This window comes from Melozone crissalis, unplaced genomic scaffold (genome assembly GCF_028551555.1).
Source record: "Melozone crissalis strain CALT ecotype California unplaced genomic scaffold, PUWL_Pcris_2 ptg000017l_1, whole genome shotgun sequence".
Classification (NCBI taxonomy): domain Eukaryota; kingdom Metazoa; phylum Chordata; class Aves; order Passeriformes; family Passerellidae; genus Melozone; species Melozone crissalis.
The window spans coordinates 16,375,314-16,444,214 of NW_026535795.1; positions in this window are offsets into that span (position 1 = coordinate 16,375,314).

Consider the following 68,901-nt stretch of genomic DNA (forward strand, 5'->3'; position numbering starts at 1 on the left):
CTGTTTTCTCTAAGTTGGCAAGCTGCGCACACAATCGCAGTGTTGTACAGCTTGTTTCATCACCTTTGCGAAGCTGCCGCTCTCTCCGGCTCCCGGAGACGAAGAAGCTGCTTCTTCGCGCAAAGACGATTCTGCCGCTCACAGTGCTCTGCAGTGTGTGTCTTCTGCCGAAAGAGGCCCGGGAGCGGTGCTTAGCTCTGCAGAGCACCGTACCTTCGTCTTTAGCCTCTCTTCTCCTCTACATCTTAGCAAAAAGCTTTTCCACTCTGTCTGGCAAGGAGAAACTTCGCCAGGACAGAAAACATCTCCCATCGTGTTCTAGAAGCTGCACGGAGGTCTGCCGAGTGTTTTGCAAGAAGAGAAAGAAAGTTGTCCAAAACAGCTTGCAATCGAATGTTCATGTGAATAGAAAAGGCAGGAGAGTGGTCAGGTACTGTTTTCTCTCAGTTGGCAAGCTGCGCACACAATCGCAGTGTTGTACAGCTTGTTTCATCACCTTTGCGAAGCTGCCGCTCTCTCCGGCTCCCGGAGACGAAGAAGCTGCTTCTTCGCGCAAAGACGATTCTGCCGCTCACAGTGCTCTGCGGTGTGCGGCTACTGCCGAAAGAGGTCCGGGAGCGGTGCTCAGCTCTGCAGAGCACCGTACCTTCGTCTTTAGCCTCTCTTCTCGTCTACATCTTAGCAAAAAGCTTTTCCACTCTGTCTGGCAAGGAGAAACTGTGCCAGCACAGAAAACATCTCCCATCGTGTTCTAGAGGCTGCACGGAGGTCTGCCGAGTGTTTTGCAAGAAGAGAAAGAAAGTTGTCCTAAACAGCTTGCAATCGAATATTCATGTGAATAGAAAAGGCAGGAGATGGTCAGGTACTGTTTTCTCTCAGTTGGCAAGCTGCGCACACAATCGCAGTGTTGTACAGCTTGTTTCATCACCTTTGCGAAGTTGCCGCTCTCTCCGGCTCCCGGAGACGAAGAAGCTGCTTCTTCGCGCAAAGACGATTCTGCCGCTCACAGTGCTCTGCAGTGTGTGTCTTCTGCCGAAAGAGGCCCGGGAGCTGTGCTTAGCTCTGCAGAGCACCATACCTGCTTCTTTAGCTTCTCTTCTCGTCTACATCTTAGCAAAAAGCTTTTCCACTCTGTCTGGCAAGGAGAAACTGTGCCAGCACAAAAAACATCTCCCATCGTGTTCTGAAGGCTGCACGCAGGTCTGCCGAGTATTTTGCAAGAAGAGAAAGAAAGTTGTCCAAAACAGCTTGCAATCGAATGTTCATGTGAATAGAATAGGCAGGAGATGGTCAGGTACTGTTTTCTCTCAGTTGGCAAGCTGCGCACACAATCGCAGTGTTGTACAGCTTGTTTCATCACCTTTGCGAAGCTGCCGCTCTCTCCGGCTCCCGGAGACGAAGAAGCTGCTTCTTCGCGCAAAGACGATTCTGCCGCTCACAGTGCTCTGCGGTGTGCGCCTTCTGCCGAAAGAGGCCCGGGAGCTGTGCTTAGCTCTGCAGAGCACCGTACCTTCGTCTTTAGCCTCTCTTCTCGTCTACATCTTAGCAAAAAGCTTTTCCACTCTGTCTGGCAAGGAGAAACTGTGCCAGCACAGAAAACATCTCCCATCGTGTTCTAGAGGCTGCACGGAGGTCTGCCGAGTGTTTTGCAAGAAGAGAAAGAAAGTTGTCCAAAACAGCTTGCAATCGAATGTTCATGTGAATAGAAAAGGCAGGAGAGTGGTCAGGTACTGTTTTCTCTCAGTTGGCAAGCTGCGCACACAATCGCAGTGTTGTACAGCTTGTTTCATCACCTTTGCGAAGTTGCCGCTCTCTCCGGCTCCCGGAGACGAAGAAGCTGCTTCTTCGCGCAAAGACGATTCTGCCGCTCACAGTGCTCTGCAGTGTGTGTCTTCTGCCGAAAGAGGCCCGGGAGCGGTGCTTAGCTCTGCAGAGCACCATACCTGCTTCTTTAGCTTCTCTTCTCGTCTACATCTTAGCAAAAAGCTTTTCCACTCTGTCTGGCAAGGAGAAACTGTGCCAGCACAAAAAACATCTCCCATCGTGTTCTAGAGGCTGCACGCAGGTCTGCCGAGTGTTTTGCAAGAAGAGAAAGAAAGTTGTCCAAAACAGCTTGCAATCGAATGTTCATGTGAATAGAAAAGGCAGGAGAGTGGTCAGGTACTGTTTTCTCTAAGTTGGCAAGCTGCGCACACAATCGCAGTGTTGTACAGCTTGTTTCATCACCTTTGCGAAGCTGCCGCTCTCTCCGGCTCCCGGAGACGAAGAAGCTGCTTCTTCGCGCAAAGACGATTCTGCCGCTCACAGTGCTCTGCACTGTGTGTCTTCTGCCGAAAGAGGCCCGGGAGCTGTGCTTAGCTCTGCAGAGCACCGTACCTTCGTCTTTAGCCTCTCTTCTCCTCTACATCTTAGCAAAAAGCTTTTCCACTCTGTCTGGCAAGGAGAAACTTCGCCAGGACCGAAAACATCTCCCATCGTGTTCTAGAAGCTGCACGGAGGTCTGCCGAGTGTTTTGCAAGAAGAGAAAGAAAGTTGTCCAAAACAGCTTGCAATCGAATGTTCATGTGAATAGAAAAGGCAGGAGAGTGGTCAGGTACTGTTTTCTCTCAGTTGGCAAGCTGCGCACACAATCGCAGTGTTGTACAGCTTGTTTCATCACCTTTGCGAAGCTGCCGCTCTCTCCGGCTCCCGGAGACGAAGAAGCTGCTTCTTCGCGCAAAGACGATTCTGCCGCTCACAGTGCTCTGCGGTGTGCGGCTACTGCCGAAAGAGGTCCGGGAGCGGTGCTCAGCTCTGCAGAGCACCGTACCTTCGTCTTTAGCCTCTCTTCTCGTCTACATCTTAGCAAAAAGCTTTTCCACTCTGTCTGGCAAGGAGAAACTGTGCCAGCACAGAAAACATCTCCCATCGTGTTCTAGAGGCTGCACGGAGGTCTGCCGAGTGTTTTGCAAGAAGAGAAAGAAAGTTGTCCAAAACAGCTTGCAATCGAATATTCATGTGAATAGAAAAGGCAGGAGATGGTCAGGTACTGTTTTCTCTCAGTTGGCAAGCTGCGCACACAATCGCAGTGTTGTACAGCTTGTTTCATCACCTTTGCGAAGTTGCCGCTCTCTCCGGCTCCCGGAGACGAAGAAGCTGCTTCTTCGCGCAAAGACGATTCTGCCGCTCACAGTGCTCTGCAGTGTGTGTCTTCTGCCGAAAGAGGCCCGGGAGCTGTGCTTAGCTCTGCAGAGCACCATACCTGCTTCTTTAGCTTCTCTTCTCGTCTACATCTTAGCAAAAAGCTTTTCCACTCTGTCTGGCAAGGAGAAACTGTGCCAGCACAAAAAACATCTCCCATCGTGTTCTGAAGGCTGCACGCAGGTCTGCCGAGTGTTTTGCAAGAAGAGAAAGAAAGTTGTCCAAAACAGCTTGCAATCGAATGTTCATGTGAATAGAATAGGCAGGAGATGGTCAGGTACTGTTTTCTCTCAGTTGGCAAGCTGCGCACACAATCGCAGTGTTGTACAGCTTGTTTCATCACCTTTGCGAAGTTGCCGCTCTCTCCGGCTCCCGGAGACGAAGAAGCTGCTTCTTCGCGCAAAGACGATTCTGCCGCTCACAGTGCTCTGCAGTGTGTGTCTTCTGCCGAAAGAGGCCCGGGAGCTGTGCTTAGCTCTGCAGAGCACCATACCTGCTTCTTTAGCTTCTCTTCTCGTCTACATCTTTGCAAAAAGCTTTTCCACTCTGTCTGGCAAGGAGAAACTGTGCCAGCACAAAAAACATCTCCCATCGTGTTCTGAAGGCTGCACGCAGGTCTGCCGAGTATTTTGCAAGAAGAGAAAGAAAGTTGTCCAAAACAGCTTGCAATCGAATATTCATGTGAATAGAAAAGGCAGGAGATGGTCAGGTACTGTTTTCTCTCAGTTGGCAAGCTGCGCACACAATCGCAGTGTTGTACAGCTTGTTTCATCACCTTTGCGAAGTTGCCGCTCTCTCCGGCTCCCGGAGACGAAGAAGCTGCTTCTTCGCGCAAAGACGATTCTGCCGCTCACAGTGCTCTGCAGTGTGTGTCTTCTGCCGAAAGAGGCCCGGGAGCTGTGCTTAGCTCTGCAGAGCACCATACCTGCTTCTTTAGCTTCTCTTCTCGTCTACATCTTAGCAAAAAGCTTTTCCACTCTGTCTGGCAAGGAGAAACTGTGCCAGCACAAAAAACATCTCCCATCGTGTTCTGAAGGCTGCACGCAGGTCTGCCGAGTGTTTTGCAAGAAGAGAAAGAAAGTTGTCCAAAACAGCTTGCAATCGAATGTTCATGTGAATAGAAAAGGCAGGAGAGTGGTCAGGTACTGTTTTCTCTCAGTTGGCAAGCTGCGCACACAATCGCAGTGTTGTACAGCTTGTTTCATCACCTTTGCGAAGCTGCCGCTCTCTCCGGCTCCCGGAGACGAAGAAGCTGCTTCTTCGCGCAAAGACGATTCTGCCGCTCACAGTGCTGTGCGGTGTGCGCCTTCTGCCGAAAGAGGCCCGGGAGCTGTGCTTAGCTCTGCAGAGCACCGTACCTTCGTCTTTAGCCTCTCTTCTCGTCTACATCTTAGCAAAAAGCTTTTCCACTCTGTCTGGCAAGGAGAAACTGTGCCAGCACAGAAAACATCTCCCATCGTGTTCTAGAGGCTGCACGGAGGTCTGCCGAGTGTTTTGCAAGAAGAGAAAGAAAGTTGTCCAAAACAGCTTGCAATCGAATGTTCATGTGAATAGAAAAGGCAGGAGAGTGGTCAGGTACTGTTTTCTCTCAGTTGGCAAGCTGCGCACACAATCGCAGTGTTGTACAGCTTGTTTCATCACCTTTGCGAAGTTGCCGCTCTCTCCGGCTCCCGGAGACGAAGAAGCTGCTTCTTCGCGCAAAGACGATTCTGCCATTCACAGTGCTCTGCAGTGTGTGTCTTCTGCCGAAAGAGGCCCGGGAGCGGTGCTTAGCTCTGCAGAGCACCATACCTGCTTCTTTAGCTTCTCTTCTCGTCTACATCTTAGCAAAAAGCTTTTCCACTCTGTCTGGCAAGGAGAAACTGTGCCAGCACAGAAAACATCTCCCATCGTGTTCTAGAGGCTGCACGGAGGTCTGCCGAGTGTTTTGCAAGAAGAGAAAGAAAGTTGTCCTAAACAGCTTGCAATCGAATGTTCATGTGAATAGAAAAGGCAGGAGAGTGGTCAGGTACTGTTTTCTCTAAGTTGGCAAGCTGCGCACACAATCGCAGTGTTGTACAGCTTGTTTCATCACCTTTGCGAAGCTGCCGCTCTCTCCGGCTCCCGGAGACGAAGAAGCTGCTTCTTCGCGCAAAGACGATTCTGCCGCTCACAGTGCTCTGCAGTGTGTGTCTTCTGCCGAAAGAGGCCCGGGAGCTGTGCTTAGCTCTGCAGAGCACCGTACCTTCGTCTTTAGCCTCTCTTCTCCTCTACATCTTAGCAAAAAGCTTTTCCACTCTGTCTGGCAAGGAGAAACTTCGCCAGGACAGAAAACATCTCCCATCGTGTTCTAGAAGCTGCACGGAGGTCTGCCGAGTGTTTTGCAAGAAGAGAAAGAAAGTTGTCCAAAACAGCTTGCAATCGAATGTTCATGTGAATAGAAAAGGCAGGAGAGTGGTCAGGTACTGTTTTCTCTCAGTTGGCAAGCTGCGCACACAATCGCAGTGTTGTACAGCTTGTTTCATCACCTTTGCGAAGCTGCCGCTCTCTCCGGCTCCCGGAGACGAAGAAGCTGCTTCTTCGCGCAAAGACGATTCTGCCGCTCACAGTGCTCTGCGGTGTGCGCCTTCTGCCGAAAGAGGCCCGGGAGCTGTGCTTAGCTCTGCAGAGCACCGTACCTTCGTCTTTAGCCTCTCTTCTCGTCTACATCTTAGCAAAAAGCTTTTCCACTCTGTCTGGCAAGGAGAAACTGTGCCAGCACAGAAAACATCTCCCATCGTGTTCTAGAGGCTGCACGGAGGTCTGCCGAGTGTTTTGCAAGAAGAGAAAGAAAGTTGTCCAAAACAGCTTGCAATCGAATGTTCATGTGAATAGAAAAGGCAGGAGAGTGGTCAGGTACTGTTTTCTCTCAGTTGGCAAGCTGCGCACACAATCGCAGTGTTGTACAGCTTGTTTCATCACCTTTGCGAAGTTGCCGCTCTCTCCGGCTCCCGGAGACGAAGAAGCTGCTTCTTCGCGCAAAGACGATTCTGCCGCTCACAGTGCTCTGCAGTGTGTGTCTTCTGCCGAAAGAGGCCCGGGAGCGGTGCTTAGCTCTGCAGAGCACCATACCTGCTTCTTTAGCTTCTCTTCTCGTCTACATCTTAGCAAAAAGCTTTTCCACTCTGTCTGGCAAGGAGAAACTGTGCCAGCACAAAAAACATCTCCCATCGTGTTCTAGAGGCTGCACGCAGGTCTGCCGAGTGTTTTGCAAGAAGAGAAAGAAAGTTGTCCAAAACAGCTTGCAATCGAATGTTCATGTGAATAGAAAAGGCAGGAGAGTGGTCAGGTACTGTTTTCTCTAAGTTGGCAAGCTGCGCACACAATCGCAGTGTTGTACAGCTTGTTTCATCACCTTTGCGAAGCTGCCGCTCTCTCCGGCTCCCGGAGACGAAGAAGCTGCTTCTTCGCGCAAAGACGATTCTGCCGCTCACAGTGCTCTGCAGTGTGTGTCTTCTGCCGAAAGAGGCCCGGGAGCTGTGCTTAGCTCTGCAGAGCACCGTACCTTCGTCTTTAGCCTCTCTTCTCCTCTACATCTTAGCAAAAAGCTTTTCCACTCTGTCTGGCAAGGAGAAACTTCGCCAGGACAGAAAACATCTCCCATCGTGTTCTAGAAGCTGCACGGAGGTCTGCCGAGTGTTTTGCAAGAAGAGAAAGAAAGTTGTCCAAAACAGCTTGCAATCGAATGTTCATGTGAATAGAAAAGGCAGGAGAGTGGTCAGGTACTGTTTTCTCTCAGTTGGCAAGCTGCGCACACAATCGCAGTGTTGTACAGCTTGTTTCATCACCTTTGCGAAGCTGCCGCTCTCTCCGGCTCCCGGAGACGAAGAAGCTGCTTCTTCGCGCAAAGACGATTCTGCCGCTCACAGTGCTCTGCGGTGCGCGGCTACTGCCGAAAGAGGTCCGGGAGCGGTGCTCAGCTCTGCAGAGCACCGTACCTTCGTCTTTAGCCTCTCTTCTCGTCTACATCTTAGCAAAAAGCTTTTCCACTCTGTCTGGCAAGGAGAAACTGTGCCAGCACAGAAAACATCTCCCATCGTGTTCTAGAGGCTGCACGGAGGTCTGCCGAGTGTTTTGCAAGAAGAGAAAGAAAGTTGTCCAAAACAGCTTGCAATCGAATATTCATGTGAATAGAAAAGGCAGGAGATGGTCAGGTACTGTTTTCTCTCAGTTGGCAAGCTGCGCACACAATCGCAGTGTTGTACAGCTTGTTTCATCACCTTTGCGAAGTTGCCGCTCTCTCCGGCTCCCGGAGACGAAGAAGCTGCTTCTTCGCGCAAAGACGATTCTGCCGCTCACAGTGCTCTGCAGTGTGTGTCTTCTGCCGAAAGAGGCCCGGGAGCTGTGCTTAGCTCTGCAGAGCACCATACCTGCTTCTTTAGCTTCTCTTCTCGTCTACATCTTAGCAAAAAGCTTTTCCACTCTGTCTGGCAAGGAGAAACTGTGCCAGCACAAAAAACATCTCCCATCGTGTTCTGAAGGCTGCACGCAGGTCTGCCGAGTGTTTTGCAAGAAGAGAAAGAAAGTTGTCCAAAACAGCTTGCAATCGAATGTTCATGTGAATAGAATAGGCAGGAGATGGTCAGGTACTGTTTTCTCTCAGTTGGCAAGCTGCGCACACAATCGCAGTGTTGTACAGCTTGTTTCATCACCTTTGCGAAGTTGCCGCTCTCTCCGGCTCCCGGAGACGAAGAAGCTGCTTCTTCGCGCAAAGACGATTCTGCCGCTCACAGTGCTCTGCAGTGTGTGTCTTCTGCCGAAAGAGGCCCGGGAGCTGTGCTTAGCTCTGCAGAGCACCATACCTGCTTCTTTAGCTTCTCTTCTCGTCTACATCTTTGCAAAAAGCTTTTCCACTCTGTCTGGCAAGGAGAAACTGTGCCAGCACAAAAAACATCTCCCATCGTGTTCTGAAGGCTGCACGCAGGTCTGCCGAGTATTTTGCAAGAAGAGAAAGAAAGTTGTCCAAAACAGCTTGCAATCGAATATTCATGTGAATAGAAAAGGCAGGAGATGGTCAGGTACTGTTTTCTCTCAGTTGGCAAGCTGCGCACACAATCGCAGTGTTGTACAGCTTGTTTCATCACCTTTGCGAAGTTGCCGCTCTCTCCGGCTCCCGGAGACGAAGAAGCTGCTTCTTCGCGCAAAGACGATTCTGCCGCTCACAGTGCTCTGCAGTGTGTGTCTTCTGCCGAAAGAGGCCCGGGAGCTGTGCTTAGCTCTGCAGAGCACCATACCTGCTTCTTTAGCTTCTCTTCTCGTCTACATCTTAGCAAAAAGCTTTTCCACTCTGTCTGGCAAGGAGAAACTGTGCCAGCACAAAAAACATCTCCCATCGTGTTCTGAAGGCTGCACGCAGGTCTGCCGAGTATTTTGCAAGAAGAGAAAGAAAGTTGTCCAAAACAGCTTGCAATCGAATGTTCATGTGAATAGAATAGGCAGGAGATGGTCAGGTACTGTTTTCTCTCAGTTGGCAAGCTGCGCACACAATCGCAGTGTTGTACAGCTTGTTTCATCACCTTTGCGAAGCTGCCGCTCTCTCCGGCTCCCGGAGACGAAGAAGCTGCTTCTTCGCGCAAAGACGATTCTGCCGCTCACAGTGCTCTGCGGTGTGCGCCTTCTGCCGAAAGAGGCCCGGGAGCTGTGCTTAGCTCTGCAGAGCACCGTACCTTCGTCTTTAGCCTCTCTTCTCGTCTACATCTTAGCAAAAAGCTTTTCCACTCTGTCTGTCAAGGAGAAACTGTGCCAGCACAAAAAACATCTCCCATCGTGTTCTAGAAGCCGCACGGAGGTCTGCCGAGTGTTTTGCAAGAAGAGAAAGAAAGTTGTCCAAAACAGCCTTCAATCGAATGTTCATGTGATTAGAAAAGGCAAGAGAGTTGTCAGGTACTGTTTTCTCTCAGTTGGCAAGCTGCGCACACAATCGCAGTGTTGTAGCGCTTGTTTCATCACCTTTGCGAAGTTGCCGCTCTCTCCGGCTCCCGGAGACGAAGAAACTGCTTTTTCGCGCAAAGACGATTCTGCCGCTCACAGTGCTCTGCAGTGTGCGCCTTCTGCCGAAAGAGGCCCGGGAGCGGTGCTTAGCTCTGCAGAGCACCATACCTGCTTCTTCAGCTTCTCTTCTCGTCTACATCTTAGCAAAAAGCTTTTCCACTCTGGCTAGGAGAAACTGTGCCAGCACAAAAAACATCTCCCATCGTGTTCTAGAGGCTGCACGGAGGTCTGCCCAGTGTTTTGCAAGAAGAGAAAGAAAGTTGTCCAAAACAGCTTGCAATCGAATATTCATGTGAATAGAAAAGGCAGGAGAGTGGTCAGGTACTGTTTTCTCTCAGTTGGCAAGCTGCGCACACAATCGCAGTGTTGTACAGCTTGTTTCATCACCTTTGCGAAGCTGCCGCTCACTCCGGCTCCCGGAGACGAAGAAGCTGCTTCTTCGCGCAAAGACGATTCTGCCGCTCACAGTGCTCTGCAGTGTGTGTCTTCTGCCGAAAGAGGCCCGGGAGCTGTGCTTAGCTCTGCAGAGCACCGTACCTGCTTCTTTAGCTTCTCTTCTCGTCTACATCTTAGCAAAAACCTTTTCCACTCTGTCTGGCAAGGAGAAACTGTGCCAGCACAAAAAACATCTCCCATCGTGTTCTGGAGGCTTCACGCAGGTCTGCCGAGTATTTTGCAAGAAGAGAAAGAATGTTGTCCAAAACAGCTTGCAATCGAATGTTCATGTGAATAGAAAAGGCAGGAGATGATCAGGTACTGTTTTCTCTCAGTTGACAAGCTGCGCACACAATCGCAGTGTTGTACAGCTTGTTTCATCACCTTTGCGAAGCTGCCGCTCTCTCCGGCTCCCGGAGACGAAGAAGCTGCTTCTTCGCGCAAAGACGATTCTGCCGCTCACAGTGCTCTGCAGTGTGTGTCTTCTGCCGAAAGAGGCCCGGGAGCTGTGCTTAGCTCTGCAGAGCACCGTACCTTCGTCTTTAGCCTCTCTTCTCGTCTACATCTTAGCAAAAAGCTTTTCCACTCTCTCTGGCAAGGAGAAACTTCGCCAGCACAGAAAACATCTCCCATCGTGTTCTAGAGGCTGCACGGAGGTCTGCCGAGTGTTTTGCAAGAAGAGAAAGAAAGTTGTCCAAAACAGCTTGCAATCGAATGTTCATGTGAATAGAAAAGGCAGGAGAGTGGTCAGGTAGTGTTTTCTCTCAGTTGGCAAGCTGCGCACACAATCGCAGTGTTGTACAGCTTGTTTCATCACCTTTGCGAAGCTGCCGCTCTCTCCGGCTCCCGGAGACGAAGAAGCTGCTTCTTCGCGCAAAGACGATTCTGCCGCTCACAGTGCTCTGCGGTGTGCGCCTTCTGCCGAAAGAGGTCCGGGAGCGGTGCTTAGCTCTGCAGAGCACCGTACCTTCGTCTTTAGCCTCTCTTCTCGTCTACATCTTAGCAAAAAGCTTTTCCACTCTGTCTGGCAAGGAGAAACTGTGCCAGCACAGAAAACATCTCCCATCGTGTTCTAGAGGCTGCACGGAGGTCTGCCGAGTGTTTTGCAAGAAGAGAAAGAAAATTGTCCAAAAGAGCTTGCAATCGGATATTCATCTGAATAGAAAAGGCAGGAGATGGTCAGGTACTGTTTTCTCTCAGTTGGCAAACTGCGCACACAATCGCAGTGTTGTAGCGCTTGTTTCATCACCTTTGCGAAGTTGCCGCTCTCTCCGGCTCCCGGAGACGAAGAAGCTGCTTCTTCGCGCAAAGACGATTCTGCCGCTCACAGTGCTCTGCAGTGTGTGTCTTCTGCCGAAAGAGGCCCGGGAGCTGTGCTTAGCTCTGCAGAGCACCATACCTGCTTCTTTAGCTTCTCTTCTCGTCTACATCTTAGCAAAAAGCTTTTCCACTCTGGCAAGGAGAAACTGTGCCAGCACAAAAAACATCTCCCATCGTGTTCTAGAGGCTGCACGGAGGTCTGCCCAGTGTTTTGCAAGAAGAGAAAGAAAGTTGTCCAAAACAGCTTGCAATCGAATATTCATGTGAATAGAAAAGGCAGGAGAGTGGTCAGGTACTGTTTTCTCTCAGTTGGCAAGCTGCGCACACAATCGCAGTGTTGTACAGCTTGTTTCATCACCTTTGCGAAGCTGCCGCTCACTCCGGCTCCCGGAGACGAAGAAGCTGCTTCTTCGCGCAAAGACGATTCTGCCGCTCACAGTGCTCTGCAGTGTGTGTCTTCTGCCGAAAGAGGCCCGGGAGCTGTGCTTAGCTCTGCAGAGCACCGTACTTTCGTCTTTAGCCTCTCTTCTCGTCTACATCTTAGCAAAAAGCTTTTCCACTCTGTCTGGCAAGGAGAAACTGTGCCAGCACAGAAAACATCTCCCATCGTGTTCTAGAAGCTTCACGGAGGTCTGCCGAGTGTTTTGCAAGAAGAGAAAGAAAGTTGTCCAAAACAGCTTGCAATCGAATGTTCATGTGAATAGAAAAGGCAGGAGAGTGGTCAGGTACTGTTTTCTCTCAGTTGGCAAGCTGCGCACACAATCGCAGTGTTGTACAGCTTGTTTCATCACCTTTGCGAAGCTGCCGCTCTCTCCGGCTCCCGGAGACGAAGAAGCTGCTTCTTCGCGCAAAGACGATTCTGCCGCTCACAGTGCTGTGCGGTGTGCGCCTTCTGCCGAAAGAGGCCCGGGAGCTGTGCTTAGCTCTGCAGAGCACCGTACCTTCGTCTTTAGCCTCTCTTCTCGTCTACATCTTAGCAAAAAGCTTTTCCACTCTGTCTGGCAAGGAGAAACTGTGCCAGCACAGAAAACATCTCCCATCGTGTTCTAGAGGCTGCACGGAGGTCTGCCGAGTGTTTTGCAAGAAGAGAAAGAAAGTTGTCCAAAACAGCTTGCAATCGAATGTTCATGTGAATAGAAAAGGCAGGAGAGTGGTCAGGTACTGTTTTCTCTCAGTTGGCAAGCTGCGCACACAATCGCAGTGTTGTACAGCTTGTTTCATCACCTTTGCGAAGTTGCCGCTCTCTCCGGCTCCCGGAGACGAAGAAGCTGCTTCTTCGCGCAAAGACGATTCTGCCATTCACAGTGCTCTGCAGTGTGTGTCTTCTGCCGAAAGAGGCCCGGGAGCGGTGCTTAGCTCTGCAGAGCACCATACCTGCTTCTTTAGCTTCTCTTCTCGTCTACATCTTAGCAAAAAGCTTTTCCACTCTGTCTGGCAAGGAGAAACTGTGCCAGCACAAAAAACATCTCCCATCGTGTTCTAGAGGCTGCACGCAGGTCTGCCGAGTGTTTTGCAAGAAGAGAAAGAAAGTTGTCCAAAACAGCTTGCAATCGAATGTTCATGTGAATAGAAAAGGCAGGAGAGTGGTCAGGTACTGTTTTCTCTAAGTTGGCAAGCTGCGCACACAATCGCAGTGTTGTACAGCTTGTTTCATCACCTTTGCGAAGCTGCCGCTCTCTCCGGCTCCCGGAGACGAAGAAGCTGCTTCTTCGCGCAAAGACGATTCTGCCGCTCACAGTGCTCTGCAGTGTGTGTCTTCTGCCGAAAGAGGCCCGGGAGCTGTGCTTAGCTCTGCAGAGCACCGTACCTTCGTCTTTAGCCTCTCTTCTCCTCTACATCTTAGCAAAAAGCTTTTCCACTCTGTCTGTCAAGGAGAAACTTCGCCAGGACAGAAAACATCTCCCATCGTGTTCTAGAAGCTGCACGGAGGTCTGCCGAGTGTTTTGCAAGAAGAGAAAGAAAGTTGTCCAAAAGAGCTTGCAATCGAATGTTCATGTGAATAGAAAAGGCAGGAGAGTGGTCAGGTACTGTTTTCTCTCAGTTGGCAAGCTGCGCACACAATCGCAGTGTTGTACAGCTTGTTTCATCACCTTTGCGAAGCTGCCGCTCTCTCCGGCTCCCGGAGACGAAGAAGCTGCTTCTTCGCGCAAAGACGATTCTGCCGCTCACAGTGCTCTGCGGTGTGCGGCTACTGCCGAAAGAGGTCCGGGAGCGGTGCTCAGCTCTGCAGAGCACCGTACCTTCGTCTTTAGCCTCTCTTCTCGTCTACATCTTAGCAAAAAGCTTTTCCACTCTGTCTGGCAAGGAGAAACTGTGCCAGCACAGAAAACATCTCCCATCGTGTTCTAGAGGCTGCACGGAGGTCTGCCCAGTGTTTTGCAAGAAGAGAAAGAAAGTTGTCCAAAACAGCTTGCAATCGAATATTCATGTGAATAGAAAAGGCAGGAGAGTGGTCAGGTACTGTTTTCTCTCAGTTGGCAAGCTGCGCACACAATCGCAGTGTTGTACAGCTTGTTTCATCACCTTTGCGAAGTTGCCGCTCTCTCCGGCTCCCGGAGACGAAGAAGCTGCTTCTTCGCGCAAAGACGATTCTGCCGCTCACAGTGCTCTGCAGTGTGTGTCTTCTGCCGAAAGAGGCCCGGGAGCTGTGCTTAGCTCTGCAGAGCACCATACCTGCTTCTTTATCTTCTCTTCTCGTCTACATCTTAGCAAAAAGCTTTTCCACTCTGTCTGGCAAGGAGAAACTGTGCCAGCACAAAAAACATCTCCCATCGTGTTCTGAAGGCTGCACGCAGGTCTGCCGAGTATTTTGCAAGAAGAGAAAGAAAGTTGTCCAAAACAGCTTGCAATCAAATGTTCATGTGAATAGAATAGGCAGGAGATGGTCAGGTACTGTTTTCTCTCAGTTGGCAAGCTGCGCACACAATCGCAGTGTTGTACAGCTTGTTTCATCACCTTTGCGAAGCTGCCGCTCTCTCCGGCTCCCGGAGACGAAGAAGCTGCTTCTTCGCGCAAAGACATTTCTGCCGCTCACAGTGCTCTGCGGTGTGCGCCTTCTGCCGAAAGAGGCCCGGGAGCTGTGCTTAGCTCTGCAGAGCACCGTACCTTCGTCTTTAGCCTCTCTTCTCGTCTACATCTTAGCAAAAAGCTTTTCCACTCTGTCTGGCAAGGAGAAACTGTGCCAGCACAGAAAACATCTCCCATCGTGTTCTAGAGGCTGCACGGAGGTCTGCCGAGTGTTTTGCAAGAAGAGAAAGAAAGTTGTCCAAAACAGCTTGCAATCGAATGTTCATGTGAATAGAAAAGGCAGGAGAGTGGTCAGGTACTGTTTTCTCTCAGTTGGCAAGCTGCGCACACAATCGCAGTGTTGTACAGCTTGTTTCATCACCTTTGCGAAGCTGCCGCTCTCTCCGGCTCCCGGAGACGAAGAAGCTGCTTCTTCGCGCAAAGACGATTCTGCCATTCACAGTGCTCTGCAGTGTGTGTCTTCTGCCGAAAGAGGCCCGGGAGCGGTGCTTAGCTCTGCAGAGCACCATACCTGCTTCTTTCGCTTCTCTTCTCGTCTACATCTTGGCAAAAAGCTTTTCCACTCTGTCTGGCAAGGAGAAACTGTGCCAGCACAAAAAACATCTCCCATCGTGTTCTAGAGGCTGCACGCAGGTCTGCCGAGTGTTTTGCAAGAAGAGAAAGAAAGTTGTCCAAAACAGCTTGCAATCGAATGTTCATGTGAATAGAAAAGGCAGGAGAGTGGTCAGGTACTGTTTTCTCTAAGTTGGCAAGCTGCGCACACAATCGCAGTGTTGTACAGCTTGTTTCATCACCTTTGCGAAGCTGCCGCTCTCTCCGGCTCCCGGAGACGAAGAAGCTGCTTCTTCGCGCAAAGACGATTCTGCCGCTCACAGTGCTCTGCACTGTGTGTCTTCTGCCGAAAGAGGCCCGGGAGCTGTGCTTAGCTCTGCAGAGCACCGTACCTTCGTCTTTAGCCTCTCTTCTCCTCTACATCTTAGCAAAAAGCTTTTCCACTCTGTCTGGCAAGGAGAAACTTCGCCAGGACAGAAAACATCTCCCATCGTGTTCTAGAAGCTGCACGGAGGTCTGCCGAGTGTTTTGCAAGAAGAGAAAGAAAGTTGTCCAAAACAGCTTGCAATCGAATGTTCATGTGAATAGAAAAGGCAGGAGAGTGGTCAGGTACTGTTTTCTCTCAGTTGGCAAGCTGCGCACACAATCGCAGTGTTGTACAGCTTGTTTCATCACCTTTGCGAAGCTGCCGCTCTCTCCGGCTCCCGGAGACGAAGAAGCTGCTTCTTCGCGCAAAGACGATTCTGCCGCTCACAGTGCTCTGCGGTGTGCGGCTACTGCCGAAAGAGGTCCGGGAGCGGTGCTCAGCTCTGCAGAGCACCGTACCTTCGTCTTTAGCCTCTCTTCTCGTCTACATCTTAGCAAAAAGCTTTTCCACTCTGTCTGGCAAGGAGAAACTGTGCCAGCACAGAAAACATCTCCCATCGTGTTCTAGAGGCTGCACGGAGGTCTGCCGAGTGTTTTGCAAGAAGAGAAAGAAAGTTGTCCAAAACAGCTTGCAATCGAATATTCATGTGAATAGAAAAGGCAGGAGATGGTCAGGTACTGTTTTCTCTCAGTTGGCAAGCTGCGCACACAATCGCAGTGTTGTACAGCTTGTTTCATCACCTTTGCGAAGTTGCCGCTCTCTCCGGCTCCCGGAGACGAAGAAGCTGCTTCTTCGCGCAAAGACGATTCTGCCGCTCACAGTGCTCTGCAGTGTGTGTCTTCTGCCGAAAGAGGCCCGGGAGCTGTGCTTAGCTCTGCAGAGCACCATACCTGCTTCTTTAGCTTCTCTTCTCGTCTACATCTTAGCAAAAAGCTTTTCCACTCTGTCTGGCAAGGAGAAACTGTGCCAGCACAAAAAACATCTCCCATCGTGTTCTGAAGGCTGCACGCAGGTCTGCCGAGTATTTTGCAAGAAGAGAAAGAAAGTTGTCCAAAACAGCTTGCAATCGAATGTTCATGTGAATAGAATAGGCAGGAGAGTGGTCAGGTACTGTTTTCTCTCAGTTGGCAAGCTGCGCACACAATCGCAGTGTTGTACAGCTTGTTTCATCACCTTTGCGAAGTTGCCGCTCTCTCCGGCTCCCGGAGACGAAGAAGCTGCTTCTTCGCGCAAAGACGATTCTGCCATTCACAGTGCTCTGCAGTGTGTGTCTTCTGCTGAAAGAGGCCCGGGAGCGGTGCTTAGCTCTGCAGAGCACCATACCTGCTTCTTTAGCTTCTCTTCTCGTCTACATCTTAGCAAAAAGCTTTTCCACTCTGTCTGGCAAGGAGAAACTGTGCCAGCACAAAAAACATCTCCCATCGTGTTCTAGAGGCTGCACGCAGGTCTGCCGAGTGTTTTGCAAGAAGAGAAAGAAAGTTGTCCAAAACAGCTTGCAATCGAATGTTCATGTGAATAGAAAAGGCAGGAGAGTGGTCAGGTACTGTTTTCTCTAAGTTGGCAAGCTGCGCACACAATCGCAGTGTTGTACAGCTTGTTTCATCACCTTTGCGAAGCTGCCGCTCTCTCCGGCTCCCGGAGACGAAGAAGCTGCTTCTTCGCGCAAAGACGATTCTGCCGCTCACAGTGCTCTGCAGTGTGTGTCTTCTGCCGAAAGAGGCCCGGGAGCTGTGCTTAGCTCTGCAGAGCACCGTACCTTCGTCTTTAGCCTCTCTTCTCCTCTACATCTTAGCAAAAAGCTTTTCCACTCTGTCTGGCAAGGAGAAACTTCGCCAGGACAGAAAACATCTCCCATCGTGTTCTAGAAGCTGCACGGAGGTCTGCCGAGTGTTTTGCAAGAAGAGAAAGAAAGTTGTCTAAAAGAGCTTGCAATCGAATGTTCATGTGAATAGAAAAGGCAGGAGAGTGGTCAGGTACTGTTTTCTCTCAGTTGGCAAGCTGCGCACACAATCGCAGTGTTGTACAGCTTGTTTCATCACCTTTGCGAAGCTGCCGCTCTCTCCGGCTCCCGGAGACGAAGAAGCTGCTTCTTCGCGCAAAGACGATTCTGCCGCTCACAGTGCTCTGCGGTGTGCGGCTACTGCCGAAAGAGGTCCGGGAGCGGTGCTCAGCTCTGCAGAGCACCGTACCTTCGTCTTTAGCCTCTCTTCTCGTCTACATCTTAGCAAAAAGCTTTTCCACTCTGTCTGGCAAGGAGAAACTGTGCCAGCACAGAAAACATCTCCCATCGTGTTCTAGAGGCTGCACGGAGGTCTGCCGAGTGTTTTGCAAGAAGAGAAAGAAAGTTGTCCAAAACAGCTTGCAATCGAATATTCATGTGAATAGAAAAGGCAGGAGATGGTCAGGTACTGTTTTCTCTCAGTTGGCAAGCTGCGCACACAATCGCAGTGTTGTACAGCTTGTTTCATCACCTTTGCGAAGTTGCCGCTCTCTCCGGCTCCCGGAGACGAAGAAGCTGCTTCTTCGCGCAAAGACGATTCTGCCGCTCACAGTGCTCTGCAGTGTGTGTCTTCTGCCGAAAGAGGCCCGGGAGCTGTGCTTAGCTCTGCAGAGCACCATACCTGCTTCTTTAGCTTCTCTTCTCGTCTACATCTTAGCAAAAAGATTTTCCACTCTGTCTGGCAAGGAGAAACTGTGCCAGCACAAAAAACATCTCCCATCGTGTTCTGGAGGCTGCACGCAGGTCTGCCGAGTATTTTGCAAGAAGAGAAAGAAAGTTGTCCAAAACAGCTTGCAATCGAATGTTCATGTGAATAGAAAAGGCAGGAGATGATCAGGTACTGTTTTCTCTCAGTTGGCAAGCTGCGCACACAATCGCAGTGTTGTACAGCTTGTTTCATCACCTTTGCGAAGCTGCCGCTCTCTCCGGCTCCCGGAGACGAAGAAGCTGCTTCTTCGCGCAAAGACGATTCTGCCGCTCACAGTGCTCTGCAGTGTGTGTCTTCTGCCGAAAGAGGCCCGGGAGCTGTGCTTAGCTCTGCAGAGCACCGTACCTTCGTCTTTAGCCTCTCTTCTCGTCTACATCTTAGCAAAAAGCTTTTCCACTCTGTCTGGCAAGGAGAAACTTCGCCAGCACAGAAAACATCTCCCATCGTGTTCTAGAGGCTGCACGGAGGTCTGCCGAGTGTTTTGCAAGAAGAGGAAGAAAGTTGTCCAAAACAGCCTTCAATCGAATGTTCATGTGAATAGAAAAGGCAGGAGAGTGGTCAGGTACTGTTTTCTCTCAGTTGGCAAGCTGCGCACACAATCGCAGTCTTGTACAGCTTGTTTCATCACCTTTGCGAAGCTGCCGCTCTCTCCGGCTCCCGGAGACGAAGAAGCTGCTTCTTCGCGCAAAGACGATTCTGCCGCTCACAGTGCTCTGCGGTGTGCGCCTTCTGCCGAAAGAGGTCCGGGAGCGGTGCTTAGCTCTGCAGAGCACCGTACCTTCGTCTTTAGCCTCTCTTCTCGTCTACATCTTAGCAAAAAGCTTTTCCACTCTGTCTGGCAAGGAGAAACTGTGCCAGCACAGAAAACATCTCCCATCGTGTTCTAGAGGCTGCACGGAGGTCTGCCGAGTGTTTTGCAAGAAGAGAAAGAAAATTGTCCAAAAGAGCTTGCAATCGAATATTCATGTGAATAGAAAAGGCAGGAGAGTGGTCAGGTACTGTTTTCTCTCAGTTGGCAAGCTGCGCACACAATCGCAGTGTTGTACAGCTTGTTTCATCACCTTTGCGAAGTTGCCGCTCTCTCCGGCTCCCGGAGACGAAGAAGCTGCTTCTTCGCGCAAAGACGATTCTGCCGCTCACAGTGCTCTGCAGTGTGTGTCTTCTGCCGAAAGAGGCCCGGGAGCTGTGCTTAGCTCTGCAGAGCACCATACCTGCTTCTTTAGCCTCTCTTCTCGTCTACATATTAGCAAAAAGCTTTTCCACTCTGTCTGGCAAGGAGAAACTTCGCCAGCACAGAAAACATCTCCCATCGTGTTCTAGAAGCTGGACGGATGTCTGCCGAGTGTTTTGCAAGAAGAGAAAGAAAGTTGTCCAAAACAGCTTGCAATCGAATGTTCATGTGAATAGAAAAGGCAGGAGAGTGGTCAGGTACTGTTTTCTCTCAGTTGGCAAGCTGCGCACACAATCGCAGTGTTGTACAGCTTGTTTCATCACCTTTGCGAAGCTGCCGCTCTCTCCGGCTCCCGGAGACGAAGAAGCTGCTTCTTCGCTCAAAGACGATTCTGCCGCTCACAGTGCTCTGCAGTGTGTGTCTTCTGCCGAAAGAGGCCCGGGAGCTGTGCTTAGCTCTGCAGAGCACCATACCTGCTTCTTTAGCTTCTCTTCTCGTCTACATCTTAGCAAAAAGCTTTTCCACTCTGTCTGGCAAGGAGAAACTGTGCCAGCACAGAAAACATCTCCCATCGTGTTCTAGAGGCTGCACGGAGGTCTGCCGAGTGTTTTGCAAGAAGAGAAAGAAAATTGTCCAAAAGAGCTTGCAATCGAATATTCATGTGAATAGAAAAGGCAGGAGAGTGGTCAGGTACTGTTTTCTCTCAGTTGGCAAGCTGCGCACACAATCGCAGTGTTGTACAGCTTGTTTCATCACCTTTGCGAAGCTGCCGCTCTCTCCGGCTCCCGGAGACGAAGAAGCTGCTTCTTCGCGCAAAGACGATTCTGCCGCTCACAGTGCTCTGCGGTGTGCGGCTTCTGCCGAAAGAGGTCCGGGAGCGGTGCTCAGCTCTGCAGGGCACCGTACCTTCGTCTTTAGCCTCTCTTCTCGTCTACATCTTAGCAAAAAGCTTTTCCACTATGTCTGGCAAGGAGAAACTGTGCCAGCACAGAAAACATCTCCCATCGTGTTCTAGAGGCTGCACGGAGGTCTGCCGAGTGTTTTGCAAGAAGAGAAAGAAAGTTGTCCAAAACAGCTTGCAATCGAATGTTCATGTGATTAGAAAAGGCAAGAGAGTTGTCAGGTACTGTTTTCTCTCAGTTGGCAAGCTGCGCACAGAATCGCAGTGTTGTAGCGCTTGTTTCATCACCTTTGCGAAGTTGCCGCTCTCTCCGGCTCCCGGAGACGAAGAAGCTGCTTTTTCGTGCAAAGACGATTCTGCCGCTCACAGTGCTCTGCAGTGTGCGCCTTCTGCCGAAAGAGGCCCGGGAGCTGTGCTTAGCTCTGTAGAGCACCGTACCTACTTCTTTAGCCTCTCTTCTCGTCTACATCTTAGCAAAAAGCTTTTCCACTCTGTCTGGCAAGGAGAAACTGTGCCAGCACAAAAAACATCTCCCATCGTGTTCTAGAGGCTGTACGGAGGTCTGCCCAGTGTTTTGCAAGAAGAGAAAGAAAGTTGTCCAAAACAGCTTGCAATCGAATGTTCATGTGAATAGAAAAGGCAGGAGAGTGGTCAGGTACTGTTTTCTCTCAGTTGGCAAGCTGCGCACACAATCGCAGTGTTGTACAGCTTGTTTCATCACCTTTGCGAAGCTGCCGCTCACTCCAGCTCCCGGAGACGAAGAAGCTGCTTCTTCGCGCAAAGACGATTCTGCCGCTCACAGTGCTCTGCAGTGTGTGTCTTCTGCCGAAAGAGGCCCGGGAGCTGTGCTTAGCTCTGCAGAGCACCGTACCTTCGTCTTTAGCCTCTCTTCTCGTCTACATCTTAGCAAAAAGCTTTTCCACTCTGTCTGGCAAGGAGAAACTGTGCCAGCACAGAAAACATCTCCCATCGTGTTCTAGAGGCTGCACGGAGGTCTGCCGAGTGTTTTGCAAGAAGAGAAAGAAAGTTGTCCAAAACAGCTTGCAATCGAATGTTCATGTGAATAGAAAAGGCAGGAGAGTGGTCAGGTACTGTTTTCTCTCAGTTGGCAAGCTGCGCACACAATCGCAGTGTTGTACAGCTTGTTTCATCACCTTTGCGAAGCTGCCGCTCTCTCCGGCTCCCGGGGACGAAGAAGCTGCTTCTTCGCGCAAAGACGATTCTGCCGCCACAGTGCTCTGCGGTGTGCGCCTTCTGCCGAAAGAGGTCCGGGAGGGGTGCTTAGCTCTGCAGAGCACCGTACCTTCGTCTTTAGCCTCTCTTCTCGTCTACATCTTAGCAAAAAGCTTTTCCACTCTGTCTGGCAAGGAGAAACTGTGCCAGCACAGAAAACATCTCCCATCGTGTTCTAGAGGCTGCACGGAGGTCTGCCGAGTGTTTTGCAAGAAGAGAAAGAAAGTTGTCCAAAACAGCTTGCAATCGAATGTTCATGTGAATAGAAAAGGCAGGAGAGTGGTCAGGTACTGTTTTCTCTCAGTTGGCAAGCTGCGCACACAATCGCAGTGTTGTACAGCTTGTTTCATCACCTTTGCGAAGTTGCCGCTCTCTCCGGCTCCCGGAGGCGAAGAAGCTGCTTCTTCGCGCAAAGACGATTCTGCCGCTCACAGTGCTCTGCGGTGTGCGGCTTCTGCCGAAAGAGGTCCGGGAGCGGTGCTCAGCTCTGCAGGGCACCGTACCTTCGTCTTTAGCCTCTCTTCTCGTCTACATCTTAGCAAAAAGCTTTTCCACTATGTCTGGCAAGGAGAAACTGTGCCAGCACAGAAAACATCTCCCATCGTGTTCTAGAGGCTGCACGGAGGTCTGCCGAGTGTTTTGCAAGAAGAGAAAGAAAGTTGTCCAAAACAGCTTGCAATCGAATGTTCATGTGATTAGAAAAGGCAAGAGAGTTGTCAGGTACTGTTTTCTCTCAGTTGGCAAGCTGCGCACACAATCGCAGTGTTGTAGCGCTTGTTTCATCACCTTTGCGAAGTTGCCGCTCTCTCCGGCTCCCGGAGACGAAGAAGCTGCTTTTTCGCGCAAAGACGATTCTGCCGCTCACAGTGCTCTGCAGTGTGCGCCTTCTGCCGAAAGAGGCCCGGGAGCTGTGCTTAGCTCTGTAGAGCACCGTACCTACTTCTTTAGCCTCTCTTCTCGTCTACATCTTAGCAAAAAGCTTTTCCACTCTGTCTGGCAAGGAGAAACTGTGCCAGCACAAAAAACATCTCCCATCGTGTTCTAGAGGCTGCACGGAGGTCTGCCCAGTGTTTTGCAAGAAGAGAAAGAAAGTTGTCCAAAACAGCTTGCAATCGAATGTTCATGTGAATAGAAAAGGCAGGAGAGTGGTCAGGTACTGTTTTCTCTCAGTTGGCAAGCTGCGCACACAATCGCAGTGTTGTACAGCTTGTTTCATCACCTTTGCGAAGCTGCCGCTCACTCCAGCTCCCGGAGACGAAGAAGCTGCTTCTTCGCGCAAAGACGATTCTGCCGCTCACAGTGCTCTGCAGTGTGTGTCTTCTGCCGAAAGAGGCCCGGGAGCTGTGCTTAGCTCTGCAGAGCACCGTACCTTCGTCTTTAGCCTCTCTTCTCGTCTACATCTTAGCAAAAAGCTTTTCCACTCTGTCTGGCAAGGAGAAACTGTGCCAGCACAGAAAACATCTCCCATCGTGTTCTAGAGGCTGCACGGAGGTCTGCCGAGTGTTTTGCAAGAAGAGAAAGAAAGTTGTCCAAAACAGCTTGCAATCGAATGTTCATGTGAATAGAAAAGGCAGGAGAGTGGTCAGGTACTGTTTTCTCTCAGTTGGCAAGCTGCGCACACAATCGCAGTGTTGTACAGCTTGTTTCATCACCTTTGCGAAGCTGCCGCTCTCTCCGGCTCCCGGAGACGAAGAAGCTGCTTCTTCGCGCAAAGACGATTCTGCCGCCACAGTGCTCTGCGGTGTGCGCCTTCTGCCGAAAGAGGTCCGGGAGGGGTGCTTAGCTCTGCAGAGCACCGTACCTACTTCTTTAGCCTCTCTTCTCGTCTACATCTTAGCAAAAAGCTTTTCCACTCTGTCTGGCAAGGAGAAACTGTGCCAGCACAGAAAACATCTCCCATCGTGTTCTAGAGGCTGCACGGAGGTCTGCCGAGTGTTTTGCAAGAAGAGAAAGAAAGTTGTCCAAAACAGCTTGCAATCGAATGTTCATGTGAATAGAAAAGGCAGGAGAGTGGTCAGGTACTGTTTTCTCTCAGTTGCAAGCTGCGCACACAATCGCAGTGTTGTACAGCTTGTTTCATCACCTTTGCGAAGCTGCCGCTCTCTCCGGCTCCCGGAGATGAAGAAGCTGCTTCTTCGCGCAAAGACGATTCTGCCGCCACAGTGCTCTGCGGTGTGCGCCTTCTGCCGAAAGAGGTCCGGGAGCTGTGCTTAGCTCTGCAGAGCACCGTACCTTCGTCTTTAGCCTCTCTTCTCGTCTACATCTTAGCAAAAACCTTTTCCACTCTGTCTGGCAAGGAGAAACTGTGCCAGCACAAAAAACATCTCCCATCGTTTTCTAGAGGCTGCACGGAGGTCTGCCGAGTGTTTTGCAAGAAGAGAAAGAAAGTTGTCCAAAACAGCTTCCAATCGAATGTTCATGTGAATAGAAAAGGCAGGAGAGTGGTCAGGTACTGTTTTCTCTCAGTTGGCAAGCTGCGCACACAATCGCAGTGTTGTACAGCTTGTTTCATCACCTTTGCGAAGTTGCCGCTCTCACCGGCTCCTGGAGACAAAGAAGCTGCTTCTTCGCGCAAAGACGATTCTGCCGCTCACAGTGCTCTGCGGTGTGCGCCTTCTGCCGAAAGACGCCCGGGAGCGGTGCTTAGCTCTGCAGAGCACCGTACCTTCGTCTTTAGCCTCTCTTCTCGTCTACATCTTAGCAAAAAGCTTTTCCACTCTGTCTGGCAAGGAGAAACTTCGCCAGGACAGAAAACATCTCCCATCGTGTTCTAGAAGCTGGACGGAGGTCTGCCGAGTGTTTTGCAAGAAGAGAAAGAAAGTTGTCCAAAAGAGCTTGCAATCGAATGTTCATGTGATTACAAAAGGCAGGAGAGTGGTCAGGTACTGTTTTCTCTCAGTTGGCAAGCTGCGCACACAATCGCAGTGTTGTACAGCTTGTTTCATCACCTTTGCGAAGCTGCCGCTCTCTCCGGCTCCCGGAGACGAAGAAGCTGCTTCTTCGCGCAAAGACGATTCTGCCGCTCACAGTGCTCTGCGGTGTGCGCCTTCTGCCGAAAGAGGTCCAGGAGCGGTGCTCAGCTCTGCAGAGCACCGTACCTTCGTCTTTAGCCTCTCTTCTCGTCTACATCTTAGCAAAAAGCTTTTCCACTCTGTCTGGCAAGGAGAAACTTCGCCAGCCCAGAAAACATCTCCCATCGTGTTCTAGAGGCTGCACGGAGGTCTGCCGAGTGTTTTGCAAGAAGAGAAAGAAAGTTGTCCAAAACAGCTTGCAATCGAATGTTCATGTGAATAGAAAAGGCAGGAGAGTGGTCAGGTACTGTTTTCTCTCAGTTGGCAAGCTGCGCACACAATCGCAGTGTTGTACAGCTTGTTTCATCACCTTTGCGAAGTTGCCGCTCTCTCCGGCTCCCGGAGACGAAGAAGCTGCTTCTTCGCGCAAAGACGATTCTGCCGCTCACAGTGCTCTGCAGTGTGTGTCTTCTGCCGAAAGAGGCCCGGGAGCTGTGCTTAGCTCTGCAGAGCACCATACCTGCTTCTTTAGCTTCTCTTCTCGTCTACATCTTAGCAAAAAGCTTTTCCACTCTGTCTGGCAAGGAGAAACTGTGCCAGCACAAAAAACATCTCCCATCGTGTTCTGGAGGCTGCACGCAGATCTGCCGAGTATTTTGCAAGAAGAGAAAGAAAGTTGTCCAAAACAGCTTGCAATCGAATGTTCATGTGAATAGAAAAGGCAGGAGATGATCAGGTACTGTTTTCTCCCAGTTGGCAAGCTGCGCACACAATCGCAGTGTTGTACAGCTTGTTTCATCACCTTTGCGAAGCTGCCGCTCTCTCCGGCTCCCGGAGACGAAGAAGCTGCTTCTTCGCGCAAAGACGATTCTGCCGCTCACAGTGCTCTGCAGTGTGTGTCTTCTGCCGAAAGAGGCCCGGGAGCTGTGCTTAGCTCTGCAGAGCACCGTACCTTCGTCTTTAGCCTCTCTTCTCGTCTACATCTTAGCAAAAAGCTTTTCCACTCTGTCTGGCAAGGAGAAACTGTGCCAGCACAGAAAACATCTCCCATCGTGTTCTAGAGGCTGCACGGAGGTCTGCCGAGTGTTTTGCAAGAAGAGAAAGAAAGTTGTCCAAAACAGCTTGCAATCGAATGTTCATGTGAATAGAAAAGGCAGGAGAGTGGTCAGGTACTGTTTTCTCTCAGTTGGCAAGCTGCGCACACAATCGCAGTGTTGTAGCGCTTGTTTCATCACCTTTGCGAAGTTGCCGCTCTCTCCGGCTCCCGGAGACGAAGAAGCTGCTTTTTCGCGCAAAGACGATTCTGCCGCTCACAGTGCTCTGCAGTGTGCGCCTTCTGCCGAAAGAGGCCCGGGAGCTGTGCTTAGCTCTGTAGAGCACCGTACCTACTTCTTTAGCCTCTCTTCTCGTCTACATCTTAGCAAAAAGCTTTTCCACTCTGTCTGGCAAGGAGAAACTGTGCCAGCACAAAAAACATCTCCCATCGTGTTCTAGAGGCTGCACGGAGGTCTGCCCAGTGTTTTGCAAGAAGAGAAAGAAAGTTGTCCAAAACAGCTTGCAATCGAATGTTCATGTGAATAGAAAAGGCAGGAGAGTGGTCAGGTACTGTTTTCTCTCAGTTGGCAAGCTGCGCACACAATCGCAGTGTTGTACAGCTTGTTTCATCACCTTTGCGAAGCTGCCGCTCACTCCAGCTCCCGGAGACGAAGAAGCTGCTTCTTCGCGCAAAGACGATTCTGCCGCTCACAGTGCTCTGCAGTGTGTGTCTTCTGCCGAAAGAGGCCCGGGAGCTGTGCTTAGCTCTGCAGAGCACCGTACCTTCGTCTTTAGCCTCTCTTCTCGTCTACATCTTAGCAAAAAGCTTTTCCACTCTGTCTGGCAAGGAGAAACTGTGCCAGCACAGAAAACATCTCCCATCGTGTTCTAGAGGATGCACGGAGGTCTGCCGAGTGTTTTGCAAGAAGAGAAAGAAAGTTGTCCAAAACAGCTTGCAATCGAATGTTCATGTGAATAGAAAAGGCAGGAGAGTGGTCAGGTACTGTTTTCTCTCAGTTGGCAAGCTGCGCACACAATCGCAGTGTTGTACAGCTTGTTTCATCACCTTTGCGAAGCTGCCGCTCTCTCCGGCTCCCGGAGACGAAGAAGCTGCTTCTTCGCGCAAAGACGATTCTGCCGCTCACAGTGCTGTGCGGTGTGCGCCTTCTGCCGAAAGAGGTCCGGGAGCGGTGCTTAGCTCTGCAGAGCACCGTACCTTCGTCTTTAGCCTCTCTTCTCGTCTACATCTTAGCAAAAAGCTTTTCCACTCTGTCTGGCAAGGAGAAACTGTGCCAGCACAGAAAACATCTCCCATCGTGTTCTAGAGGCTGCACGGAGGTCTGCCGAGTGTTTTGCAAGAAGAGAAAGAAAGTTGTCCAAAACAGCTTGCAATCGAATGTTCATGTGAATAGAAAAGGCAGGAGAGTGGTCAGGTACTGTTTTCTCTCAGTTGGCAAGCTGCGCACACAATCGCAGTGTTGTACAGCTTGTTTCATCACCTTTGCGAAGTTGCCGCTCTCTCCGGCTCCCGGAGACGAAGAAGCTGCTTTTTCGCGCAAAGACGATTCTGCCATTCACAGTGCTCTGCGGTGTGCGCCTTCTGCCGAAAGAGGCCCGGGAGCGGTGCTTAGCTCTGCAGAGCACCGTACCTTCGTCTTTAGCCTCTCTTCTCGTCTACATCTTAGCAAAAAGCTTTTCCACTCTGTCTGGCAAGGAGAAACTGTGCCGGCACAAAAAACATCTCCCATCGTGTTCTAGAGGCTGCACGGAGGTCTGCCGAGTGTTTTGCAAGAAGAGAAAGAAAGTTGTCCAAAACATCTTGCAATCGAATGTTCATGTGAATAGAAAAGGCAGGAGCGTGGTCAGGTACTGTTTTCTCTCAGTTGGCAAGCTGCGCACACAATCGCAGTGTTGTACAGCTTGTTTCATCACCTTTGCGAAGTTGCCGCTCTCTCCGGCTCCCGGAGACGAAGAAGCTGCTTCTTTGCGCAAAGACGATTCTGCCGCTCACAGTGCTCTGCGGTGTGCGCCTTCTGCCGAAAGAGGCCCGGGAGCTGTGCTTAGCTCTGCAGAGCACCGTACCTTCGTCTTTAGCCTCTCTTCTCATCTACATCTTAGCAAAAAGCTTTTCCACTCTGTCTGGCAAGGAGAAACTGTGCCAGCACAGAAAACATCTCCCATCTTGTTCTAGAAGCTGCACGGAGGTCTGCCGAGTGTTTTGCAAGAAGAGAAAGAAAGTTGTCCAAAACAGCCTTCAATCAAATGTTCATGTGATTAGAAAAGGCAAGAGAGTTGTCAGGTACTGTTTTCTCTCAGTTGGCAAGCTGCGCACACAATCGCAGTGTTGTACAGCTTGTTTCATCACCTTTGCGAAGTTGCCGCTCTCTCCGGCTCCCGGAGACGAAGAAGCTGCTTTTTCGCGCAAAGACGATTCTGCCGCTCACAGTGCTCTGCAGTGTGCGCCTTCTGCCGAAAGAGGCCCGGGAGCTGTGCTTAGCTCTGTAGAGCACCATACCTACTTCTTTAGCCTCTCTTCTCGTCTACATCTTAGCAAAAAGCTTTTCCACTCTGTCTGGCAAAGAGAAACTGTGCCAGCACAAAAAACATCTCCCATCGTGTTCTAGAGGCTGCACGGAGGTCTGCCCAGTGTTTTGCAAGAAGAGAAAGAAAGTTGTCCAAAACAGCTTGCAATCGAATGTTCATGTGAATAGAAAAGGCAGGAGAGTGGTCAGGTACTGTTTTCTCTCAGTTGGCAAGCTGCGCACACAATCGCAGTGTTGTACAGCTTGTTTCATCACCTTTGCGAAGCTGCCGCTCTCTCCGGCTCCCGGAGACGAAGAAGCTGCTTCTTCGCGCAAAGACGATTCTGCCGCCACAGTGCTCTGCGGTGTGCGCCTTCTGCCGAAAGAGGTCCGGGAGCGGTGCTTAGCTCTGCAGAGCACCGTACCTTCGTCTTTAGCCTCTCTTCTCGTCTACATCTTAGCAAAAACCTTTTCCACTCTGTCTGGCAAGGAGAAACTGTGCCAGCACAAAAAACATCTCCCATCGTGTTCTAGAGGCTGCACGGAGGTCTGCCGAGTGTTTTGCAAGAAGAGAAAGAAAGTTGTCCAAAACAGCTTGCAATCGAATGTTCATGTGAATAGAATAGGCAGGAGAGTGGTCAGGTACTGTTTTCTCTCAGTTGGCAAGCTGCGCACACAATCGCAGTGTTGTACAGCTTGTTTCATCACCTTTGCGAAGTTGCCGCTCTCACCGGCTCCCGGAGACGAAGAAGCTGCTTCTTCGCGCAAAGACGATTCTGCCGCTCACAGTGCTCTGCGGTGTGCGCCTTCTGCCGAAAGAGGCCCGGGAGCTGTGCTTAGCTCTGCAGAGCACCGTACCTTCGTCTTTAGCCTCTCTTCTCGTCTACATCTTAGCAAAAAGCTTTTCCACTCTGTCTGGCAAGGAGAAACTGTGCCAGCACAGAAAACATCTCCCATCGTGTTCTAGAAGCTGGACGGAGGTCTGCCGAGTGTTTTGCAAGAAGAGAAAGAAAGTTGTCCAAAACAGCTTGCAATCGAATGTTCATGTGAATAGAAAAGGCAGGAGAGTGGTCAGGTACTGTTTTCTCTCAGTTGGCAAGCTGCGCACACAATCGCAGTGTTGTACAGCTTGTTTCATTACGTTTGCGAAGCTGCCGCTCTCTCCGGCTCCCGGAGACGAAGAAGCTGCTTCTTCGCGCAAAGACGATTCTGCAGCTCACAGTGCTCTGCGGTGTGCGCCTTCTGCCGAAAGAGGTCCGGGAGCGGTGCTCAGCTCTGCAGAGCACCGTACCTTCGTCTTTAGCCTCTCTTCTCGTCTACATCTTAGCAAAAAGCTTTTCCACTCTGTCTGGCAAGGAGAAACTGTGCCAGCACAGAAAACATCTCCCATCGTGTTCTAGAGGCTGCACGGAGGTCTGCCGAGTGTTTTGCAAGAAGAGAAAGAAAATTGTCCAAAAGAGCTTGCAATCGAATATTCATGTGAATAGAAAAGGCAGGAGATGGTCAGGTACTGTTTTCTCTCAGTTGGCAAGCTGCGCACACAATCGCAGTGTTGTACAGCTTGTTTCATCACCTTTGCGAAGTTGGCGCTCTCTCCGGCTCCCGGAGACGAAGAAGCTGCTTCTTCGCGCAAAGACGATTCTGCCGCTCACAGTGCTCTGCAGTGTGTGTCTTCTGCCGAAAGAGGCCCGGGAGCTGTGCTTAGCTCTGCAGAGCACCGTACCTTCGTCTTTAGCCTCTCTTCTCGTCTACATCTTAGCAAAAAGCTTTTCCACTCTGTCTGGCAAGGAGAAACTGTGCCAGCACAGAAAACATCTCCCATCGTGTTCTAGAAGCTGCACGGAGGTCTGCCGAGTGTTTTGCAAGAAGAGAAAGAAAGTTGTCCAAAACAGCTTGCAATCGAATGTTCATGTGAATAGAAAAGGCAGGAGATGGTCAGGTACTGTTTTCTCTCAGTTGGCAAGCTGCGCACACAATCGCAGTGTTGTACAGCTTGTTTCATCACCTTTGCGAAGTTGCCGCTCTCTCCGGCTCCCGGAGACGAAGAAGCTGCTTCTTCGCGCAAAGACGATTCTGCCGCTCACAGTGGTCTGCAGTGTGTGTCTTCTGCCGAAAGAGGCCCGGGAGCTGTGCTTAGCTCTGCAGAGCACCGTACCTTCGTCTTTAGCCTCTCTTCTCGTCTACATCTTAGCAAAAAGCTTTTCCACTCTGTCTGGCAAGGAGAAACTGTGCCAGCACAGAAAACATCTCCCATCGTGTTCTAGAAGCTGCACGGAGGTCTGCCGAGTGTTTTGCAAGAAGAGAAATAAAGTTGTCCAAAACAGCTTGCAATCGAATGTTCATGTGAATAGAAAAGGCAGGAGAGTGGTCAGGTACTGTTTTCTCTCAGTTGGCAAGCTGCGCACACAATCGCAGTGTTGTACAGCTTGTTTCATCACCTTTGCGAAGCTGCCGCTCACTCCGGCTCCCGGAGACGAAGAAGCTGCTTCTTCGCGCAAAGACGATTCTGCCGCTCACAGTGCTCTGCGGTGTGCGCCTTCTGCCGAAAGAGGTCCGGGAGCGGTGCTTAGCTCTGCAGAGCACCGTACCTTCGTCTTTAGCCTCTCTTCTCGTCTACATCTTAGCAAAAAGCTTTTCCACTCTGTCTGGCAAGGAGAAACTGTGCCAGCACAAAAAACATCTCCCATCGTGTTCTAGAGGCTGCACGGAGGTCTGCCGAGTGTTTTGCAAGAAGAGAAAGAAAGTTGTCCAAAACAGCTTGCAATCGAATGTTCATGTGAATAGAAAAGGCAGGAGAGTGGTCAGGTACTGTTTTCTCTCAGTTGGCAAGCTGCGCACACAATCGCAGTGTTGTACAGCTTGTTTCATCACCTTTGCGAAGTTGCCGCTCTCTCCGGCTCCCGGAGGCGAAGAAGCTGCTTCTTCGCGCAAAGACGATTCTGCCGCTCACAGTGCTCTGCGGTGGGCGCCTTCTGCCGAAAGAGGCCCGGGAGCTGTGCTTAGCTCTGCAGAGCACCGTACCTTCGTCTTTAGCCTCTCTTCTCGTCTACATCTTAGCAAAAAGCTTTTCCACTCTGTCTGGCAAGGAGAAACTGTGCCAGCACAGAAAACATCTCCCATCTTGTTCTAGAAGCTGCACGGAGGTCTGCCGAGTGTTTTGCAAGAAGAGAAAGAAAGTTGTCCAAAACAGCCTTCAATCAAATGTTCATGTGATTAGAAAAGGCAAGAGAGTTGTCAGGTACTGTTTTCTCTCAGTTGGCAAGCTGCGCACACAATCGCAGTGTTGTACAGCTTGTTTCATCACCTTTGCGAAGTTGCCGCTCTCTCCGGCTCCCGGAGACGAAGAAGCTGCTTTTTCGCGCAAAGACGATTCTGCCGCTCACAGTGCTCTGCAGTGTGCGCCTTCTGCCGAAAGAGGCCCGGGAGCTGTGCTTAGCTCTGTAGAGCACCATACCTACTTCTTTAGCCTCTCTTCTCGTCTACATCTTAGCAAAAAGCTTTTCCACTCTGTCTGGCAAAGAGAAACTGTGCCAGCACAAAAAACATCTCCCATCGTGTTCTAGAGGCTGCACGGAGGTCTGCCCAGTGTTTTGCAAGAAGAGAAAGAAAGTTGTCCAAAACAGCTTGCAATCGAATGTTCATGTGAATAGAAAAGGCAGGAGAGTGGTCAGGTACTGTTTTCTCTCAGTTGGCAAGCTGCGCACACAATCGCAGTGTTGTACAGCTTGTTTCATCACCTTTGCGAAGCTGCCGCTCTCTCCGGCTCCCGGAGACGAAGAAGCTGCTTCTTCGCGCAAAGACGATTCTGCCGCCACAGTGCTCTGCGGTGTGCGCCTTCTGCCGAAAGAGGTCCGGGAGGGGTGCTTAGCTCTGCAGAGCACCGTACCTTCGTCTTTAGCCTCTCTTCTCGTCTACATCTTAGCAAAAAGCTTTTCCACTCTGTCTGGCAAGGAGAAACTGTGCCAGCACAAAAAACATCTCCCATCGTGTTCTAGAGGCTGCACAGAGGTCTGCCGAGTGTTTTGCAAGAAGAGAAAGAAAGTTGTCCAAAACAGCTTGCAATCGAATGTTCATGTGAATAGAAAAGGCAGGAGAGTGGTCAGGTACTGTTTTCTCTCAGTTGGCAAGCTGCGCACACAATCGCAGTGTTGTACAGCTTGTTTCATCACCTTTGCGAAGTTGCCGCTCTCACCGGCTCCCGGAGACGAAGAAGCTGCTTCTTCGCGCAAAGACGATTCTGCCGCTCACAGTGCTCTGCGGTGTGCGCCTTCTGCCGAAAGAGGCCCGGGAGCTGTGCTTAGCTCTGCAGAGCACCGTACCTTCGTCTTTAGCCTCTCTTCTCGTCTACATCTTAGCAAAAAGCTTTTCCACTCTGTCTGGCAAGGAGAAACTGTGCCAGCACAGAAAACATCTCCCATCGTGTTCTAGAAGCTGGACGGAGGTCTGCCGAGTGTTTTGCAAGAAGAGAAAGAAAGTTGTCCAAAACAGCTTGCAATCGAATGTTCATGTGATTACAAAGGCAGGAGAGTGGTCAGGTACTGTTTTCTCTCAGTTGGCAAGCTGCGCACACAATCGCAGTGTTGTACAGCTTGTTTCATCACCTTTGCGAAGCTGCCGCTCTCTCCGGCTCCCGGAGACGAAGAAGCTGCTTCTTCGCGCAAAGACGATTCTGCCGCTCACACTGCTCTGCAGTGTGTGTCTTCTGCCGAAAGAGGCCCGGGAGCTGTGCTTAGCTCTGCAGAGCACCGTACCTTCGTCTTTAGCCTCTCTTCTCGTCTACATCTTAGCAAAAAGCTTTTCCACTCTGTCTGGCAAGGAGAAACTGTGCCAGCACAGAAAACATCTCCCATCGTGTTCTAGAAGCTGCACGGAGGTCTGCCGAGTGTTTTGCAAGAAGAGAAAGAAAGTTGTCCAAAACAGCTTGCAATCGAATGTTCATGTGAATAGAAAAGGCAGGAGAGTGGTCAGGTACTGTTTTCTCTCAGTTGGCAAGCTGCGCACACAATCGCAGTGTTGTACAGCTTGTTTCATCACCTTTGCGAAGTTGCCGCTCTCACCGGCTCCCGGAGACGAAGAAGCTGCTTCTTCGCGCAAAGACGATTCTGCCGCTCACAGTGCTCTGCGGTGTGCGCCTTCTGCCGAAAGAGGCCCGGGAGCGGTGCTTAGCTCTGCAGAGCACCGTACCTTCGTCTTTAGCCTCTCTTCTCGTCTACATCTTAGCAAAAAGCTTTTCCACTCTGTCTGGCAAGGAGAAACTGTGCCAGCACAGAAAACATCTCCCATCGTGTTCTAGAGGCTGCACGGAGGTCTGCCGAGTGTTTTGCAAGAAGAGAAAGAAAATTGTCCAAAAGAGCTTGCAATCGAATATTCATGTCAATAGAAAAGGCAGGAGATGGTCAGGTACTGTTTTCTCTCAGTTGGCACGCTGCGCACACAATCGCAGTGTTGTACAGCTTGTTTCATCACCTTTGCGAAGTTGGCGCTCTCTCCGGCTCCCGGAGACGAAGAAGCTGCTTCTTCGCGCAAAGACGATTCTGCCGCTCACAGTGCTCTGCAGTGTGTGTCTTCTGCCGAAAGAGGCCCGGGAGCTGTGCTTAGCTCTGCAGAGCACCGTACCTTCGTCTTTAGCCTCTCTTCTCGTCTACATCTTAGCAAAAAGCTTTTCCACTCTGTCTGGCAAGGAGAAACTGTGCCAGCACAAAAAACATCTCCCATCGTGTTCTAGAAGCTGCACGGAGGTCTGCCGAGTGTTTTGCAAGAAGAGAAAGAAAGTTGTCCAAAACAGCTTGCAATCGAATGTTCATGTGAATAGAAAAGGCAGGAGAGTGGTCAGGTCCTGTTTTCTCTCAGTTGGCAAGCTGCGCACACAATCGCAGTGTTGTACAGCTTGTTTCATCACCTTTGCGAAGTTGCCGCTCTCACCGGCTCCCGGAGACGAAGAAGCTGCTTCTTCGCGCAAAGACGATTCTGCCGCTCACAGTGCTCTGCGGTGTGCGCCTTCTGCCGAAAGAGGCCCGGGAGCGGTGCTTAGCTCTGCAGAGCACCGTACCTTCGTCTTTAGCCTCTCTTCTCGTCTACATCTTAGCAAAAAGCTTTTCCACTCTGTCTGGCAAGGAGAAACTGTGCCAGCACAGAAAACATCTCCCATCGTGTTCTAGAGGCTGCACGGAGGTCTGCCGAGTGTTTTGCAAGAAGAGAAAGAAAGTTGTCCAAAACAGCTTGCAATCGAATATTCATGTGAATAGAAAAGGCAGGAGATGGTCAGGTACTGTTTTCTCTCAGTTGGCAAGCTGCGCACACAATCGCAGTGTTGTACAGCTTGTTTCATCACCTTTGCGAAGTTGCCGCTCTCTCCGGCTCCCGGAGACGAAGAAGCTGCTTCTTCGCGCAAAGACGATTCTGCCGCTCACAGTGCTCGGCAGTGTGTGTCTTCTGCCGAAAGAGGCCCGGGAGCTGTGCTTAGCTCTGCAGAGTACCATACCTGCTTCTTTAGCCTCTCTTCTCGTCTACATCTTAGCAAAAAGCTTTTCCACTCTGTCTGGCAAGGAGAAAATGTGCCAGGACAGAAAACATCTCCCATCGTGTTCTAGAAGCTGCACGGAGGTCTGCCGAGTGTTTTGCAAGAAGAGAAAGAAAGTTGTCCAAAACAGCTTGCAATCGAATGTTCATGTGAATAGAAAAGGCAGGAGAGTGGTCAGGTACTGTTTTCTCTCAGTTGGCAAGCTGCGCACACAATCGCAGTGTTGTACAGCTTGTTTCATCACCTTTGCAAAGCTGCCGCTCTCTCCGGCTCCCGGAGACGAAGAAGCTGCTTCTTCGCGCAAAGACGATTCTGCCGCTCACAGTGCTCGGCAGTGTGTGTCTTCTGCCGAAAGAGGCCCGGGAGCTGTGCTTAGCTCTGCAGAGCACCGTACCTTCGTCTTTAGCCTCTCTTCTCGTCTACATCTTAGCAAAAAGCTTTTCCACTCTGTCTGGCAAGGAGAAACTTCGCCAGCACAGAAAACATCTCCCATCGTGTTCTAGAAGCTGCACGGAGGTCTGCCGAGTGTTTTGCAAGAAGAGAAAGAAAGTTGTCCAAAACAGCTTGCAATCGAATGTTCATGTGAATAGAAAAGGCAGGAGAGTGGTCAGGTACTGTTTTCTCTCAGTTGGCAAGCTGCGCACACAATCGCAGTGTTGTACAGCTTGTTTCATCACCTTTGCGAAGCTGCCGCGCTCTCCGGCTCCCGGAGACGAAGAAGCTGCTTCTTCGCGCAAAGACGATTCTGCCGCTCACAGTGCTGTGCGGTGTGCGCCTTCTGCCGAAAGAGGTCCGGGAGCGGTGCTTAGCTCTGCAGAGCACCGTACCTTCGTCTTTAGCCTCTCTTCTCGTCTACATCTTAGCAAAAAGCTTTTCCACTCTGTCTGGCAAGGAGAAACTGTGCCAGCACAAAAAACATCTCCCATCGTGTTCTAGAGGCTGCACGGAGGTCTGCCGAGTGTTTTGCAAGAAGAGAAAGAAAGTTGTCCAAAACAGCTTGCAATCGAATGTTCATGTGAATAGAAAAGGCAGGAGAGTGGTCAGGTACTGTTTTCTCTCAGTTGGCAAGCTGCGCACACAATCGCAGTGTTGTACAGCTTGTTTCATCACCTTTGCGAAGTTGCCGCTCTCACCGGCTCCCGGAGACGAAGAAGCTGCTTCTTCGCGCAAAGACGATTCTGCCGCTCACAGTGCTCTGCGGTGTGCGCCTTCTGCCGAAAGACGCCCGGGAGCGGTGCTTAGCTCTGCAGAGCACCGTACCTTCGTCTTTAGCCTCTCTTCTCGTCTACATCTTAGCAAAAAGCTTTTCCACTCTGTCTGGCAAGGAGAAACTGTGCCAGCACAGAAAACATCTCCCATCGTGTTCTAGAGGCTGCACGGAGGTCTGCCGAGTGTTTTGCAAGAAGAGAAAGAAAGTTGTCCAAAACAGCGTGCAATCGAATATTCATGTGAATAGAAAAGGCAGGAGATGGTCAGGTACTGTTTTCTCTCAGTTGGCAAGCTGCGCACACAATCGCAGTGTTGTACAGCTTGTTTCATCACCTTTGCGAAGTTGCCGCTCTCTCCGGCTCCCGGAGACGAAGAAGCTGCTTCTTCGTGCAAAGACGATTCTGCCGCTCACAGTGCTCGGCAGTGTGTGTCTTCTGCCGAAAGAGGCCCGGGAGCGGTGCTTAGCTCTGCAGAGCACCGTACCTGCTTCTTTAGCTTCTATTCTCGTCTACATCTTAGCAAAAACTTTTCCACTCTGTCTGGCAAGGAGAAACTTCGCCAGGACAGAAAACATCTCCCATCGTGTTCTAGAAGCTGCACGGAGGTCTGCCGAGTGTTTTGCAAGAAGAGAAAGAAAGTTGTCCAAAACAGCTTGCAATCGAATGTTCATGTGAATAGAAAAGGCAGGAGAGTGGTCAGGTACTGTTTTCTCTCAGTTGGCAAGCTGCGCACACAATCGCAGTGTTGTACAGCTTGTTTCATCACCTTTGCGAAGCTGCCGCTCTCTCCGGCTCCCGGAGACGAAGAAGCTGCTTCTTCGCGCAAAGACGATTCTGCAGCTCACAGTGATCTGCGGTGTGCGGCTTCTGCCGAAAGAGGTCCGGGAGCGGTGCTCAGCTCTGCAGAGCACCGTACCTTCGTCTTTAGCCTCTCTTCTCGTCTACATCTTAGCAAAAAGCTTTTCCACTCTGTCTGGCAAGGAGAAACTGTGCCAGCACAGAAAACATCTCCCATCGTGTTCTAGAGGCTGCACGGAGGTCTGCCGAGTGTTTTGCAAGAAGAGAAAGAAAATTGTCCAAAAGAGCTTGCAATCGAATATTCATGTCAATAGAAAAGGCAGGAGATGGTCAGGTACTGTTTTCTCTCAGTTGGCACGCTGCGCACACAATCGCAGTGTTGTACAGCTTGTTTCATCACCTTTGCGAAGTTGCCGCTCTCTCCGGCTCCCGGAGACGAAGAAGCTGCTTCTTCGCGCAAAGACGATTCTGCCGCTCACAGTGCTCTGCAGTGTGTGTCTTCTGCCGAAAGAGGCCCGGGAGCTGTGCTTAGCTCTGCAGAGCACCGTACCTTCGTCTTTAGCCTCTCTTCTCGTCTACATCTTAGCAAAAAGCTTTTCCACTCTGTCTGGCAAGGAGAAACTGTGCCAGCACAAAAAACATCTCCCATCGTGTTCTAGAAGCTGCACGGAGGTCTGCCGAGTGTTTTGCAAGAAGAGAAAGAAAGTTGTCCAAAACAGCTTGCAATCGAATGTTCATGTGAATAGAAAAGGCAGGAGAGTGGTCAGGTACTGTTTTCTCTCAGTTGGCAAGCTGCGCACACAATCGCAGTGTTGTACAGCTTGTTTCATCACCTTTGCGAAGTTGCCGCTCTCACCGGCTCCCGGAGACGAAGAAGCTGCTTCTTCGCGCAAAGACGATTCTGCCGCTCACAGTGCTCTGCGGTGTGCGCCTTCTGCCGAAAGACGCCCGGGAGCGGTGCTTAGCTCTGCAGAGCACCGTACCTTCGTCTTTAGCCTCTCTTCTCGTCTACATCTTAGCAAAAAGCTTTTCCACTCTGTCTGGCAAGGAGAAACTGTGCCAGCACAGAAAACATCTCCCATCGTGTTCTAGAGGCTGCACGGAGGTCTGCCGAGTGTTTTGCAAGAAGAGAAAGAAAGTTGTCCAAAACAGCTTGCAATCGAATATTCATGTGAATAGAAAAGGCAGGAGATGGTCAGGTACTGTTTTCTCTCAGTTGGCAAGCTGCGCACACAATCGCAGTGTTGTACAGCTTGTTTCATCACCTTTGCGAAGTTGCCGCTCTCTCCGGCTCCCGGAGACGAAGAAGCTGCTTCTTCGCGCAAAGACGATTCTGCCGCTCACAGTGCTCGGCAGTGTGTGTCTTCTGCCGAAAGAGGCCCGGGAGCTGTGCTTAGCTCTGCAGAGTACCGTACCTGCTTCTTTAGCCTCTCTTCTCGTCTACATCTTAGCAAAAAGCTTTTCCACTCTGTCTGGCAAGGAGAAAATGTGCCAGGACAGAAAACATCTCCCATCGTGTTCTAGAAGCTGCACGGAGGTCTGCCGAGTGTTTTGCAAGAAGAGAAAGAAAGTTGTCCAAAACAGCTTGCAATCGAATGTTCATGTGAATAGAAAAGGCAGGAGAGTGGTCAGGTACTGTTTTCTCTCAGTTGGCAAGCTGCGCACACAATCGCAGTGTTGTACAGCTTGTTTCATCACCTTTGCAAAGCTGCCGCTCTCTCCGGCTCCCGGAGACGAAGAAGCTGCTTCTTCGCGCAAAGACGATTCTGCCGCTCACAGTGCTCTGCAGTGTGTGTCTTCTGCCGAAAGAGGCCCGGGAGCTGTGCTTAGCTCTGCAGAGCACCGTACCTTCGTCTTTAGCCTCTCTTCTCGTCTACATCTTAGCAAAAAGCTTTTCCACTCTGTCTGGCAAGGAGAAACTTCGCCAGCACAGAAAACATCTCCCATCGTGTTCTAGAAGCTGCACGGAGGTCTGCCGAGTGTTTTGCAAGAAGAGAAAGAAAGTTGTCCAAAACAGCTTGCAATCGAATGTTCATGTGAATAGAAAAGGCAGGAGAGTGGTCAGGTACTGTTTTCTCTCAGTTGGCAAGCTGCGCACACAATCGCAGTGTTGTACAGCTTGTTTCATCACCTTTGCGAAGCTGCCGCGCTCTCCGGCTCCCGGAGACGAAGAAGCTGCTTCTTCGCGCAAAGACGATTCTGCCGCTCACAGTGCTCTGCGGTGTGCGCCTTCTGCCGAAAGAGGTCCGGGAGCGGTGCTTAGCTCTGCAGAGCACCGTACCTTCGTCTTTAGCCTCTCTTCTCGTCTACATCTTAGCAAAAAGCTTTTCCACTCTGTCTGGCAAGGAGAAACTGTGCCAGCACAAAAAACATCTCCCATCGTGTTCTAGAGGCTGCACGGAGGTCTGCCGAGTGTTTTGCAAGAAGAGAAAGAAAGTTGTCCAAAACAGCTTGCAATCGAATGTTCATGTGAATAGAAAAGGCAGGAGAGTGGTCAGGTACTGTTTTCTCTCAGTTGGCAAGCTGCGCACACAATCGCAGTGTTGTACAGCTTGTTTCATCACCTTTGCGAAGTTGCCGCTCTCTCCGGCTCCCGGAGACGAAGAAGCTGCTTCTTCGCGCAAAGACGATTCTGCCGCTCACAGTGCTCTGCAGTGTGCGCCTTCTGCCGAAAGAGGCCCGGGAGCTGTGCTTAGCTCTGCAGAGCACCGTACCTTCGTCTTTAGCCTCTCTTCTCGTCTACATCTTAGCAAAAAGCTTTTCCACTCTGTCTGGCAAGGAGAAACTGTGCCAGCACAGAAAACATCTCCCATCGTGTTCTAGAGGCTGCACGGAGGTCTGCCGAGTGTTTTGCAAGAAGAGAAAGAAAGTTGTCCAAAACAGCTTGCAATCGAATGTTCATGTGAATAGAAAAGGCAGGAGAGTGGTCAGGTACTGTTTTCTCTCAGTTGCAACCTGCGCACACAATCGCAGTGTTGTACAGCTTGTTTCATCACCTTTGCGAAGCTGCCGCTCTCTCCGGCTCCCGGAGACGAAGAAGCTGCTTCTTCGCGCAAAGACGATTCTGGCGCCACAGTGCTCTGCGGTGTGCGCCTTCTGCCGAAAGAGGTCCGGGAGGGGTGCTTAGCTCTGCAGAGCACCGTACCTTCGTCTTTAGCCTCTCTTCTCGTCTACATCTTAGCAAAAAGCTTTTCCACTCTGTCTGGCAAGGAGAAACTGTGCCAGCACAAAAAACATCTCCCATCGTGTTCTAGAGGCTGCACGGAGGTCTGCCCAGTGTTTTGCAAGAAGAGAAAGAAAGTTGTCCAAAACAGCTTGCAATCGAATGTTCATGTGAATAGAAAAGGCAGGAGAGTGGTCAGGTACTGTTTGCTCTCAGTTGGCAAGCTGCGCACACAATCGCAGTGTTGTACAGCTTGTTTCATCACCTTTGCGAAGTTGGCGCTCTCACCGGCTCCCGGAGACGAAGAAGCTGCTTCTTCGCGCAAAGACGATTCTGCCGCTCACAGTGCTCTGCGGTGTGCGGCTCCTGCCGAAAGAGGTCCGGGAGCGATGCTTAGCTCTGCAGAGCACCGTACCTTCGTCTTTAGCCTCTCTTCTCGTCTACATCTTAGCAAAAAGCTTTTCCACTCTGTCTGGCAAGGAGAAACTTCGCCAGCACAGAAAACATCTCCCATCGTGTTCTAGAAGCTGCACGGAGGTCTGCCGAGTGTTTTGCAAGAAGAGAAAGAAAGTTGTCCAAAACAGCTTGCAATCGAATGTTCATGTGAATAGAAAAGGCAGGAGAGTGGTCAGGTACTGTTTTCTCTCAGTTGGCAAGCTGCGCACACAATCGCAGTGTTGTACAGCTTGTTTCATCACCTTTGCGAAGCTGCCGCTCTCTCCGGCTCCCGGAGACGAAGAAGCTGCTTCTTCGCGCAAAGACGATTCTGCCGCTCACAGTGCTCTGCAGTGTGTGTCTTCTGCCGAAAGAGGCCCGGGAGCGGTGCTTAGCTCTGCAGAGCACCGTACCTTCGTCTTTAGCCTCTCTTCTCGTCTACATCTTAGCAAAAAGCTTTTCCACTCTGTCTGGCAAGGAGAAACTTCGCCAGGCCAGAAAACATCTCCCATCGTGTTCTAGAAGCTGCACGGAGGTCTGCTGAGTGTTTTGCAAGAAGAGAAAGAAAGTTGTCCAAAACAGCTTGCAATCGAATGTTCATGTGAATAGAAAAGGCAGGAGAGTGGTCAGGTACTGTTTTCTCTCAGTTGGCAAGCTGCGCACACAATCGCAGTGTTGTACAGCTTGTTTCATCACCTTTGCGAAGCTGCCGCTCTCTCCGGCTCCCGGAGACGAAGAAGCTGCTTCTTCGCGCAAAGACGATTCTGCCGCTCACAGTGCTCTGCAGTGTGTGTCTTCTGCCGAAAGAGGCCCGGGAGCTGTGCTTAGCTCTGCAGAGCACCGTACCTTCGTCTTTAGCCTCTCTTCTCGTCTACATCTTAGCAAAAAGCTTTTCCACTCTGTCTGGCAAGGAGAAACTTCGCCAGCACAGAAAACATCTCCCATCGTGTTCTAGAGGCTGCACGGAGGTCTGCCGAGTGTTTTGCAAGAAGAGAAAGAAAGTTGTCCAAAACAGCTTGCAATCGAATGTTCATGTGAATAGAAAAGGCAGGAGAGTGGTCAGGTACTGTTTTCTCTCAGTTGGCAAGCTGCGCACACAATCGCAGTGTTGTACAGCTTGTTTCATCACCTTTGCGAAGCTGCCGCTCTCTCCGGCTCCCGGAGACGAAGAAGCTGCTTCTTCGCGCAAAGACGATTCTGCCGCTCACAGTGCTCTGCGGTGTGCGCCTTCTGCCGAAAGAGGTCCGGGAGCGGTGCTTAGCTCTGCAGAGCACCGTACCTTCGTCTGTAGCCTCTCTTCTCGTCTACATGTTACCAAAAAGTTTTTCCACTCTGTCTGGCAAGGAGAAACTGTGCCAGCACAAAAAACATCTCCCATCGTGTTCTAGAGGCTGCACGGAGGTCTGCCGAGTGTTTTGCAAGAAGAGAAAGAAAGTTGTCCAAAAGAGCTTGCAATCGAATATTCATGTGAATAGAAAAGGCAGGATATGGTCCGGTACTGTTTTCTCTCAGTTGGCAAGCTGCGCACACAATCGCAGTGTTGTACAGCTTGTTTCATCACCTTTGCGAAGTTGCCGCTCTCTCCGGCTCCCGGAGACGAAGAAGCTGCTTCTTCGCGCAAAGACGATTCTGCCGCTCACAGTGCACTGCAGTGTGTGTCTTCTGCCGAAAGAGGCCCGGGAGCTGTGCTTAGCTCTGCAGAGCACGATACCTACTTCTTTAGCTTCTCTTCTCGTCTACATCTTAGCAAAAAGCTTTTCCACTCTGTCTGGCAAGGAGAAACTGTGCCAGCACAAAAAACATCTCCCATCGTGTTCTAGAGGCTGCACGCAGGTCTGCCGAGTGTTTTGCAAGAAGAGAAAGAAAGTTGTCCAAAACAGCTTGCAATCGAATGTTCATGTGAATAGAAAAGGCAGGAGAGTGGTCAGGTACTGTTTTCTCTCAGTTGGCAAGCTGCGCACACAATCGCAGTGTTGTACAGCTTGTTTCATCACCTTTGCGAAGCTGCCGCTCTCTCCGGCTCCCGGAGACGAAGAAGCTGCTTCTTCGCGCAAAGACGATTCTGCCGCTCACAGTGCTCTGCAGTGTGTGTCTTCTGCCGAAAGAGGCCCGGGAGCTGTGCTTAGCTCTGCAGAGCACCGTACCTTCGTCTTTAGCCTCTCTTCTCGTCTACATCTTAGCAAAAAGCTTTTCCACTCTGTCTGGCAAGGAGAAACTTCGCCAGCACAGAAAACATCTCCCATCGTGTTCTAGAAGCTGCACGGAGGTCTGCCGAGTGTTTTGCAAGAAGAGAAAGAAAGTTGTCCAAAACAGCTTGCAATCGATTGTTCATGTGAATAGAAAAGGCAGGAGAGTGGTCAGGTACTGTTTTCTCTCAGTTGGCAAGCTGCGCACACAATCGCAGTGTTGTACAGCTTGTTTCATCACCTTTGCGAAGCTGCCGCTCTCTCCGGCTCCCGGAGACGAAGAAGCTGCTTCTTCGCGCAAAGACGATTCTGCCGCTCACAGTGCTCTGCGGTGTGCGCCTTCTGCCGAAAGAGGTCCGGGAGCGGTGCTTAGCTCTGCAGAGCACCGTACCTTCGTCTTTAGCCTCTCTTCTCGTCTACATCTTAGCAAAAAGCTTTTCCACTCTGTCTGGCAAGGAGAAACTGTGCCAGCACAGAAAACATCTCCCATCGTGTTCTAGAGGCTGCACGGAGGTCTGCCGAGTGTTTTGCAAGAAGAGAAAGAAAGTTGTCCAAAAGAGCTTGCAATCGAATATTCATGTGAATAGAAAAGGCAGGAGATGGTCAGGTACTGTTTTCTCTCAGTTGGCAAGCTGCGCACACAATCGCAGTGTTGTACAGCTTGTTTCATCACCTTTGCGAAGTTGCCGCTCTCTCCGGCTCCCTGAGACCAAGAAGCTGCTTCTTCGCGCAAAGACGATTCTGCCGCTCACAGTGCTCTGCAGTGTGTGTCTTCTGCCGAAAGAGGCCCGGGAGGTGTGCTTAGCTCTGCAGAGCACCATACCTGCTTCTTTAGCTTCTCTTCTCGTCTACATCTTAGCAAAAAGCTTTTCCACTCTGTCTGGCAAGGAGAAACTTCGCCAGCACAAAAAACATCCCCCATCGTGTTCTAGAGGCTGCACACAGGTCTGCCGAGTGTTTTGCAAGAAGAGAAAGAAAGTTGTCCAAAACAGCTTGCAATCGAATGTTCATGTGAATAGAAAAGGCAGGAGAGTGGTCAGGTACTGTTTTCTCTCAGTTGGCAAGCTGCGCACACAATCGCAGTGTTGTACAGCTTGTTTCATCACCTTTGCGAAGCTGCCGCTCTCTCCGGCTCCCGGAGACGAAGAAGCTGCTTCTTCGCGCAAAGACGATTCTGCCGCTCACAGTGCTGTGCAGTGTGTGTCTTCTGCCGAAAGAGGCCCGGGAGCTGTGCTTAGCTCTGCAGAGCACCGTACCTTCGTCTTTAGCCTCTCTTCTCGTCTACATCTTAACAAAAAGCTTTTCCACTCTGTCTGGCAAGGAGAAACTGTGCCAGCACAGAAAACATCTCCCATCGTGTTCTAGAAGCTGCACGGAGGTCTGCCGAGTGTTTTGCAAGAAGAGAAAGAAAGTTGTCCAAAACAGCTTGCAATCGAATGTTCATGTGAATAGAAAAGGCAGGAGAGTGGTCAGGTACTGTTTTCTCTCAGTTGGCAAGCTGCGCACACAATCGCAGTGTTGTACAGCTTGTTTCATCACCTTTGCGAAGTTGCCGCTCTCTCCGGCTCCCGGAGACGAAGAAGCTGCTTCTTCGCGCAAAGACGATTCTGCCGCTCACAGTGCTCTGCAGTGTGTGTCTTCTGCCGAAAGAGGCCCGGGAGCTGTGCTTAGCTCTGCAGAGCACCATACATGCTTCTTTAGCTTCTCTTCTCGTCTACATCTTAGCAAAAAGCTTTTCCACTCTGTCTGGCAAGGAGAAACTGTGCCAGCACAAAAAACATCTCCCATCGTGTTCTAGAAGCTGCACGGAGGTCTGCCGAGTGTTTTGCAAGAAGAGAAAGAAAGTTGTCCAAAACAGCTTGCAATCGAATGTTCATGTGAATAGAAAAGGCAGGAGAGTGGTCAGGTACTGTTTTCTCTCAGTTGGCAAGCTGCGCACACAATCGCAGTGTTGTACAGCTTGTTTCATCACCTTTGCGAAGCTGCCGCTCACTCCGGCTCCCGGAGACGAAGAAGCTGCTTCTTCGCGCAAAGATGATTCTGCCGCTCACAGTGCTCTGCAGTGTGTGTCTTCTGCCGAAAGAGGCCCGGGAGCTGTGCTTAGCTCTGCAGAGCACCGTACCTTCGTCTTTAGCCTCTCTTCTCGTCTACATCTTAGCAAAAAGCTTTTCCACTCTGTCTGGCAAGGAGAAACTTCGCCAGCACAGAAAACATCTCCCATCGTGTTCTAGAAGCTGCACGGAGGTCTGCCGAGTGTTTTGCAAGAAGAGAAAGAAAGTTGTCCAAAACAGCTTGCAATCGAATGTTCATGTGAATAGAAAAGGCAGGAGAGTGGTCAGGTACTGTTTTCTCTCAGTTGGCAAGCTGCGCACACAATCGCAGTGTTGTACAGCTTGTTTCATCATCTTTGCGAAGTTGCCGCTCTCGCCGGCTCCCGGAGACGAAGAAGCTGCTTCTTCGCGCAAAGACGATTCTGCCGCTCACATTGCTCTGCAGTGTGTGTCTTCTGCCGAAAGTGGCCTGGGAGCTGTGCTTAGCTCTGCAGAGCACCATACCTGCTTCTTTAGCTTCTCTTCTCGTCTACATCTTAGCAAAAAGCTTTTCCACTCTGTCTGGCAAGGAGAAACTGTGCCAGCACAAAAAACATCTCCCATCGTGTTCTAGAGGCTGCACGGAGGTCTGCCGAGTGTTTTGCAAGAAGAGAAATAAAGTTGTCCAAAACAGCTTGCAATCGAATGTTCATGTGAATAGAAAAGGCAGGAGAGTGGTCAGGTACTGTTTTCTCTCAGTTGGCAAGCTGCGCACACAATCGCAGTGTTGTACAGCTTGTTTCATCACCTTTGCGAAGCTGCCGCTCTCTCCGGCTCCCGGAGACGAAGAAGCTGCTTCTTCGCGCAAAGACGATTCTGCCGCTCACAGTGCTGTGCGGTGTGCGCCTTCTGCCGAAAGAGGTCCGGGAGTGGTGCTTAGCTCTGCAGAGCACCGTACCTTCGTCTTTAGCCTCTCTTCTCGTCTACATCTTAGCAAAAAGCTTTTCCACTCTGTCTGGCAAGGAGAAACTGTGCCAGCACAGAAAACATCTCCCATCGTGTTCTAGAGGCTGCACGGAGGTCTGCCGAGTGTTTTGCAAGAAGAGAAAGAAAGTTGTCCAAAAGAGCTTGCAATCGAATATTCATGTGAATAGAAAAGGCAGGAGATGGTCAGGTACTGTTTTCTCTCAGTTGGCAAGCTGCGCACACAATCGCAGTGTTGTACAGCTTGTTTCATCACCTTTGCGAAGTTGCCGCTCTCTCCGGCTCCCGGAGACCAAGAAGCTGCTTCTTCGCGCAAAGACGATTCTGCCGCTCACAGTGCTCTGCAGTGTGTGTCTTCTGCCGAAAGAGGCCCGGGAGCTGTGCTTAGCTCTGCAGAGCACCATACCTGCTTCTTTAGCTTCTCTTCTCGTCTACATCTTAGCAAAAAGCTTTTCCACTCTGTCTGGCAAGGAGAAACTTCGCCAGCACAAAAAACATCTCCCATCGTGTTCTAGAGGCTGCACGCAGGTCTGCCGAGTGTTTTGCAAGAAGAGAAAGAAAGTTGTCCAAAACAGCTTGCAATCGAATGTTCATGTGAATAGAAAAGGCAGGAGAGTGGTCAGGTACTGTTTTCTCTCAGTTGGCAAGCTGCGCACACAATCGCAGTGTTGTACAGCTTGTTTCATCACCTTTGCGAAGCTGCCGCTCTCTCCGGCTCCCGGAGACGAAGAAGCTGCTTCTTCGCGCAAAGACGATTCTGCCGCTCACAGTGCTGTGCAGTGTGTGTCTTCTGCCGAAAGAGGCCCGGGAGCTGTGCTTAGCTCTGCAGAGCACCGTACCTTCGTCTTTAGCCTCTCTTCTCGTCTACATCTTAACAAAAAGCTTTTCCACTCTGTCTGGCAAGGAGAAACTCTGCCAGCACAGAAAACATCTCCCATCGTGTTCTAGAAGCTGCACGGAGATCTGCCGAGTGTTTTGCAAGAAGAGAAAGAAAGTTGTCCAAAACAGCTTGCAATCGAATGTTCATGTGAATAGAAAAGGCAGGAGAGTGGTCAGGTACTGTTTTCTCTCAGTTGGCAAGCTGCGCACACAATCGCAGTGTTGTACAGCTTGTTTCATCACCTTTGCGAAGTTGCCGCTCTCTCCGGCTCCCGGAGACGAAGAAGCTGCTTCTTCGCGCAAAGACGATTCTGCCGCTCACAGTGCTCTGCAGTGTGTGTCTTCTGCCGAAAGAGGCCCGGGAGCTGTGCTTAGCTCTGCAGAGCACCATACATGCTTCTTTAGCTTCTCTTCTCGTCTACATCTTAGCAAAAAGCTTTTCCACTCTGTCTGGCAAGGAGAAACTGTGCCAGCACAAAAAACATCTCCCATCGTGTTCTAGAAGCTGCACGGAGGTCTGCCGAGTGTTTTGCAAGAAGAGAAAGAAAGTTGTCCAAAACAGCTTGCAATCGAATGTTCATGTGAATAGAAAAGGCAGGAGAGTGGTCAGGTACTGTTTTCTCTCAGTTGGCAAGCTGCGCACACAATCGCAGTGTTGTACAGCTTGTTTCATCACCTTTGCGAAGCTGCCGCTCACTCCGGCTCCCCGAGACGAAGAAGCTGCTTCTTCGCGCAAAGACGATTCTGCCGCTCACAGTGCTCTGCGGAGTGCGCCTTCTGCCGAAAGAGGTCCGGGAGCGGTGCTTAGCTCTGCAGAGCACCGTACCTTCGTCTTTAGCCTCTCTTCTCGTCTACATGTTAGCAAAAAGCTTTTCCACTCTGTCTGGCAAGGAGAAACTGTGCCAGCACAAAAAACATCTCCCATCGTGTTCTAGAGGCTGCACGGAGGTCTGCCGAGTGTTTTGCAAGAAGAGAAAGAAAGTTGTCCAAAACAGCTTGCAATCGAATATTCATGTGAATAGAAAAGGCAGGAGATGGTCAGGTACTGTTTTCTCTCAGTTGGCAAGCTGCGCACACAATCGCAGTGTTGTACAGCTTGTTTCATCACCTTTGCGAAGTTGCCGCTCTCTCCGGCTCCCGGAGACGAAGAAGCTGCTTCTTCGCGCAAAGACGATTCTGCCGCTCACAGTGCTCTGCAGTGTGTGTCTTCTGCCGAAAGAGGCCCGGGAGCTGTGCTTAGCTCTGCAGAGCACGATACCTACTTCTTTAGCTTCTCTTCTCGTCTACATCTTAGCAAAAAGCTTTTCCACTCTGTCTGGCAAGGAGAAACTGTGCCAGCACAAAAAACATCTCCCATCGTGTTCTAGAGGCTGCACGCAGGTCTGCCGAGTGTTTTGCAAGAAGAGAAAGAAAGTTGTCCAAAAGAGCTTGCAACCGAATGTTCATGTGAATAGAAAAGGCAGGAGAGTGGTCAGGTACTGTTTTCTCTCAGTTGGCAAGCTGCGCACACAATCGCAGTGTTGTACAGCTTGTTTCATCACCTTTGCGAAGCTGCCGCTCTCTCCGGCTCCCGGAGACGAAGAAGCTGCTTCTTCGCGCAAAGACGATTCTGCCGCTCACAGTGCTCTGCAGTGTGTGTCTTCTGCCGAAAGAGGCCCGGGAGCTGTGCTTAGCTCTGCAGAGCACCGTACCTTCGTCTTTAGCCTCTCTTCTCGTCTACATCTTAGCAAAAAGCTTTTCCACTCTGTCTGGCAAGGGGAAACTTCGCCAGCACAGAAAACATCTCCCATCGTGTTCTAGAAGCTGCACAGAGGTCTGCCGAGTGTTTTGCAAGAAGAGAAAGAAAGTTGTCCAAAACAGCTTGCAATCGAATGTTCATGTGAATAGAAAAGGCAGGAGAGTGGTCAGGTACTGTTTTCTCTCAGTTGGCAAGCTGCGCACACAATCGCAGTGTTGTACAGCTTGTTTCATCACCTTTGCGAAGCTGCCGCTCTCTCCGGCTCCCGGAGACGAAGAAGCTGCTTCTTCGCGCAAAGACGATTCTGCCGCTCACAGTGCTCTGCAGTGTGTGTCTTCTGCCGAAAGAGGCCCGGGAGCTGTGCTTAGCTCTGCAGAGCACCGTACCTTCGTCTTTAGCCTCTCTTCTCGTCTACATCTTAGCAAAAAGCTTTTCCACTCTGTCTGGCAAGGAGAAACTTCGCCAGCACAGAAAACATGTCCCATCGTGTTCTAGAAGCTGCACGGAGGTCTGCCGAGTGTTTTGCAAGAAGAGAAAGAAAGTTGTCCAAAACAGCTTGCAATCGAATGTTCATGTGAATAGAAAAGGCAGGAGAGTGGTCAGGTACTGTTTTCTCTCAGTTGGCAAGCTGTGCACACAATCGCAGTGTTGTACAGCTTGTTTCATGACCTTTGCGAAGCTGCCGCTCTCTCCGGCTCCCGGAGACGAAGAAGCTGCTTCTTCGCGCAAAGACGATTCTGCCGCTCACAGTGCTCTGCAGTGTGTGTCTTCTGCCGAAAGTGGCCTGGGAGCTGTGCTTAGCTCTGCAGAGCACCATACCTGCTTCTTTAGCTTCTCTTCTCGTCTACATCTTAGCAAAAAGCTTTTCCACTCTGTCTGGCAAGGAGAAACTGTGCCAGCACAAAAAACATCTCCCATCGTGTTCTAGAGGCTGCACGCAGGTCTGCCGAGTGTTTTGCAAGAAGAGAAAGAAAGTTGTCCAAAACAGCTTGCAATCGAATGTTCATGTGAATAGAAAAGGCAGGAGAGTGGTCAGGTACTGTTTTCTCTCAGTTGGCAAGCTGCGCACACAATCGCAGTGTTGTACAGCTTGTTTCATCACCTTTGCGAAGCTGCCGCTCTCTCCGGCTCCCGGAGACGAAGAAGCTGCTTCTTCGCGCAAAGACGATTCTGCCGCTCACAGTGCTGTGCGGTGTGCGCCTTCTGCCGAAAGAGGTCCGGGAGCGGTGCTTAGCTCTGCAGAGCACCGTACCTTCGTCTTTAGCCTCTCTTCTCGTCTACATCTTAGCAAAAAGCTTTTCCACTCTGTCTGGCAAGGAGAAACTGTGCCAGCACAGAAAACATCTCCCATCGTGTTCTAGAGGCTGCACGGAGGTCTGCCGAGTGTTTTGCAAGAAGAGAAAGAAAGTTGTCCAAAAGAGCTTGCAATCGAATATTCATGTGAATAGAAAAGGCAGGAGATGGTCAGGTACTGTTTTCTCTCAGTTGGCAAGCTGCGCACACAATCGCAGTGTTGTACAGCTTGTTTCATCACCTTTGCGAAGTTGCCGCTCTCTCCGGCTCCCGGAGACCAAGAAGCTGCTTCTTCGCGCAAAGACGATTCTGCCGCTCACAGTGCTCTGCAGTGTGTGTCTTCTGCCGAAAGAGGCCCGGGAGCTGTGCTTAGCTCTGCAGAGCACCATACCTGCTTCTTTAGCTTCTCTTCTCGTCTACATCTTAGCAAAAAGCTTTTCCACTCTGTCTGGCAAGGAGAAACTGTGCCAGCAGAAAAAACATCTCCCATCGTGTTCTAGAGGCTGCACGCAGGTCTGCCGAGTGTTTTGCAAGAAGAGAAAGAAAGTTGTCCAAAACAGCTTGCAATCGAATGTTCATGTGAATAGAAAAGGCAGGAGAGTGGTCAGGTACTGTTTTCTCTCAGTTGGCAAGCTGCGCACACAATCGCAGTGTTGTACAGCTTGTTTCATCACCTTTGCGAAGCTGCCGCTCTCTCCGGCTCCCGGAGACGAAGAAGCTGCTTCTTCGCGCAAAGACGATTCTGCCGCTCACAGTGCTCTGCACTGTGTGTCTTCTGCCGAAAGAGGCCCGGGAGCTGTGCTTAGCTCTGCAGAGCACCGTACCTTCGTCTTTAGCCTCTCTTCTCGTCTACATCTTAACAAAAAGCTTTTCCACTCTGTCTGGCAAGGAGAAACTGTGCCAGCACAGAAAACATCTCCCATCGTGTTCTAGAAGCTTCACGGAGGTCTGCCGAGTGTTTTGCAAGAAGAGAAAGAAAGTTGTCCAAAACAGCTTGCAATCGAATGTTCATGTGAATAGAAAAGGCAGGAGAGTGGTCAGGTACTGTTTTCTCTCAGTTGGCAAGCTGCGCACACAATCGCAGTGTTGTACAGCTTGTTTCATCACCTTTGCGAAGTTGCCGCTCTCTCCGGCTCCCGGAGACGAAGAAGCTGCTTCTTCGCGCAAAGACGATTCTGCCGCTCACAGTGCTCTGCAGTGTGTGTCTTCTGCCGAAAGAGGCCCGGGAGCTGTGCTTAGCTCTGCAGAGCACCGTACCTTCGTCTTTAGCCTCTCTTCTCGTCTACATCTTAGCAAAAAGCTTTTCCACTCTGTCTGGCAAGGAGAAACTTCGCCAGCACAGAAAACATCTCCCATCGTGTTCTCGAAGCTTCACGGAGGTCTGCCGAGTGTTTTGCAAGAAGAGAAAGAAAGTTGTCCAAAACAGCTTGCAATCGAATGTTCATGTGTATAGAAAAGGCAGGAGAGTGGTCAGGTACTGTTTTCTCTCAGTTGGCAAGCTGCGCACACAATCGCAGTGTTGTACAGCTTGTTTCATCACCTTTGCGAAGCTGCCGCTCTCTCCGGCTCCCGGAGACGAAGAAGCTGCTTCTTCGCGCAAAGACGATTCTGCCGCTCACAGTGCTCTGCAGTGTGTGTCTTCTGCCGAAAGAGGCCCGGGAGCTGTGCTTAGCTCTGCAGAGCACCGTACCTTCGTCTTTAGCCTCTCTTCTCGTCTACATCTTAACAAAAAGCTTTTCCACTCTGTCTGGCAAGGAGAAACTCTGCCAGCACAGAAAACATCTCCCATCGTGTTCTAGAAGCTTCACGGAGGTCTGCCGAGTGTTTTGCAAGAAGAGAAAGAAAGTTGTCCAAAACAGCTTGCAATCGAATGTTCATGTGAATAGAAAAGGCAGGAGAGTGGTCAGGTACTGTTTTCTCTCAGTTGGCAAGCTGCGCACACAATCGCAGTGTTGTACAGCTTGTTTCATCACCTTTGCGAAGTTGCCGCTCTCTCCGGCTCCCGGAGACGAAGAAGCTGCTTCTTCGCGCAAAGACGATTCTGCCGCTCACAGTGCTCTGCAGTGTGTGTCTTCTACCGAAAGAGGCCCGGGAGCTGTGCTTAGCTCTGCAGAGCACCATACATGCTTCTTTAGCTTCTCTTCTCGTCTACATCTTAGCAAAAAGCTTTTCCACTCTGTCTGGCAAGGAGAAACTGTGCCAGCACAAAAAACATCTCCCATCGTGTTCTAGAGGCTGCACGGAGGTCTGCCGAGTGTTTTGCAAGAAGAGAAAGAAAGTTGTCCAAAAGAGCTTGCAATCGAATATTCATGTGAATAGAAAAGGCAGGAGATGGTCAGGTACTGTTTTCTCTCAGTTGGCAAGCTGCGCACACAATCGCAGTGTTGTACAGCTTGTTTCATCACCTTTGCGAAGTTGCCGCTCTCTCCGGCTCCCGGAGACGAAGAAGCTGCTTCTTCGCGCAAAGACGATTCTGCCGCTCACAGTGCTCTGCAGTGTGTGTCTTCTGCCGAAAGAGGCCCGGGAGCTGTGCTTAGCTCTGCAGAGCACCATACCTGCTTCTTTAGCTTCTCTTCTCGTCTACATCTTAGCAAAAAGCTTTTCCACTCTGTCTGGCAAGGAGAAACTTCGCCAGCACAAAAAACATCTCCCATCGTGTTCTAGAGGCTGCACGCAGGTCTGCCGAGTGTTTTGCAAGAAGAGAAAGAAAGTTGTCCAAAACAGCTTGCAATCGAATGTTCATGTGAATAGAAAAGGCAGGAGAGTGGTCAGGTACTGTTTTCTCTCAGTTGGCAAGCTGCGCACACAATCGCAGTGTTGTACAGCTTGTTTCATCACCTTTGCGAAGTTGCCGCTCTCTCCGGCTCCCGGAGACGAAGAAGCTGCTTCTTCGCGCAAAGACGATTCTGCCGCTCACAGTGCTCTGCAGTGTGTGTCTTCTGCCGAAAGAGGCCCGGGAGCTGTGCTTAGCTCTGCAGAGCACCATACATGCTTCTTTAGCTTCTCTTCTCGTCTACATCTTAGCAAAAAGCTTTTCCACTCTGTCTGGCAAGGAGAAACTGTGCCAGCACAAAAAACATCTCCCATCGTGTTCTAGAAGCTGCACGGAGGTCTGCCGAGTGTTTTGCAAGAAGAGAAAGAAAGTTGTCCAAAACAGCTTGCAATCGAATGTTCATGTGAATAGAAAAGGCAGGAGAGTGGTCAGGTACTGTTTTCTCTCAGTTGGCAAGCTGCGCACACAATCGCAGTGTTGTACAGCTTGTTTCATCACCTTTGCGAAGCTGCCGCTCACTCCGGCTCCCGGAGACGAAGAAGCTGCTTCTTCGCGCAAAGACGATTCTGCCGCTCACAGTGCTCTGCGGAGTGCGCCTTCTGCCGAAAGAGGTCCGGGAGCGGTGCTTAGCTCTGCAGAGCACCGTACCTTCGTCTTTAGCCTCTCTTCTCGTCTACATGTTAGCAAAAAGCTTTTCCACTCTGTCTGGCAAGGAGAAACTGTGCCAGCACAAAAAACATCTCCCATCGTGTTCTAGAGGCTGCACGGAGGTCTGCCGAGTGTTTTGCAAGAAGAGAAAGAAAGTTGTCCAAAAGAGCTTGCAATCGAATATTCATGTGAATAGAAAAGGCAGGAGATGGTCAGGTACTGTTTTCTCTCAGTTGGCAAGCTGCGCACACAATCGCAGTGTTGTACAGCTTGTTTCATCACCTTTGCGAAGTTGCCGCTCTCTCCGGCTCCCGGAGACGAAGAAGCTGCTTCTTCGCGCAAAGACGATTCTGCCGCTCACAGTGCTCTGCAGTGTGTGTCTTCTGCCGAAAGAGGCCCGGGAGCTGTGCTTAGCTCTGCAGAGCACGATACCTACTTCTTTAGCTTCTCTTCTCGTCTACATCTTAGCAAAAAGCTTTTCCACTCTGTCTGGCAAGGAGAAACTGTGCCAGCACAAAAAACATCTCCCATCGTGTTCTAGAGGCTGCACGCAGTTCTGCCGAGTGTTTTGCAAGAAGAGAAAGAAAGTTGTCCAAAAGAGCTTGCAACCGAATGTTCATGTGAATAGAAAAGGCAGGAGAGTGGTCAGGTACTGTTTTCTCTCAGTTGGCAAGCTGCGCACACAATCGCAGTGTTGTACAGCTTGTTTCATCACCTTTGCGAAGCTGCCGCTCTCTCCGGCTCCCGGAGACGAAGAAGCTGCTTCTTCGCGCAAAGACGATTCTGCCGCTCACAGTGCTCTGCAGTGTGTGTCTTCTGCCGAAAGAGGCCCGGGAGCTGTGCTTAGCTCTGCAGAGCACCGTACCTTCGTCTTTAGCCTCTCTTCTCGTCTACATCTTAGCAAAAAGCTTTTCCACTCTGTCTGGCAAGGGGAAACTTCGCCAGCACAGAAAACATCTCCCATCGTGTTCTAGAAGCTGCACAGAGGTCTGCCGAGTGTTTTGCAAGAAGAGAAAGAAAGTTGTCCAAAACAGCTTGCAATCGAATGTTCATGTGAATAGAAAAGGCAGGAGAGTGGTCAGGTACTGTTTTCTCTCAGTTGGCAAGCTGCGCACACAATCGCAGTGTTGTACAGCTTGTTTCATCACCTTTGCGAAGCTGCCGCTCTCTCCGGCTCCCGGAGACGAAGAAGCTGCTTCTTCGCGCAAAGACGATTCTGCCGCTCACAGTGCTCTGCAGTGTGTGTCTTCTGCCGAAAGTGGCCTGGGAGCTGTGCTTAGCTCTGCAGAGCACCATACCTGCTTCTTTAGCTTCTCTTCTCGTCTACATCTTAGCAAAAAGCTTTTCCACTCTGTCTGGCAAGGAGAAACTGTGCCAGCACAAAAAACATCTCCCATCGTGTTCTAGAGGCTGCACGCAGGTCTGCCGAGTGTTTTGCAAGAAGAGAAAGAAAGTTGTCCAAAACAGCTTGCAATCGAATGTTCATGTGAATAGAAAAGGCAGGAGAGTGGTCAGGTACTGTTTTCTCTCAGTTGGCAAGCTGCGCACACAATCGCAGTGTTGTACAGCTTGTTTCATCACCTTTGCGAAGCTGCCGCTCTCTCCGGCTCCCGGAGACGAAGAAGCTGCTTCTTCGCGCAAAGACGATTCTGCCGCTCACAGTGCTGTGCGGTGTGCGCCTTCTGCCGAAAGAGGTCCGGGAGCGGTGCTTAGCTCTGCAGAGCACCGTACCTTCGTCTTTAGCCTCTCTTCTCGTCTACATCTTAGCAAAAAGCTTTTCCACTCTGTCTGGCAAGGAGAAACTGTGCCAGCACAGAAAACATCTCCCATCGTGTTCTAGAGGCTGCACGGAGGTCTGCCGAGTGTTTTGCAAGAAGAGAAAGAAAGTTGTCCAAAAGAGCTTGCAATCGAATATTCATGTGAATAGAAAAGGCAGGAGATGGTCAGGTACTGTTTTCTCTCAGTTGGCAAGCTGCGCACACAATCGCAGTGTTGTACAGCTTGTTTCATCACCTTTGCGAAGTTGCCGCTCTCTCCGGCTCCCGGAGACGAAGAAGCTGCTTCTTCGCGCAAAGACGATTCTGCCGCTCACAGTGCTCTGCAGTGTGTGTCTTCTGCCGAAAGAGGCCCGGGAGCTGTGCTTAGCTCTGCAGAGCACCATACCTGCTTCTGTAGCTTCTCTTCTCGTCTACATCTTAGCAAAAAGCTTTTCCACTCTGTCTGGCAAGGAGAAACTGTGCCAGCAGAAAAAACATCTCCCATCGTGTTCTAGAGGCTGCACGCAGGTCTGCCGAGTGTTTTGCAAGAAGAGAAAGAAAGTTGTCCAAAACAGCTTGCAATCGAATGTTCATGTGAATAGAAAAGGCAGGAGAGTGGTCAGGTACTGTTTTCTCTCAGTTGGCAAGCTGCGCACACAATCGCAGTGTTGTACAGCTTGTTTCATCACCTTTGCGAAGCTGCCGCTCTCTCCGGCTCCCGGAGACGAAGAAGCTGCTTCTTCGCGCAAAGACGATTCTGCCGCTCACAGTGCTCTGCACTGTGTGTCTTCTGCCGAAAGAGGCCCGGGAGCTGTGCTTAGCTCTGCAGAGCACCGTACCTTCGTCTTTAGCCTCTCTTCTCGTCTACATCTTAACAAAAAGCTTTTCCACTCTGTCTGGCAAGGAGAAACTCTGCCAGCACAGAAAACATCTCCCATCGTGTTCTAGAAGCTTCACGGAGGTCTGCCGAGTGTTTTGCAAGAAGAGAAAGAAAGTTGTCCAAAACAGCTTGCAATCGAATGTTCATGTGAATAGAAAAGGCAGGAGAGTGGTCAGGTACTGTTTTCTCTCAGTTGGCAAGCTGCGCACACAATCGCAGTGTTGTACAGCTTGTTTCATCACCTTTGCGAAGTTGCCGCTCTCTCCGGCTCCCGGAGACGAAGAAGCTGCTTCTTCGCGCAAAGACGATTCTGCCGCTCACAGTGCTCTGCAGTGTGTGTCTTCTGCCGAAAGAGGCCCGGGAGCTGTGCTTAGCTCTGCAGAGCACCGTACCTTCGTCTTTAGCCTCTCTTCTCGTCTACATCTTAGCAAAAAGCTTTTCCACTCTGTCTGGCAAGGAGAAACTTCGCCAGCACAGAAAACATCTCCCATCGTGTTCTCGAAGCTTCACGGAGGTCTGCCGAGTGTTTTGCAAGAAGAGAAAGAAAGTTGTCCAAAACAGCTTGCAATCGAATGTTCATGTGTATAGAAAAGGCAGGAGAGTGGTCAGGTACTGTTTTCTCTCAGTTGGCAAGCTGCGCACACAATCGCAGTGTTGTACAGCTTGTTTCATCACCTTTGCGAAGCTGCCGCTCTCTCCGGCTCCCGGAGACGAAGAAGCTGCTTCTTCGCGCAAAGACGATTCTGCCGCTCACAGTGCTCTGCAGTGTGTGTCTTCTGCCGAAAGAGGCCCGGGAGCTGTGCTTAGCTCTGCAGAGCACCGTACCTTCGTCTTTAGCCTCTCTTCTCGTCTACATCTTAACAAAAAGCTTTTCCACTCTGTCTGGCAAGGAGAAACTCTGCCAGCACAGAAAACATCTCCCATCGTGTTCTAGAAGCTTCACGGAGGTCTGCCGAGTGTTTTGCAAGAAGAGAAAGAAAGTTGTCCAAAACAGCTTGCAATCGAATGTTCATGTGAATAGAAAAGGCAGGAGAGTGGTCAGGTACTGTTTTCTCTCAGTTGGCAAGCTGCGCACACAATCGCAGTGTTGTACAGCTTGTTTCATCACCTTTGCGAAGTTGCCGCTCTCTCCGGCTCCCGGAGACGAAGAAGCTGCTTCTTCGCGCAAAGACGATTCTGCCGCTCACAGTGCTCTGCAGTGTGTGTCTTCTGCCGAAAGTGGCCCGGGAGCTGTGCTTAGCTCTGCAGAGCACCATACATGCTTCTTTAGCTTCTCTTCTCGTCTACATCTTAGCAAAAAGCTTTTCCACTCTGTCTGGCAAGGAGAAACTGTGCCAGCACAAAAAACATCTCCCATCGTGTTCTAGAGGCTGCACGGAGGTCTGCCGAGTGTTTTGCAAGAAGAGAAAGAAAGTTGTCCAAAAGAGCTTGCAATCGAATATTCATGTGAATAGAAAAGGCAGGAGATGGTCAGGTACTGTTTTCTCTCAGTTGGCAAGCTGCGCACACAATCGCAGTGTTGTACAGCTTGTTTCATCACCTTTGCGAAGTTGCCGCTCTCTCCGGCTCCCGGAGACGAAGAAGCTGCTTCTTCGCGCAAAGACGATTCTGCCGCTCACAGTGCTCTGCAGTGTGTGTCTTCTTCCGAAAGAGGCCCGGGAGCTGTTCTTAGCTCTGCAGAGCACGATACCTACTTCTTTAGCTTCTCTTCTCGTCTACATCTTAGCAATGAGCTTTTCCACTCTGTCTGGCAAGGAGAAACTGTGCCAGCAGAAAAAACATCTCCCATCGTGTTCTAGAGGCTGCACGCAGGTCTGCCGAGTGTTTTGCAAGAAGAGAAAGAAAGTTGTCCAAAACAGCTTGCAATCGAATGTTCATGTGAATAGAAAAGGCAGGAGAGTGGTCAGGTACTGTTTTCTCTCAGTTGGCAAGCTGCGCACACAATCGCAGTGTTGTACAGCTTGTTTCATCACCTTTGCGAAGCTGCCGCTCTCTCCGGCTCCCGGAGACGAAGAAGCTGCTTCTTCGCGCAAAGACGATTCTGCCGCTCACAGTGCTCTGCAGTGTGTGTCTTCTGCCGAAAGAGGCCCGGGAGCTGTGCTTAGCTCTGCAGAGCACCGTACCTTCGTCTTTAGCCTCTCTTCTCGTCTACATCTTAGCAAAAAGCTTTTCCACTCTGTCTGGCAAGGAGAAACTTCGCCAGCACAGAAAACATCTCCCATCGTGTTCTAGAAGCTGCACAGAGGTCTGCCGAGTTTTTGCAAGAAGAGAAAGAAAGTTGTCCAAAACAGCTTGCAATCGAATGTTCATGTGAATAGAAAAGGCAGGAGAGTGGTCAGGTACTGTTTTCTCTCAGTTGGCAAGCTGCGCACACAATCGCAGTGTTGTACAGCTTGTTTCATCACCTTTGCGAAGTTGCCGCTCTCTCCGGCTCCCGGAGACGAAGAAGCTGCTTCTTCGCGCAAAGACGATTCTGCCGCTCACAGTGCTCTGCAGTGTGTGTCTTCTGCCGAAAGAGGCCCGGGAGCGGTGCTTAGCTCTGTAGAGCACCGTACCTTCGTCTTTAGCCTCTCTTGTCGTCTACATCTTAGCAAAAAGCTTTTCCACTCTGTCTGGCAAGGAGAAACTGTGCCAGCACAAAAAACATCTCCCATCGTGTTCTAGAGGCTGCACGGAGGTCTGCCGAGTGTTTTGCAAGAAGAGAAAGAAAGTTGTCCAAAAGAGCTTGCAATCGAATATTCATGTGAATAGAAAAGGCAGGAGATGGTCAGGTACTGTTTTCTCTCAGTTGGCAAGCTGCGCACACAATCGCAGTGTTGTACAGCTTGTTTCATCACCTTTGCGAAGTTGCCGCTCTCTCCGGCTCCCGGAGACGAAGAAGCTGCTTCTTCGCGCAAAGACGATTCTGCCGCTCACAGTGCTCTGCAGTGTGTGTCTTCTTCCGAAAGAGGCCCGGGAGCTGTTCTTAGCTCTGCAGAGCACGATACCTACTTCTTTAGCTTCTCTTCTCGTCTACATCTTAGCAAAGAGCTTTTCCTCTCTGTCTGGCAAGGAGAAACTGTGCCAGCAGAAAAAACATCTCCCATCGTGTTCTAGAGGCTGCACGCAGGTCTGCCGAGTGTTTTGCAAGAAGAGAAAGAAAGTTGTCCAAAACAGCTTGCAATCGAATGTTCATGTGAATAGAAAAGGCAGGAGAGTGGTCAGGTACTGTTTTCTCTCAGTTGGCAAGCTGCGCACACAATCGCAGTGTTGTACAGCTTGTTTCATCACCTTTGCGAAGCTGCCGCTCTCTCCGGCTCCCGGAGACGAAGAAGCTGCTTCTTCGCGCAAAGACGATTCTGCCGCTCACAGTGCTCTGCAGTGTGTGTCTTCTGCCGAAAGAGGCCCGGGAGCTGTGCTTAGCTCTGCAGAGCACCGTACCTTCGTCTTTAGCCTCTCTTCTCGTCTACATCTTAGCAAAAAGCTTTTCCACTCTGTCTGCAAGGAGAAAATTCGCCAGCACAGAAAACATCTCCCATCGTGTTCTAGAAGCTGCACAGAGGTCTGCCGAGTGTTTTGCAAGAAGAGAAAGAAAGTTGTCCAAAACAGCTTGCAATCGAATGTTCATGTGAATAGAAAAGGCAGGAGAGTGGTCAGGTACTGTTTTCTCTCAGTTGGCAAGCTGCGCACACAATCGCAGTGTTGTACAGCTTGTTTCATCACCTTTGCGAAGTTGCCGCTCTCTCCGGCTCCCGGAGACGAAGAAGCTGCTTCTTCGCGCAAAGACGATTCTGCCGCTCACAGTGCTCTGCAGTGTGTGTCTTCTGCCGAAAGAGGCCCGGGAGCGGTGCTTAGCTCTGCAGAGCACCGTACCTTCGTCTTTAGCCTCTCTTGTCGTCTACATCTTAGCAAAAAGCTTTTCCACTCTGTCTGGCAAGGAGAAACTGTGCCAGCACAAAAAACATCTCCCATCGTGTTCTAGAGGCTGCACGGAGGTCTGCCGAGTGTTTTGCAAGAAGAGAAAGAAAGTTGTCCAAAACAGCTTGCAATCGAATATTCATGTGAATAGAAAAGGCAGGGGATGGTCAGGTACTGTTTTCTCTCAGTTGGCAAGCTGCGCACACAATCGCAGTGTTGTACAGCTTGTTTCATTACCTTTGCGAAGTTACCGCTCTCTCCGGCTCCCGGAGACGAAGAAGCTGCTTCTTCGCGCAAAGACGATTCTGCCGCTCACAGTGCTCTGCAGTGTGTGTCTTCTGCCGAAAGAGGCCCGGGAGCTGTGCTTAGCTCTGCAGAGCACGATACCTACTTCTTTAGCTTCTCTTCTCGTCTACATCTTAGCAAAAAGCTTTTCCACTCTGTCTGGCAAGGAGAAACTGTGCCAGCACAAAAAACATCTCCCATCGTGTTCTAGAGGCTGCACGGATGTCTGCCGAGTGTTTTGCAAGAAGAGAAAGAAAGTTGTCCAAAACAGCTTGCAATCGAATGTTCATGTGAATAGAAAAGGCAGGAGAGTGGTCAGGTACTGTTTTCTCTCAGTTGGCAAGCTGCGCACACAATCGCAGTGTTGTACAGCTTGTTTCATCACCTTTGCGAAGCTGCCGCTCTCTCCGTCTCCCGGAGACGAAGAAGCTGCTTCTTCGCGCAAAGACGATTCTGCCGCTCACAGTGCTCTGCAGTGTGTGTCTTCTGCCGAAAGAGGCCCGGGAGATGTGCTTAGCTCTGCAGAGCACCGTACCTTCGTCTTTAGCGTCTCTTCTCGTCTACATCTTAGCAAAAAGCTTTTCCACTCTGTCTGGCAAGGAGAAACTTCGCCAGCACAGAAAACATCTCCCATCGTGTTCTAGAAGCTACACAGAGGTCTGCCGAGTGTTTTGCAAGAAGAGAAAGAAAGTTGTCCAAAACAGCTTGCAATCGAATGTTCATGTGAATAGAAAAGGCAGGAGAGTGGTCAGGTACTGTTTTCTCTCAGTTGGCAAGCTGCGCACACAATCGCAGTGTTGTACAGCTTGTTTCATCACCTTTGCGAAGTTGCCGCTCTCTCCGGCTCCCGGAGACGAAGAAGCTGCTTCTTCGCGCAAAGACGATTCTGCCGCTCACAGTGCTCTGCAGTGTGTGTCTTCAGCCGAAAGAGGCCCGGGAGCTGTGCTTAGCTCTGCAGAGCACCGTACCTTCGTCTTTAGCCTCTCTTCTCGTCTACATCTTAGCAAAAAGCTTTTCCACTCTGTCTGGCAAGGAGAAACTGTGCCAGCACAAAAAACATCTCCCATCGTGTTCTAGAAGCTTCACGGAGGTCTGCCGAGTGTTTTGCAAGAAGAGAAAGAAAGTTGTCCAAAACAGCTTGCAATCGAATGTTCATGTGAATAGAAAAGGCAGGAGAGTGGTCAGGTACTGTTTTCTCTCAGTTGGCAAGCTGCGCACACAATCGCAGTGTTGTACAGCTTGTTTCATCACCTTTGCGAAGCTGCCGCTCTCTCCGGCTCCCGGAGACGAAGAAGCTGCTTCTTCGCGCAAAGACGATTCTGCCGCTCACAGTGCTCTGCGGTGTGCGCCTTCTGCCGAAAGAGGTCCGGGAGCGGTGCTTAGCTCTGCAGAGCACCGTACCTTCGTCTTTAGCCTCTCTTCTCGTCTACATCTTAGCAAAAAGCTTTTCCACTCTGTCTGGCAAGGAGAAACTGTGCCAGCACAAAAAACATCTCCCATCGTGTTCTAGAGGCTGCACGGAGGTCTGCCGAGTGTTTTGCAAGAAGAGAAAGAAAGTTGTCCAAAAGAGCTTGCAATCGAATATTCATGTGAATAGAAAAGGCAGGAGATGGTCAGGTACTGTTTTCTCTCAGTTGGCAAGCTGCGCACACAATCGCAGTGTTGTACAGCTTGTTTCATCACCTTTGCGAAGTTGCCGCTCTCTCCGGCTCCCGGAGACGAAGAAGCTGCTTCTTCGCGCAAAGACGATTCTGCCGCTCACAGTGCTCTGCAGTGTGTGTCTTCTTCCGAAAGAGGCCCGGGAGCTGTTCTTAGCTCTGCAGAGCACGATACCTACTTCTTTAGCTTCTCTTCTCGTCTACATCTTAGCAAAGAGCTTTTCCACTCTGTCTGGCAAGGAGAAACTGTGCCAGCAGAAAAAACATCTCCCATCGTGTTCTAGAGGCTGCACGCAGGTCTGCCGAGTGTTTTGCAAGAAGAGAAAGAAAGTTGTCCAAAACAGCTTGCAATCGAATGTTCATGTGAATAGAAAAGGCAGGAGAGTGGTCAGGTACTGTTTTCTCTCAGTTGGCAAGCTGCGCACACAATCGCAGTGTTGTACAGCTTGTTTCATCACCTTTGCGAAGCTGCCGCTCTCTCCGGCTCCCGGAGACGAAGAAGCTGCTTCTTCGCGCAAAGACGATTCTGCCGCTCACAGTGCTCTGCAGTGTGTGTCTTCTGCCGAAAGAGGCCCGGGAGCTGTGCTTAGCTCTGCAGAGCACCGTACCTTCGTCTTTAGCCTCTCTTCTCGTCTACATCTTAGCAAAAAGCTTTTCCACTCTGTCTGGCAAGGAGAAACTTCGCCAGCACAGAAAACATCTCCCATCGTGTTCTAGAAGCTGCACAGAGGTCTGCCGAGTTTTTGCAAGAAGAGAAAGAAAGTTGTCCAAAACAGCTTGCAATCGAATGTTCATGTGAATAGAAAAGGCAGGAGAGTGGTCAGGTACTGTTTTCTCTCAGTTGGCAAGCTGCGCACACAATCGCAGTGTTGTACAGCTTGTTTCATCACCTTTGCGAAGTTGCCGCTCTCTCCGGCTCCCGGAGACGAAGAAGCTGCTTCTTCGCGTAAAGACGATTCTGCCGCTCACAGTGCTCTGCAGTGTGTGTCTTCTGCCGAAAGAGGCCCGGGAGCGGTGCTTAGCTCTGCAGAGCACCGTACCTTCGTCTTTAGCCTCTCTTGTCGTCTACATCTTAGCAAAAAGCTTTTCCACTCTGTCTGGCAAGGAGAAACTGTGCCAGCACAAAAAACATCTCCCATCGTGTTCTAGAGGCTGCACGGAGGTCTGCCGAGTGTTTTGCAAGAAGAGAAAGAAAGTTGTCCAAAACAGCTTGCAATCGAATATTCATGTGAATAGAAAAGGCAGGGGATGGTCAGGTACTGTTTTCTCTCAGTTGGCAAGCTGCGCACACAATCGCAGTGTTGTACAGCTTGTTTCACCACCTTTGCGAAGTTACCGCTCTCTCCGGCTCCCGGAGACGAAGAAGCTGCTTCTTCGCGCAAAGACGATTCTGCCGCTCACAGTGCTCTGCAGTGTGCGTCTTCTGCCGAAAGAGGCCCGGGAGCTGTGCTTAGCTCTGCAGAGCACCGTACCTGCTTCTTTAGCTTCTCTTCTCGTCTACATCTTAGCAAAAAGCTTTTCCACTCTGTCTGGCAAGGAGAAACTGTGCCAGCACAAAAAACATCTCCCATCGTGTTCTAGAGGCTGAACGGAGGTCTGCAGAGTGTTTTGCAAGAAGAGAAAGAAAGTTGTCCAAAACAGCTTGCAATCGAATGTTCATGTGAATAGAAAAGGCAGGAGAGTGGTCAGGTACTGTTTTCTCTCAGTTGGCAAGCTGCGCGCACAATCGCAGTGTTGTACAGCTTGTTTCATCACCTTTGCGAAGCTGCCGCTCTCTCCGGCTCCCGGAGACGAAGAAGCTGCTTCTTCGCGCAAAGACGATTCTGCCGCTCACAGTGCTCTGCAGTGTGTGTCTTCAGCCGAAAGAGGCCCGGGAGCTGTGCTTAGCTCTGCAGAGCACCGTACCTTCGTCTTTAGCCTCTCTTCTCGTCTACATCTTAGCAAAAAGCTTTTCCACTCTGTCTGGCAAGGAGAAACTGTGCCAGCACAGAAAACATCTCCCATCGTGTTCTAGAAGCTTCACGGAGGTCTGCCGAGTGTTTTGCAAGAAGAGAAAGAAAGTTGTCCAAAACAGCTTGCAATCGAATGTTCATGTGAATAGAAAAGGCAGGAGAGTGGTCAGGTACTGTTTTCTCTCAGTTGGCAAGCTGCGCACACAATCGCAGTGTTGTACAGCTTGTTTCATCACCTTTGCGAAGCTGCCGCTCTCTCCGGCTCCCGGAGACGAAGAAGCTGCTTCTTCGCGCAAAGACGATTCTGCCGCTCACAGTGCTCTGCGGTGTGCGCCTTCTGCCGAAAGAGGTCCGGGAGCGGGGCTTAGCTCTGCAGAGCACCGTACCTTCGTCTTTAGCCTCTCTTCTCGTCTACATCTTAGCAAAAAGCTTTTCCACTGTGTCTGGCAAGGAGAAACTGTGCCAGCACAAAAAACATCTCCCATCGTGTTCTAGAGGCTGCACGGAGGTCTGCCGAGTATTTTGCAAGAAGAGAAAGAAAGTTGTCCAAAAGAGCTTGCAATCGAATATTCATGTGAATAGAAAAGGCAGGAGATGGTCAGGTACTGTTTTCTCTCAGTTGGCAAGCTGCGCACACAATCGCAGTGTTGTACAGCTTGTTTCATCACCTTTGCGAAGTTGCCGCTCTCTCCGGCTCCCGGAGACGAAGAAGCTGCTTCTTCGCGCAAAGACGATTCTGCCGCTCACAGTGCTCTGCAGTGTGCGTCTTCTGCCGAAAGAGGCCCGGGAGCTGTGCTTAGCTCTGCAGAGCACCGTACCTTCGTCTTTAGCCTCTCTTCTCGTCTACATCTTAGCAAAAAGCTTTTCCACTCTGTCTGGCAAAGAGAAACTGTGCCAGCAGAAAAAACATCTCCCATCGTGTTCTAGAGGCTGCACGCAGGTCTGCCGAGTGTTTTGCAAGAAGAGAAAGAAAGTTGTCCAAAACAGCTTGCAATCGAATGTTCATGTGAATAGAAAAGGCAGGAGAGTGGTCAGGTACTGTTTTCTCTCAGTTGGCAAGCTGCGCACACAATCGCAGTGTTGTACAGCTTGTTTCATCACCTTTGCGAAGCTGCCGCTCTCTCCGGCTCCCGGAGACGAAGAAGCTGCTTCTTCGCGCAAAGACGATTCTGCCGCTCACAGTGCTCTGCAGTGTGTGTCTTCTGCCGAAAGAGGCCCGGGAGCTGTGCTTAGCTCTGCAGAGCACGATACCTACTTCTTTAGCTTCTCTTCTCGTCTACATCTTAGCAAAAAGCTTTTCCACTCTGTCTGGCAAGGAGAAACTGTGCCAGCACAAAAAACATCTCCCATCGTGTTCTAGAGGCTGCACGGAGGTCTGCCGAGTGTTTTGCAAGAAGAGAAAGAAAGTTGTCCAAAACAGCTTGCAATCGAATGTTCATGTGAATAGAAAAGGCAGGAGAGTGGTCAGGTACTGTTTTCTCTCAGTTGGCAAGCTGCGCACACAATCGCAGTGTTGTACAGCTTGTTTCATCACCTTTGCGAAGCTGCCGCTCTCTCCGGCTCCCGGAGACGAAGAAGCTGCTTCTTCGCGCAAAGACGATTCTGCCGCTCACAGTGCTCTGCAGTGTGTGTCTTCTGCCGAAAGAGGCCCGGGAGCTGTGCTTAGCTCTGCAGAGCACCGTACCTTCGTCTTTAGCCTCTCTTCTCGTCTACATCTTAGCAAAAACTTTTCCACTCTGTCTGGCAAGGAGAAACTTCGCCAGCACAGAAAACATCTCCCATCGTGTTCTAGAAGCTACACAGAGGTCTGCCGAGTGTTTTGCAAGAAGAGAAAGAAAGTTGTCCAAAACAGCTTGCAATCGAATGTTCATGTGAATAGAAAAGGCAGGAGAGTGGTCAGGTACTGTTTTCTCTCAGTTGGCAAGCTGCGCACACAATCGCAGTGTTGTACAGCTTGTTTCATCACCTTTGCGAAGCTGCCGCTCTCTCCGGCTCCCGGAGACGAAGAAGCTGCTTCTTCGCGCAAAGACGATTCTGCCGCTCACAGTGCTCTGCAGTGTGCGTCTTCTGCCGAAAGAGGCCCGGGAGCTGTGCTTAGCTCTGCAGAGCACCATACCTGCTTCTTTAGCTTCTCTTCTCGTCTACATCTTAGCAAAAAGCTTTTCCACTCTGTCTGGCAAGGAGAAACTGTGCCAGCACAAAAAACATCTCCCATCGTGTTCTAGAGGCTGAACGGAGGTCTGCAGAGTGTTTTGCAAGAAGAGAAAGAAAGTTGTCCAAAACAGCTTGCAATCGAATGTTCATGTGAATAGAAAAGGCAGGAGAGTGGTCAGGTACTGTTTTCTCTCAGTTGGCAAGCTGCGCACACAATCGCAGTGTTGTACAGCTTGTTTCATCACCTTTGCGAAGCTGCCGCTCTCTCCGGCTCCCGGAGACGAAGAAGCTGCTTCTTCGCGCAAAGACGATTCTGCCGCTCACAGTGCTCTGCAGTGTGTGTCTTCTGCCGAAAGAGTCCCGGGAGCTGTGCTTAGCTCTGCAGAGCACCGTACCTTCGTCTTTAGCCTCTCTTCTCGTCTACATCTTAGCAAAAAGCTTTTCCACTCTGTCTGGCAAAGAGAAACTGTGCCAGCAGAAAAAACATATCCCATCGTGTTCTAGAGGCTGCACGCAGGTCTGCCGAGTGTTTTGCAAGAAGAGAAAGAAAGTTGTCCAAAACAGCTTGCAATCGAATGTTCATGTGAATAGAAAAGGCAGGAGAGTGGTCAGGTACTGTTTTCTCTCAGTTGGCAAGCTGCGCACACAATCGCAGTGTTGTACAGCTTGTTTCATCACCTTTGCGAAGCTGCCGCTCTCTCCGGCTCCCGGAGACGAAGAAGCTGCTTCTTCGCGCAAAGACGATTCTGCCGCTCACAGTGCTCTGCAGTGTGTGTCTTCTGCCGAAAGAGGCCCGGGAGCTGTGCTTAGCTCTGCAGAGCACCGTACCTTCGTCTTTAGCCTCTCTTCTCGTCTACATCTTAGCAAAAAGCTTTTCCACTCTGTCTGGCAAGGAGAAACTTCGCCAGCACAGAAAACATCTCCCATCGTGTTCTAGAAGCTGCACAGAGGTGTGCCGAGTGTTTTGCAAGAAGAGAAAGAAAGTTGTCCAAAACAGCTTGCAATCGAATGTTCATGTGAATAGAAAAGGCAGGAGAGTGGTCAGGTACTGTTTTCTCTCAGTTGGCAAGCTGCGCACACAATCGCAGTGTTGTACAGCTTGTTTCATCACCTTTGCGAAGTTGCCGCTCTCTCCGGCTCCCGGAGACGAAGAAGCTGCTTCTTCGCGCAAAGACGATTCTGCCGCTCACAGTGCTCTGCAGTGTGTGTCTTCTGCCGAAAGAGGCCCGGGAGCGGTGCTTAGCTCTGCAGAGCACCGTACCTTCGTCTTTAGCCTCTCTTGTCGTCTACATCTTAGCAAAAAGCTTTTCCAATCTGTCTGGCAAGGAGAAACTGTGCCAGCACAAAAAACATCTCCCATCGTGTTCTAGAGGCTGCACGGAGGTCTGCCGAGTGTTTTGCAAGAAGAGAAAGAAAGTTGTCCAAAACAGCTTGCAATCGAATATTCATGTGAATAGAAAAGGCAGGAGATGGTCAGGTACTGTTTTCTCTCAGTTGGCAAGCTGCGCACACAATCGCAGTGTTGTACAGCTTGTTTCATCACCTTTGCGAAGTTACCGCTCTCTCCGGCTCCCGGAGACGAAGAAGCTGCTTCTTCGCGCAAAGACGATTCTGCCGCTCACAGTGCTCTGCAGTGTGTGTCTTCTGCCGAAAGAGGCCCGGGAGCTGTGCTTAGCTCTGCAGAGCACGATACCTACTTCTTTAGCTTCTCTTCTCGTCTACATCTTAGCAAAAAGCTTTTCCACTCTGTCTGGCAAGGAGAAACTGTGCCAGCACAAAAAACATCTCCCATCGTGTTCTAGAGGCTGCACGCAGGTCTGCCGAGTGTTTTGCAAGAAGAGAAAGAAAGTTGTCCAAAACAGCTTGCAATCGAATGTTCATGTGAATAGAAAAGGCAGGAGAGTGGTCAGGTACTGTTTTCTCTCAGTTGGCAAGCTGCGCACACAATCGCAGTGTTGTACAGCTTGTTTCATCACCTTTGCGAAGCTGCCGCTCTCTCCGTCTCCCGGAGACGAAGAAGCTGCTTCTTCGCGCAAAGACGATTCTGCCGCTCACAGTGCTCTGCAGTGTGTGTCTTCTGCCGAAAGAGGCCCGGGAGCTGTGCTTAGCTCTGCAGAGCACCGTACCTTCGTCTTTAGCCTCTCTTCTCGTCTACATCTTAGCAAAAAGCTTTTCCACTCTGTCTGGCAAGGAGAAACTTCGCCAGCACAGAAAACATCTCCCATCGTGTTCTAGAAGCTGCACGGAGGTCTGCCGAGTGTTTTGCAAGAAGAGAAAGAAAGTTGTCCAAAACAGCTTGCAATCGAATGTTCATGTGAATAGAAAAGGCAGGAGAGTGGTCAGGTACTGTTTTCTCTCAGTTGGCAAGCTGCGCACACAATCGCAGTGTTGTACAGCTTGTTTCATCACCTTTGCGAAGCTGCCGCTCTCTCCGGCTCCCGGAGACGAAGAAGCTGCTTCTTCACGCAAAGACGATTCTGCCGCTCACAGTGCTCTGCAGTGTGCGTCTTCTGCCGAAAGAGGCCCGGGAGGTGTGCTTAGCTCTGCAGAGCACCATACCTGCTTCTTTAGCTTCTCTTCTCGTTTACATCTTAGCAAAATGCTTTTCCACTCTGTCTGGCAAGGAGAAACTGTGCCAGCACAAAAAACATCTCCCATCGTGTTCTAGAGGCTGCACGGAGGTCTGCCGAGTGTTTTGCAAGAAGAGAAAGAAAGTTGTCCAAAACAGCTTGCAATCGAATGTTCATGTGAATAGAAAAGGCAGGAGAGTGGTCAGGTACTGTTTTCTCTCAGTTGGCAAGCTGCGCACACAATCGCAGTGTTGTACAGCTTGTTTCATCACCTTTGCGAAGCTGCCGCTCTCTCCGGCTCCCGGAGACGAAGAAGCTGCTTCTTCGCGCAAAGACGATTCTGCCGCTCACAGTGCTCTGCAGTGTGTGTCTTCAGCCGAAAGAGGCCCGGGAGCTGTGCTTAGCTCTGCAGAGCACCGTACCTTCGTCTTTAGCCTCTCTTCTCGTCTACATTTTAGCAAAAAGCTTTTCCACTCTGTCTGGCAAGGAGAAACTGTGCCAGCACAGAAAACATGTCCCATCGTGTTCTAGAAGATTCACGGAGGTCTGCCGAGTGTTTTGCAAGAAGAGAAAGAAAGTTGTCCAAAACAGCTTGCAATCGAATGTTCATGTGAATAGAAAAGGCAGGAGAGTGGTCAGGTACTGTTTTCTCTCAGTTGGCAAGCTGCGCACACAATCGCAGTGTTGTACAGCTTGTTTCATCACCTTTGCGAAGCTGCCGCTCTCTCCGGCTCCCGGAGACGAAGAAGCTGCTTCTTCGCGCAAAGACGATTCTGCCGCTCACAGTGCTCTGCGGTGTGCGCCTTCTGCCGAAAGAGGTCCGGGAGCGGGGCTTAGCTCTGCAGAGCACCGTACCTTCGTCTTTAGCCTCTCTTCTCGTCTACATCTTAGCAAAAAGCTTTTCCACTCTGTCTGGCAAGGAGAAACTGTGCCAGCACAAAAAACATCTCCCATCGTGTTCTAGAGGCTGCACGGAGGTCTGCCGAGTATTTTGCAAGAAGAGAAACAAAGTTGTCCAAAAGAGCTTGCAATCGAATATTCATGTGAATAGAAAAGGCAGGAGATGGTCAGGTACTGTTTTCTCTCAGTTGGCAAGCTGCGCACACAATCGCAGTGTTGTACAGCTTGTTTCATCACCTTTGCGAAGTTGCCGCTCTCTCCGGCTCCCGGAGACGAAGAAGCTGCTTCTTCGCGCAAAGACGATTCTGCCGCTCACAGTGCTCTGCAGTGTGCGTCTTCTGCCGAAAGAGGCCCGGGAGCTGTGCTTAGCTCTGCAGAGCACCGTACCTTCGTCTTTAGCCTCTCTTCTCGTCTACATGTTAGCAAAAAGCTTTTCCACTCTGTCTGGCAAGGAGAAACTGTGCCAGCACAGAAAACATCTCCCATCGTGTTCTAGAAGCTGCACGGAGGTCTGCCGAGTGTTTTGCAAGAAGAGAAAGAAAGTTGTCCAAAACAGCTTGCAATCGAATGTTCATGTGAATAGAAAAGGCAGGAGAGTGGTCAGGTACTGTTTTCTCTCAGTTGGCAAGCTGCGCACACAATCGCAGTGTTGTACAGCTTGTTTCATCACCTTTGCGAAGCTGCCGCTCTCTCCGGCTCCCGGAGACGAAGAAGCTGCTTCT